The following is a 72,089-nucleotide window of genomic DNA, read 5'->3' as shown; positions in this document are numbered from 1 at the left end:
ATAGTTATTTAATTATCAGAAAAAGAAGAACAAATAATTTATTTTATTACCTAAATGTTATTTCAAAACACAGGAAGATTATTAACCAAGTTTGAACCAAAAATATGAGAATTGACTGCAAACTTTCTTACTCAATCTTTCTAAATAAATACATTCTAGGGTTTTAACTCATTCATGACTGAATTGGTATTTAAACTTAGTCCAAAATCCTCAGAATCAGACCTGTAAGAAAATAAGTTCTATTCTTAGGTAAGAAATAGACTCTAGGAAACACCGCCCAACTTTCAGATATCGGAAGTTCCTCGAACGCCGAGTTTCGTTAGTGAAATAGTGAATCTTGAGCGAAGCTCTATAATTAGTGCGGTGGACTAAGTTAATTAATGAACTGCATTCCTTGATGTTTGTTAATTAAGGTTATCTGGTAATGCTTAGTTTTAAGTCTGCCATCGTTGTTTTTGCTTTTGCTATGCTTCGATAAATACGAGTAGAAGACAAATCAAATGTCTTTTGACCCTAACTGTTATTACAAAATTATAAAGCATTCCTATTAAGTTTAGTAAGTTCAGTTTCAATACCTATAGTAGGTATTGGTTTAGATGACGAAAAGCATCAAGCCTAGTTCAATTTTATTCTTTACTAACACATGCACCCGACAAGTTATAAGCATTCTTTGAAAAAGATCTAATAAGTTAATGTATTTGTTAACGTGAAATTGTGAACTCCGTCAATTTATAATATAACGCGTGAGATTGTAAACTAACAAGGGGTTAGGTTAGGTTAGATTGTAATCTAACTACGTCAGATTATAATCTGACGGAATTCACAATATTACGGTGACATATTCATCAAGTAAAAATATTTGACGAGATAGAACAAAACAAAGCTTGACGAATTATAATAACTGGTAGGTATCTAAGATCTCCAAACTTGAACAATGGTTAGCCAAATTGCTTATAAGTTTTCACAAACTGTTGTATAGCAATTTACTGCACTTTGGCGAAGTAAAGCACCCTAAAATTGCTCATCAGGATAAAACTGAAACTACCCTACAATTTCAGGTCTCTGTTGGAGCGGTCACAATATTGACTTGCAAATGCTTGTTATTAGCGCGAACTAAACGGAGTTTAGAACTACAGTGTGCTTACCATGAGTTTACGTCAGGTGTGCTCGCTAGCGACTGCGTAAAAAAATGACATTTAAATGTATGACATATTGTGCAGCGCCCCTAGCGGCTACTTTCAAGAAATAAAATCTTCATAGAATTTTTTGACGTATTCGCTAGCGAGCTCACCTAACGTAAACTCATGGTAGGCACACTGTTGGGTGAAATAAACTGGTATTTGAAATTATATAAATGCAAAGATATATTATGGTCAATTTGTGTTTTGAGATTTTTCTATGGGACCGATAGAATGTTGTCTTTAATTTTTTTATCCACAATGAGGAAGCTCTCGGCCTGCATCTCACCTGATGGAAAGTGATGATTAGGCCGAAGGTGGAAGCGAGCTTCACCCAGAATCCACAATCAAAGAGAACGACCAGTTGACTTACATGATATAAATAATAAAATTAACTGTTTTTTTGTGATCAGATTACATATTAGAAGTTTTTGTTTCCTTTAAGGTAGCCTTTCAAACTAAGCGTCACAGACGCAGCGTCCGTAACTTTGGTCTTGTGCCACCAACGCCGCTACCTTTTAGACCAAAGCTAAAGACGCTGCGTCAGTGACGCTTAGTTCGAAAGGCTACCTTTACAATTCCAATACATCGTAGAGCAACAAGAGGTAGCCAGTCTTTTTCTCAGCTATAACTTATCATCTTTTTTTTAGCCGTCCTAGTTAAATTACTTTAATTAAGTAGCTAACAGTTTCTCTCTCATTCTGTCTTAGCTCTTATCCATTTGTGTGTCTTATCTAATAAAACTACATTACCTTATAGATCACGTATCCGTGACGTCATACACCACGCCATGCAATAACCGCAATGCTATTTCATTCGGCGTGCCCGGGCAGTTTTCCGTTATGGACACATGACGTCAGAGGCAAGCGCTGCGTCATCGTCAACAGAAGAATTTAATAAGACGGGGTTGTGTCCAATAAGATCAATGGGTCACGTAGTGTGTGGGTTTGACCCGGCGCATAATGAAAAATAATATTCCGGGTAACGTAACAGAAAGTAAAAGTATTTAATAAGCATGTGGATAAATATGGAGAACTAGCGGCCGCCCGCAACTTCGTATGCATGGATCCCGTTTTACCCCCTTAGGGGTGGAGTTTCGTAAAATCCTTTCTTAGCGGATGCCTACGTCTTAACATCTACCTGCATGCCACAACCCGATCCGTCCATTGGCTTGGGCTGTGCGTTGATAGATCACTATGTCAGTCAGTCAGTCAGTCACCTTTGAGTTATATCTATTTAGATTAACACGGCCAAGAAGTGCCACTATCATAGTATCACTGAACCATCATAGATACATAAGTTATCATTATCATCATCAATAATTCATCGTCTTTGAACTTTCTTCAAGCAATTTGGTGTATGCTTCCTTCAAACAATTCCATTTTGCTCTATTCGGGACAGCTGGTCTTTTACAAAATAATTAAATAGACGATAATTATAATCACGAAGTAGTAGGGTTAATGAAAGTCTTAGGCTGAGTTGCACCATCTTAATTTAACATTAAGATGATGATGATTACAAAATCTGTCAAACTCCATACAAAATACGCCGGTTATTGTTATAGTTACGGTCAAAGGAAGTTGGTGCAACTCAGCCTTACATTTGCAAAATAAATAAAAATGACCTACAACGAGTCTGAAACGTATCATTATAAAAAGGTTTATCACTAGACTCTAAAAGCTTTTTTGCAAGTCTATTTTACGAATGAAAAGATTAATTCAGTTCAGTTTTCGGTCTTTTTTCGGTCCCGACCTTTAAAAACAATGACTTTCAGAATTACAGCTATGTCAATGCTTAAAAATGTCCCGGTATTGCTATAAAATGTCCTTTTTCCATCAGCCCATAACGAATTAGGCCCATTTGTCTTTCAGAAGGGTAGAAAGGGTACATTTGCAGAAGTGACTACCCACCGAGATAAATAAACCGTATAGCGATTAGAGTAAGGTTGAAAGTAGAATGACGTGACACGGGAATGGCTGTATGTCACACCGAATTGTAATGTCACACGGTGACGATGCAAAATGTTACTGGGTTAATTATAAGGTACATAATAACGGAATGCATGTAACTTGTTTGTGGCGTCGCAATTAGGGAAGCTGCTCGAGGAAGTGTGATATATTCCAAGCGTTTGTAAGTAATTGTGTGTGGCATGTTCATATTGTTATAAAAGAGGAAGAGAGAGTTGAAAAGAGAGAAAAAATGGATAAGAAATTGTATTGAATTCGTTTTGCAAATCTGATGTACTGTGGCAACGGCAAAGAAGATTATCGTGCTAAGACATTAATTGGCATTTTCTCTCAAAAAATCTTTTGCTGAATTACACCACCTAACGAACCGTAACTAGTTATAGTTGCGGTTAAAGTTAAACACTGGTTATGTTAGACAACCAGTGTTTTTTGTATGAAATTTGACAGATTTTTGACGTTTGCTAAAGTTAAAGTAGGATGGTGCAACCCAGCCCTTATTTTTTATTTTTAGCCGTCCGTTCAAGGAAACCAAGACCTATTAATTTTGTATTTCAGGCTTTCCAGTGGGCTTAATGTGAGTTTAAACTAAAGGTCCTAACTGGTGAGCGCGTTAAAAAATATACGAAAATTTTAGTTCTTGAAAGTTTCCGCTAGGGGCGCTGTACAATCCGTCATACATTTAATTTTAATGTCACGCGCTCACTAGTGATGACGTTTGATGTAAACTCACACTATAGATGACCCACGCTGAACTGTCCCACCAAACTCAATGACAGGGGGCGCTACCATCGTTCAACTATATGGTTTCCAACATGGCAAAAATCGGAACCAGCGATCCGGTATTGACGGTGGCGCCCCACTGTCACTGTGGATGTGACAGTTCAGTATTTTGGAACTATACGCCCCCAGTACACTTCTATGTAACCGTGTTACTCGCTAACTGAAAAACTACGAAAGGAAACTTTCACAAATGTCACAGAGACTAATGAAACTGACTTGTAACAATAGGTCACATGCATGAAAGCCTTCTGGATTAAACTTGTATTTTCTTCAATTCTTTTACATTCAAAAGGCTGGATTTTTGTCGCAAGAAAGGAAAAATGTTCTTTAATTGGACGCTAATGGGTTTGAATTGAAATGTTGTTGGTACAGACAATTAAATTACAAGTGTAATTAATCAGGACTTAATGCTTTTTATTTCAATCCAACAAAAGAAAATTTGTTTCTGTTTTTTTATCATCTTATGTTGAAGAAGTTGTAGTATAGTAGTAATAATGTCACTGCTTAACAGCCGAGTTACCAATTAAATAATGATATAATCTAGTTGTAGATAATGACACTTATACACACTCGATCAAATTAATAAAAAAGTATATTAGTTACAGTTAAACAGCTGCTATGGAGAGGTCTAACTGAAACAAACTAAAGTCACTGAAATAGCGCGACGGATTAGCAAGTTGAAGTAGCAATGGGCAGGTCACATAGTACGCAGAACTGACGGCCGATGGGGCAGTGGTTCTGGAGTGGAGGCCGCGCACGGGAAAACGCAGCGTGTGACGTCCACCCACAATTCAGGTGGACCGACGACATAATAAAGGTGGCAGGAAGGCGTTGGACGCAGGCCGCTACCAACCGGGCAACATGGAAAGCATTGGGGGAGGCCTATGTTCAGCAGTGGACGTCCTATGGCTGAGATGATGATGATGATGATGAAACAGTTGAACGATAATGGTCAAAATCCAACACAAATTGTAGTTACGAGTAAGTTGCAGGCTAAGATATCGGCCTTCTGTATATCCTTTCCTCTAGAACCATGGAATAAATGTACAAATCCCTATCCCAGAATACTAAACAAAATCGCAGATACGTCTACTAAACTAATCTCCCACCGAATGACGCGCTAAATACCCCGCATATTTCACAGCGAGAGAAGCTGCATGTTTCAATAAATCTAAATAAAACTAACACCAGGTAAGCCTTGACAAATGCCCGCGTTCCGTTCCACGGATAAGTAATGACATCTCCGAGTTATAAATTATATCTCGGTTTGTAAGGGCGGAAAGGAACGGCGAATCCATGTATGTATTGTATGGCTGATGGATGTATTTTGGGTTTAATATATGGTGATATTTGTCATTGCAGGGGTTGCGTTGTTTGTTCAATTGAAATTAAAGCGATTGTGTAGAGACGATGTTGGTAGCTTTTTCCGTTCAAACGCTACTGTTATAAGTGCCTTTTTCCTGTGATCCGGATTTCTTTATTTCATACATGTTTTTCCTATTACATTGGATGGGATACACGCTCGCGGACGTGGATAGGCTGTGGGCACACAATACGAAATCTTTGTCATGCGTGATTTTACACGCACGCAGACAAAATACGCACGCGGACAAAATACGCACGCGGACAAAATACGCACGCGTGCCGAAATCCGCTTCACAGGAAAAAGGTAGTAGAAATAGATAAATATGAAGATTTAACTGAATGGTCAAAAGACGTGAGGCTATAATAGAGGATTTGAAAATGAAAATCATAGCCAATATTTTGACCCTTTATACGTACCAGACCATATTAATACTTAGTAAATAGAAAATTAAAGACCTTGTGTTTAACTTTAAGTGTGTATATGTATACCTGTCTACATAATATACAGCGAATACTTTGCTATCTCTACATCAGAAAACTAAAGAAAATACAGAGAATAAACTGAAATATTCAATGTAAACTTCATTGCTTCGTCCGAGCCTCGTTTGTGGACACTCACAAATAGCCCTTCAGTTTTCTCAGTTGTAGAGAATTTATACTTGCCCGAGCAGAATTTTATGTTCGCCTGAGTGCATTGTAGTAGGTTTCAATGCGTTGGATCGACCACGGAAAAGCGTAAATACCAGAATGTTAGTCTACACTGAAATGAAATATCTATGTACTCGTACGTACAAATGAGGTTTTCGGCGACTGGGACCGCAATTACAAATTACTAGGACCGCGGTCCCAGTCGCCGGATCCGTAAAAAATCAATAATTTTCTTCCGGCGACTGGGACCACTGCTCCCAGTTAATTGCGGTCCCAGTAGCCGGAAACTTCGTACAAATGTAAGTATGGATTATGCACGTACTGAGTATTTACAACTTGCATAGTTTATTTAAATTTAACCGAAGACGTTTCTGATTGTGTTCTTACAGCATATTTTTGAAGTGTGCAGAGGCAACAAGATAGCAAGATAGGTACAGTAAAGTTCTTACGAATAATGGTACAATACAGTTAAATGCTCAGGTTCGTGAAAGGGTAATACANACCCAAATACTAAAATATTAGTCTACAATGAAATGAAATATCTATGTACTCGTACGTTCAAATGAGGTTTCCGGCTACTAGGACCGCGGTCCCAGTCGCCGGATCCGTAAAAATTCAATAATTTTCTTCCGGCGACTGGGACCACTGCTCCCAGTTAATTGCGGTCCCAGTAGCCGGAAACTTCGTACACATGTAAGTGTGGATTATGCACGTACGGAGTATTTACTACTTGAATAGTTTAATTAAATTTTACCGAAGACGTTTCTGATTATGTTCTTTTAGCATATTTTTGAAGTGTGCAGAAGCAACAAGATAGCCAGTAAAGTTCTTACGAATAATGGTACAATACAGTTAAATGCTCAGGTTCGTGAAAGGGTGATACACTAGAACATAATAGAGGCGCGTTGTTCCGTTACAAGTAAACGCTTTAGTTATAGTTTATACTCACCTTAAGACTACTGAGGTTTTAAGTAATAGCGAGGGTATTATTTTATAAAGAGCTATTTTATAACACTGAGATGGAAACTTCTGTGGTTTTTCTTTCACCAGCTCGAACATATGAAGATGTTTTACAAAGCCGTGGAGTGTGGATCTTCAGATGCTTGTTAAAAGTTCGATCGTGCACATGTCAGTGCATTCACAAATACGTATTCGACTTTAGGAAATTACAAATTGTGGTAAAAGTACGAAGATGTAAAAATAAATGGACTAAGTATACGTAGGTATTTACTTAAAACACACAATGATATTCTGAGGTGATAACAAAAAAGATTGTAATAGATTTGCGAAAAAAAGACGAGGGAATACTCTTCACGACCATGTTGTACCCTAAAAACTATTGAAACATAGCTTTTTTTTTATGTAACAGGAGGCAAACGAGCAGACGGATCACCTGATGTAAGTGAGTAAGTAAGTATAGCTGACAAAATAATGATAATATTACTTACTTGGTGTTTCAGAAGTCTTCTTATAGAATCCATCGTGTTTGATAAAATCCACTGGCGGATCTGCTTTACTTTCACTTTCACAAAGACATCATGGTCAAATTATAACAGTGAATCACTAGATATCCACTCATTTCTCACTTTTTAAATTTTTATGCAACACGAAACACAGTTTGACACAACGAAATACACAAAAAATCTGTGGCAGGATCGCGCGTCATTGATAGCGAAGTGACGCGTACTTCAAAATTCGAACTACGCCAAATACCTAGTGCGTTCCAAAATCAAATGATTGTTTCGACAATTTCGATTCAAAATTTCGGTACTAGAGTCTATAGTCAATTGACATACTTTTTGTAGCCTTAGGGCTGATTTTTCAATCGTCGGGTATCTTTTAACTGAAGAATAAACTTGTCATTTTGACATATTTTCCATACTGAAACTGTCAATATGCCAAAATTATTCTTCAGATAAAAGTTATCCGGCTATTGAAAAATCAGGCCTTAGAATTATTTCTTTTAATTATTGTGTCAATTACTAATTTTCTTATTTGTGTATTAAGCTTTTTGCAAACTTGCGTGTGTTTGCATACATCCAGTCTAATACAAACTAGCGTTGAGCCAGGTGCTAGCATTACGAGAGAGTTTGGCTGTTTCTGCTATAGCAAATTAATGTCTAAACTATGATTTACTGTACCGCAGCTTTCGCCGGGGCAGCTGGAAACTTGAGCTTCCAAAAGCTGTCCGTGGAACTTTTCCGGGAAAATTCGGAAAATATATTTGTGTTAGAAAACTTAATTTATGCGTTCGTGTTTTAGACGCGCATTAGTAAAAACTTTTGGTTTGAAATAAAAATGAATATATTCCTGTAGTACCTACCTTATAATAAAGTACTCAATGTACGAAAATTATTATTTGGTACACGTAAGCGTATTATTTTTTCCTTCATTTTCCACACCTACATTTCAAAATTTTCTTTACTTTCCGTTATGGTTTAACACTTTCAAAAATGTTCGTTATCAATAAATTTATGAAATGTTTTTAAATTTGAATAACACCTATTTTGTTTCTTCTGATCACAGTATAAATGGCGTATAATCAATAAGTTACTTAATAATTCTAGAAGGTATAAAAGTAAAAAAAATACTGTACTATTTTCTAAAACTCTGTTTCTTTTTTGGATAATGGAGTTTACTTGTTACACTCAGATAAAAGAAAAGAAGTTTAGCAAAACAAATAACATTATTGCAGTATTTATAAAGACCGAACTAAAGGTCAAAGGAGGGTCGCGTTATCACGTAGACCCATCAGGGTTGGGATATCGCAGGAGTGACTATGAAAGATTTAAGGTTCGCATTAGCTGAAAGTCCCCGGTACACAGACGACTGCATATCAAGCTTGACACTGGCATTTTATGTAGTTGGGGTAAGGGATGTTTTGCAACGAAAATGTGTGGCTTGATGTGCTGTGGACTGTGTAAAAAAACAGGGGCTGTTGTTTGTATTCGGGGGTAATGATGCAGGCTTGTGAGAAAAAAATTGATCAACATCTGTTTTCTTTTTGGTAATCATTTTATATNACTAATCCCTTCTACTATTGTTATTGTTTTTGTAAAAACTTAAAAATCGCAAGCAACTCATGATTTTTTCATTCAAAATTAGAAAATAGAAAATAATAATTTACTTCTATTTATCGATAATAGGAAACCGTATTAGAACACGAGCCCTGCACTATGTTACGACCGGCACATGCGGCCGTACTGTGTATTTTCACGCGTCAGTGGATATCGGAAGAAATAAAATACATTGCGCAGTAGTTACGCATGACATAAAGTGGTTGCTAACTAAATCGTCAATGTACAACGTGTTTGAATTTTTATCACCACTAATTTCGATATCGCAGTAAATGTCACGGCACTGAATTCGTTCGTAAAAATGTTTAGTTTTTTTTATTTATAAGCAAAATACCAATGGATTTGCAATACTTACATGTGGTAAATGACTTCATTGTTCCTGTAGTTCTTCGTTTCACTTATTTTATTGCACGTTACGACGCATTATCCAACAATATCGGAGAACATTTCCTCAGTACGACTGAATCGCGACTAACCTGGCGTCGCGGGTGATGTTCGTTTCTGGGCATATCGCGGAGACACGTGCCACGCCCCCGTTTCACATCTATTCCCTTCTATGATCTGAGACTAGAACATAATAGAGGCGCGTTGTTCCGTTACAAGTAAATGCTCTAGTTTATACTCACCTTGAGACTACTGAGGTTTTAAATCAGTGGTTCTTAACCGGTGGTCCGCGGACCACTGGTGGTCCCTGAAGGCATTCCAAGTGGTCCACGAAGACATCGTAATATACAATGTGACGTGACGTGATGAGTCGAGTCAACACAACGCAAACGGCGCACAGTGGGCGAGAAATCGACCTCTCCTTTCATAGGATTTTGAAAAAAAAATAAGTGGTCCCTGACAAGACAGAAATTAGTTAAAATGGTCCCTCGTGACTTAAAGGTTAAGAACCACTGTTTTAAATAATAGTGAGGATATGATTCTATAACACTGAGATGGAAATTTCTGTGGTTTTTCTTTCACACCAGCTCGAACACACGAAGATGTTTTACAAAGCCGTGGAGTGTCGATCTTCAGATGCTTGTTAAAAGTTCGATCGTGCACATGTCAGTGCATTTCACAAATAAGTATTCGACTTTGGGAAATTACAAATTGCGGTAAAAGTACGAAGATATAAAAATAAACTGAGTATAGGTACGTAGGTACTTAAAACACACGATGATATCCTGAGGTGATAACTATAAAAAATATGAGCTAAAAATGGACTAGTGAAGAGTACAACAGCCACGTTGTACCCTAAAAACTATTGAAACATAGCTGACAAAATAATGATATTACTTACTTGGTGCTTCAGAAGTCTTCTTATTAGAATCCATCGTGTTTGATAAAATCCACTGGCGGATCCGCTTTACCTTCACTTTCACAAAGACATTGGTCAAATTATAACATTAAATCACTTGGTATCCACTCATTTCTCACTTTTTATAATTTTAATGCAACACGAAACACAGTTTGACACAATGAAATACACAAAAGATCTGTGGGAGGATCGCGCGTCATTGACAGCGAAGTGACGCGTAATTCAAAATTCGAACTTCGCCTAATAAGTAAAGCGTTCCAAAATCAAATGATTGTTTCGACAGTTTCGATTCAAAATTTCGGTAGTAGAGCCTATAGTCAATTGACATACTTTTTATTAGGTGTCAAAACGCACTATATCTGACGTCACATGTCTGCCTACTCAATTGACTAACTAATTAAGATTTTAAAGCTACTAAAAATCAAAATAAACAGCAAATAGAAAGCCTACTCGGCTTCAGGGCTACATTTTTTTTTAAGCAGTGTCTTTTTCTAAAGTCTAATTTTCTTATTTGTGTATTAAGCTTTTTGCAAACTTGCGTGTGTTTGCAACTGATACAAGCTAGCGTAGAGCCAGGTGCTGGCATTACGAGAGAGTTTGGCTGCTTCTGCTATAGCAAATTAATGTCTAAACTATGATTTACTGTACCGCAGCTTTCGCCGGGGCAGCTGGAAACTTGAGCTTCCAAAAGCTGTCCGTGGAACTTTTCCGGGAAAATTCGGAAAATATATTTGTGTTAGAAAACTTAATTTATGCGTTCGTGTTTTAGACGCGTATTAGTAAAAACTTTTGGTTTGAAATAAAAATGAATATATTCCTGTAGTACCTTATAATAAAGTACTCAATGTACGAAAATTATTATTTGGTACACGTAAGCGTATTATTTTTTCCTTCATTTTCCACACCTACATTTCAAAATTTTCTTTACTTTCCGTTATGGTTTAACACTTTCAAAAATGTTCGTTATCAATAAATTTATGAAATGTTTTTAAATTTGAATAACACCTATTTTGTTTCTTCTGATCACAGTATAAATGGCGTATAATCAATAAGTTACTTATTAATTCTAGAAGGTATAAAAGTAAAAAAAATACTGTACTATTTTCTAAAACTCTGTTTCTTTTTTGGATAATGGAGTTTACTTGTTACACTCAGATAAAAGAAAAGAAGTTTAGCAAAACAAATAACATTATTGCAGTATTTATAAAGACCGAACTAAAGGTCAAAGGAGGGTCGCGTTATCACGTAGACCCATCAGGGTTGGGATATCGCAGGAGTGACTATGAAAGATTTAAGGTTCGCATTAGCTGAAAGTCCCCGGTACACAGACGACTGCATATCAAGCTTGACACTGGCATTTTATGTAGTTGGGGTAAGGGATGTTTTGCAACGAAAATGTGTGGCTTGATGTGCTGTGGACTGTGTAAAAAAACAGGGGCTGTTGTTTGTATTCGGGGGTAATGATGCAGGCTTGTGAGAAAAAAATTGATCAACATCTGTTTTCTTTTTGGTAATCATTTTATATTATTTTACTTCTTTTGTATCCAAGCAGACGGATCACCAGATGGTAAGTGATTACCTCCGCCAACAGACACCCGCAGCCCCGGGGTAGTTACAGGTGCGTTAAGTTATTGTTGTTTTCAAATCCAACAAATTCTTCTTCTTCTTTTCTTAGCTTGCATCTCACTTGATGGAAAGGATGATCAGACCCTAGGTTGACTGGAAAATCTTACCTCCAACTGTCAAAACAACGATGCTGCTAACTTACATGGTTATGGCGACAGACTTAGGCTGCTTAGGCTGAGTTACACTACCTTGCGCTTTTAACGGTTACTATAACTTTAACCGGGGCTTTTGAAGTCTTTTAGTAAGATGGTACAACCCAGGCTTAGATAAGATGGTGGTATCTAGCCCGGCGGACTTAGAACAAGCCCTACCACCAACTAAACTGAGCAGATTTTTCCCCCTACTGTTAATAAAGTTGTCATACTTACGCACAATTTTGATACTCGAAGTCAAAGCTTTTATGCAGCACTGAGGCCCTCTTGAGAAGTGGCGGAAGAAACTAAATTTTAGTCTGTATAACTGACATGCTGGCTGTACTAAAAGAAAATTCAACTGACAGATATATGAGATGCTCATGCCCGCACAAAGAAAATTGGAAACCTTTTTATGAACTGGCAAAAAACTTTGAAAGTTGGTCAAAGAAAGTTATTGCAGAGGAAATTGGTCAAGTCCGGTACCCCAGTCAACGGGGTTCCTTTCAAATATTGTGAACTAGTGAAATGTTGAGTCTGTATTCTAAGAAAATCTTTCTAAAAAGTAAACATTTGGCATCAAAAACATTTGGTAACAAAACCTATAATTACACTTTTGAATTCATCTTCATTTTACTATTTTTTCTTCCAAACCATAGCATTTTAGAACTTCCTGCAACTCTACTAACACCTGCTGGTTGTCAGTTCATAATGCAAGCTGTGGTATGAAAAATCCACAAGATTCATAATAGATGTAGGCGAGTACATTCTAGTAAATCTTTCGTCATCATAAAGAACTTTATGTAAATTTTAGGCAGATTGAATACTTAAATAGTATATTACACAATTAAACAAATATTTTAATAACGAACGAACCCAGATCTCTGGTACAAGAGAGTCTAGACATCAACCGACTAACAGTACACCATGGGGGCTCGTATATGGTTAATTTCCACACCACTTCTAAAATCATACTTACAGCTTCTATAAATTCGTTGGACAGCACACAGCATCCTTTTTATTCGTTCCCCTCATTAGGCAATATGTCTCTTCCACCGAACGAACACATCTCGGCGAATCTTTGTCTCAGTATAAAGGCTTTCTAAATAAATTTAACAAAGCCTTTGTAACGTTTCTATGCGTAACGAGGCGAAAACCGTCGCGGATTATATTTTCTGTTGATCCCTTACGGCATTGGACACGTAATGAAAATTGGGACAGTATACTCTGGGACGCAGTAGGTAAGCGCCTCAGATTCGAATCCTGTTGAGGCCAATTCCAGTACCATAGATAAGTTGATGAGAATGCCTTATGGCATTAAGTTCGCCTATACTCAATACTCAATACTCAATAGTTTATTGCTTCCATAATGTTTACAAAAGGTGTTATTGGTAAGGTAAGATACAATTATGTTAATATTTTGGCATTTAAGTATAAATAAATAAGTTGAGCATTTTCCTTCTTTGTAAACATAACCCTCCTTCTGACGCAGTTATGTTAAAAGAAACTTTAAAGAGAACTTGAAGTAAACTTTTACGAAAACAATAATAAAAATCTACCGTTAATATTCGATTAAATAAATACATACAAATAAAATAAAATTGCTAAACATGACCCTTCACTTTTCCGCTAAGAAGTCAAACTTGAAGGTCTTTTCATATTTCGTGGATTAATGAAAAACAATTGACTCCGTTTTCCCTAGCATGACCTACTAGATTTTCTTAACATACGATTTTTTCTTTTTTGTTTGTTTCTTTGCTGCCTGTAGAAGAAGGAAGAAGGTTTGAACATTTTTTCAATACGTTTATTTGCAACGTATTTTATCTGTGTAGTCTTGCTGATTTAACTTGTATTATGGATCCAATTGAACTCTGAAATAATTTATGTAGGTACTTTGAACGGCAAAACATGGATGATATAATTTTCTCTTTTCAAAAACAAATTATTTACTTTATTTCGAAAACCAAATGGTTTTCCTCTAAACATATTTGGGATAGGTATTATTTATCTTTTTGAGGTCTAATTGGGTCAACATAATTATGACATTTATTGGTAAGTATATTTAATTTTTCTTACTTATTGGATCGTAACACGTATTATGATTTATTTATAGGTTTTGGTTACTTAGATAGAAATATATAATATTCAGTAAAATCAGGCCCCATTGGTAGCAGTCAAACTAAGTCAATTATTGCCCCAGTTATAAAAGTTAGATCTAGAACTAAAACTCGGTCTACCTTAGTCCAGGCCTAATGTTCTAGCGACTGTTGAGACTTAATTGCAAATCGAACTGTGGCTCACTTCCATTATTAGAATGGCACGATTTCAACGACTAAGGCCTGGTTTCCTCCACGGTTGAGCGGAGTGGAGCGAAAAAGTGTTTTGAAAAACCAATCAGATTTCATTATTTCCACTTCTCTCCGCTCCGCACAGCTCCGTTTCCTCCCTAAGAACGACGAGTAAGAGTTCGCCTCGAAGGCTATAAGGTTAGGATTTGGTTTTCATTGATGGTAGGCATAAGGTGCTTACGAAATTAGGTGCTTGATTTCAACAGGTAGGTAAGCCGTAGTAATTTGTGCAATAAATTAGCTCTAGTTCGTTAGTTCTTTTCAGCCAAATGACGTCCACTGCTGGATAAAGGTCTCCCCAAGGCTTTACATAACGACCTGTCCTGCGCTGCCCGCATCCAGGTTCTTTCCACGACCTTCGCCAGATCGTCGGTCCACCTAGTAGGAGGCCTGCCCACGCTACGGCTTCCGGCCCGTGGTTGCCACTCAAGAACTTAAATTGATGCACCACGTAAAACGTCATAAAACTCTTTAGTCTTTTTTTAAGAGCACTAAGATAAGTAAAGTCCAGACTAATGTAGTTACCTAGGACGTTTTTAAACCAACGGAATTATAATGTAAGACAAGAGGCAATTTCAGATTCTAGTAAAGTCAATTTGTTGTTTCAATGAAGAAATATTATTTTAAAGTTTCATTCAATTTCGGAAACCAAATGAAATCTCAATGACGTCATCAGTCAGCCTCAACTTTGATGTTGACACAGATTTAACTAAAGTCAACAAAAAGATGTCCAAGTTAAACTTAATTTTAATTGCTTGAGCATTCCAGAGAGATTTTCATTATGTTGTAAAAAGAAAGTAAACAGCTGAATAATTAAAAAGTTTAGTTAACTTTGGGGATGATTTCGTCCTAATTAAAATAAAGTTCTTGGTTATATTAACTTACTTTTCTTACATGTTTTCTAAAGGCGAAACTTGAGATTTTTCAAAGTTTATTTTACACAAGAATTTAAGAGAGTTTTTCTTTTTTTATAGGACAGGAGGCAAACGAGCAGACGGATACCTGATTTTGATGATGATCGAGTAAAGAGAGTGTTTTGTAGTAAATACATACCTTGAATATAAAAAAGTTTAGGCTGAGTTGCACCACTTAACTTTAACGGTAACTATGACGATATCCGGTGCTTTTTGTGAGGAGTTTGACAGATTTTTGACGTTTGACAAAGTTTAAGTAAGTAAGATGGTGCAACCCAGCCTTAGTGTTTTTATTTAGATACTACACATTGAAAAATAGCTTTGTGCTTTTAATCTTTTATATTTATAACTAATTAATAACTTTCTATTACCGTTATTTATCTTGCTGTCAATCTCAAGCCCCTTTGCTAACGAGCCTGCGCCTCAAAATGTTCAGACCTTTAATTAAAACTTTGATAGCATATTTTTATGAACAAGTGAAGCAGTTATCGTTAAATAATATTAAGGGTCACAAGAAGGAAAAAATTCACTTGAAGGCAAGGTAGACGTTCAGTTTTTAGTTTTATATTTCGACCAGTAAACGACACAATTTCAGTACTGGCATCAGAAAGCTAAGGCTGGGTTGCACCTTCTTACTTTAACTTTAACAAACCACAAAGGTCTATCAAACTCCATACAAAAACACTTTGTTTTAGTGAATGTCACATTTTCAGATTTTATCGGAGGTGTGAAATTCCTTCTACTAATACCTACCAACATCTGCTGCATTATTTTCTTCTTGAAATCATCATGACAACATTAAATGCTTCATTAGCTTAGCGTTATGATAATATTTTTCATTCATCAACATAATCATCATTTTAGCCACATGACGTACACTGCTGAACATAGGCCTCACCCAAAGATAATGAACGATTGGTAGCGGCCTGCATACAGCGCCTTCCTGCTACCTTTATAAGGTCGTCGGTCCATCTTGTGGGTGAACGTCATACGCTGCACTTTCGGTACGTGTATATTTTTAATTGTTTATTAAAGCCTGCGCGTAATTATATTGCTGTCGCGACTGTGCGACGCGCGCCCGCAGTGAGTGTGCGAGCGCGACAGCAACATTTACTAGCAATTACGCGCGAGCGATAATGACCCCAAGCTACCTATAGCTTGGGGTCATTGGAAAAAATTCTACGTGCTTACGGACCAGGCTTTAGTAGGAATTATACCAACTGCTATTTAATGTTACAGCAAGCCAAGGCAGTATAATGACCTCGTGCGATATCGATTGTCTAGTAATACTGCAAAGTAATCAACCTGCAAAGGCTAGATTGACGCGATAAAGACGTGGCAAGAAGTATTAGAATAGCAAAGTAGAAAACGTACAGTTAACTGTACAGTTTTGTTGCACAACAATAGTATTAGACTAAGAGCTGGTGGACGCCAGACCTACGTCATTTATAAACTACTAGCTGACCCGGCGAACTTTGTTCCGCCTTAATGGCAATAAATAACGGGATAAAAAGTATCCTATGTCCTTCTCCTGGCTCTAAACTACCTCCCTGACAATTTTCAGCTAAATCGGTTCAGCCGTTCTTGAGTTATAAGTGGAGTAACTAACACGACTTTCTTTTATATAATAGATATAGATTTATTTCTATTTCACTAGCTCTTAGTCTATATGACAATCACGTAGAAAAAAATCATGTGTAATAAAATACCAAGTTATTCAAGAAGTAAATGATACTAAGAACTTTTAAGATTATATACGCCAGTGTGTCATCAACATCATCATCATTACCAACATTTCAGCCACAGGACGTCCACTGCTGAACATTATTAGGTTTCTTTGATGATTTTCATATTGCCCGGTTAGTAGCGGATAGCGGCCTGCATCTCTCATTCGTGTAACTATGTCATTACTATACAAAAACATACACTTTTGAACTTTTGATCCTTGATTGACTGTATTTAACTCAACGCATGTGAAGGTCTATCTAGGAATTTATTATCTTTCCATGAAAATAATAGATCACAATGCAATTTAATGCTAGTAAAGTACATATCAATAGTGTTAGTGAAAACAATACTTATACTAAGGTATCTCATTCGTGCTTATACTCGTAACTATGCGAAAAGTCGACGGTATTTATTATACACTGAAACCTTTTACGACCCATAATATCCGGGGTATTATTTCCCCAGGATATTATTCCTAGAATGGTAATAACCGTGTTGATATTCATATTATCAGGGTATTGATATAGGATTTTGATAGCTGGTTATAGTATATTTTGGTCCATAAAAGCGTGAACTTAATGGAAGCATTATAACTTCGCGAATTTGGCTGGAGAGAATTCGCTCGCGAGCACTTTTCACGCAAGAATATTCGCTCACGAACTGTACTGAATTCTAGTGCTCATTAAAATGTATGTTTCCTATTTCTTCAGTTTATTTTCAGTGTTATTTCTAGGAATTTTTGGGGTAAAAATAAACACAAGTATATTATTTACATACATTTATTAATCTATTATGTAGATACATAAATTTCATAGCAACATAACAAGATAAAATTTCATAGCTTAAATTGAGTAAACATTAAATAATTAAAATTGAGACAAATTAACAGGTAAAATATAAAACTTAACAATTTTGTATGTAAAATGTAAAGGTTGTTACACACACTGAAACTACGGCCATTTAACAGTAATTTTTGAAAAATCTAACTATTTCTAATACTAGACGATTAAAATACACACGAAAATTAAATCTAATAGAATGCTATTTGTGTATCTAACAACCTCTCATTTCGTACATCATGAGATCAGTTGGTACAATAATTTTGGTGGTATAGCTTAATACTTAATATAGTATTGAAATTATCATAAAGTAAGGTTGCATACAAAAGAAAGTCTATAATTCGGGTAGCAAGTGGCGGAACAATATAGTAATACGAGTAGAATTATCATTAGATATGACTACAAGATATGCTATTTAATGTCGAAATAGTGAATAATCGATTCGTTGTCACAAGAATCTAAGAATTCGAGAAACACTAGTAAATGCTTGAGCTTCGAGTTATTAAAAGTTGAGAGATTCAAATTCACTTCGATCCGCTATTAAGAGAAATATTAGGAATTACACTATTCTGAACACAGACACACGTTAAATCAAATTTAGATATTGACATTGTGAGGCCTGACAGTGGATTAAGCGTTCAAGGCATGATTTTGCAGCATTTCTTTTTTGTAGAGCCCGTCCACTTTGGCAAAGGAGTACTTTGTGTGCAGCATACGTGACACATGATGAATGTAGACGCAAAATTTTACTGATACTGACGGTGCTTTTTGCTCGTTCGCCAATGTGACCGCGCCCTAAGGCCTAAAAGCCGGAACTGCCTTATTCGGCCTTACTCTAAGTGGTGGCTGTTGCCTTCACTGGCCCTCATCTCCCTGGTTTAGTCGTGGGTTTCAAAAGGGGTAGTATGTCAACATCGGGGTGGATGGTTGGCTGCCTAAAAGCTAGTTCGCCCGAATATGAAGTTGCCGGCGGCGTTGGTATCTTCAGTGGAGAAGTACTCCTTCCAGAGCTCCTGGAACTCCTCCCAGGATACGCTGCTCTTGCCCTGCAGGGAAATAATTGAACTGAAGTATGTTTTTACTCGTATGATCACGGGCCGGAAGACGTAGCGTGGGCAGGTCTCCCACTAGGCGGACCGACGATCTGTAGAGGTCGTGTTAAGTGCCTGGATGCGGGCAGCGTAGGACCGGTTGTTATGGAAATCCTTGGGGGAGGCCTTTGTCCAGCAGTGGACTTTATTTGGCTGAACGAACGATGTTTTTATTTGATTTTGTCATGGGATGAACTGTAGATGATAAGTGTGCCTACCATGAGTTTACGTTAGGTGTGCTCGCTAGCGACTGCGTAAAAAAATGACATTTAAATGTATGACATATTGTGCAGCGCCCCTAGTGGCTACTTTCAAGAAATAAAATCTTCATAGAATTTTTTGACGTATTCGCTAGCGAGCTCACCTAACGTAAACTCATGGTAGGCACAAAGGTATAGAGATATAAAATTATCAATTGAATCGAAGGTGATTTGGAACAAGATACGTTCCAAGATACGCTGACATCTTCCAGTTGGAATATGGACTGGCTGCAGTGTTGCTGATGAGCTTTTTACCTCAGCTATGCACTCTTGGTTGTCGATGCCGTAAGAGGAGTACTTAACTACACACGCTGACTAACTACGCACACAATTGGCCACTTTGCACTACTGGGGTCGAAACCGTAGGAGAAGCAGCCGGTAGTAGAGTACTTAAGCTATCTGTACAGATCCTGCCGTGACTTGCAGCTTATGCTATTCTTACCTTAGCCATCTTGCTGAAGGCCACCTTGCACTCTTGAGGGTCGATGCCATAAGAGGAGCAGACGGTGGTGAACTCATCGCAGTCGATGGAGCCGTCAGCACTAGCGTCCTCCAGTTGGAACATGAACTGGCTGTAGAGCTGCTGCCACTTGAGGGCTGCGGACGGGTTCAGGGCGTAGTCGTTCCACATGGACACCCACTCTTCGACGGAGACCTGGATAGAGGGTTTTTATGAGTCTTGAATTTTAAGAAAAGTCCTTAGCATATTCTGGTAGATCGCTATGTATAGTGTAGTGGTTTTTACTGGACTAATAAGGCAGAGGCCGCTGGTCATATATCTATTTGTAATGGTACGGGTGTTTTTTTTAAGTATATTATGTATGTATTTACAAAAAAAGTATAAATGTATGTTTATATCCGTTGCCGCGTCGTATGGTACCCATAGTACAAGCTCTGCGTAATTTGGGACTGGACGGCGCAGTGCATAATGTCCAAGAATATTTATTTAACTGTATTATTATATCAGAGAACGAATTTACTGTACTGAGAAAAGAGATATTAATGTTTATACAACAGCATTTTATGACAGTTATTTTGTCAGAAAAGTTAATATCATCTAATTAATGAAACTTGATTTTGGCTCGTTCACTTTACCATCATGACTTGAATAATATCATTAATGAAAAATATTCCTTTCAATAGACTGAAAGAAACTAAACAATAACCTTAGCAATTCATTGTTTTGCTATTGTGTCCCTTTTGTGGATTTTCAAAGTATTAAGACTGAAATACATTTAATAACCACCCCACGCACGTAATTATTTGGATATTTCCAACGATATCAAAGATTGGATGAATCTAAAAAAGATGTCTGCCCGTAAACATTAAAAGACAATTAAAACAAGCCCAAGAACAAATTATTGTCCAATTAATTCAAATAAATGAGACAATCTCAGATCGTAAGGAGATCTTGTTACAAAATTAAGCAAGCACCTGAAAATGAGGATTTGTAGCGTCTTATATTACTAAATCTGAACGACAATCAACATTTCGCAAGAATTTACCTAGAAAGAGAAATCTAAGATCCAGTAAAGCTTTTAAAAGCTTATACACATAGTCGTCGTGAGCTTAACGTGACACCGAGGCTACATCACACAGCACACAGTGAATACGCCGACTTATGTGCCTAGGTCTTTAACATTGTCAAAAACTATTTATTGGTCCTTTAAGTTATTAGCTATAACTGAAGATTTTCAAAATGTTTATTCCACGGAGGAAAAATATTAACATTCTATTCCATTCTTATACCTAAAAGATCTCCAATATTTTTTTCTACAGTTGAAGTCGGGGCATGACGTAAATTATTTAGAAACAATTTTTTTTCTTCGAATAAATTATGAGCTTGCAAAGTTTTAAAAGTAAACCTTTTTAATTGACTCAATAAACATTATTTCTAATCTTTTTAATCAAGGATTTTTTAAACGAAAACTCTGATACTCTAACCCATTTCGTGGAAGATAAACAACTGCCGCCTACTTAAAGTAATCAAGACATTTTAATAAAAAGGCTTGAACAAGAAAGATACTTTGGAACAAAAATGGAAAAAGTTTACAAAATTTCAAAGTTTTCCAAACGAAGTGTTGGGGATGGGACGACTAAACGAGCCTTATTGTTTGAACATTTAATAAACATAATAATTCAAATTGCGTAGATTAATGCCCGTTTTTACCATGAATCCCTAATTTTTAAGTGACCCCTATGGTAACACCTGACAGGCATTTTGATTTCATAGGGGTCACTTAAAAATTTGGGATTGATGGCATAAAACTAATATCATAAAGATATATTGCATAGATTAAAACTAAGAGTACAAAAATAAAAAAAAGTTTCTGAGCTTACAAGTAAGTTGCTGGAAGTCGAACAGACAAAGAGACTATAAAGAGGTAATTATTGACTGTGAAACCCTAAAAAGTAAGCCTACGGATAAAAGTACAAAAGTTACTAAAAAAAAACTTAATTCGTTATGCTTTTCATAGCCACTGAACAAAATAAAAAGTCTGTAGTAAAAATTATGCCTCGATTCAGCTTGAAAATTATACATTCCCAATTTATATACATCGCGATTTACTGCCCTATTGGACTGTTAATAAAGTCGAGTGGCCTTTGTACTCAATTTTTAACAATGCTACCTACCTACGTTATAACAATAACCGAATTACCCCACAAAAATGGTAATAAATTCACCGACGGCGACCTAACAATGGAAGTACCCCGTGATTAAGTATGCCTTTGACATACGGCGTATGGTTTTGTTTCATCCGTACAAGGTTAGAATTAGATTTTTTGTGAGCAATTCGTTAGGGGAATGTAAATAGACATTGTGGCAATTTTTGCCAAGGATTTCTGAAAACGCAAATAAAAGAAAATTGACAATAAGTAGGTAATAAAACTGCGCAATTAATTTTACACCGAATCATTCGTTTGTAAGTAAGTACCTACTACTAATCTTTGTCTCTGAAACTTAATTTAAATTTTAACAAACTCTAACCATGTCTAAAGATAATAACAAAATATTGGCTGATAGATAAAAAACCACAAGAAATTCACTTTTGACTATCCATTTGTAGCATTTACAACAATTGAAAATATTTCTAAATATTAAGATTCAAGAAATAAAGGCAGTACTTCTTTAGTAAACATACCAAAAGATACTATAATCCTAGATTACTAGTGATAACACAAAATTCGAGTAAATCTGCAGAAAAAAGTAGCAATCTAGCTGATAGTGTGGTTAGATAGAGTTGAAAAAAATGGTATACATTCAAGCAAGAGCTGCTTTTTATAGCAGTATCTACACTGAGCTCTCTTTTTTGCCATATTTGCGGCACACTTACACCTTAGAGCAGGGTTTTCATTTTTTGCTTGTAATGTAACAATTTTTCTGCTACTCCTGTGTGTGTATTTGTTACTTTTACTTTTTGCTTATTGTGTGTCAATGTGTTTTGCAAATAAACCTTTTATTTATCTATCTATCTACATTAAGGTATTTACCTCTCACCACACAATCAGGCTGTATAGTGACATACCAAACACAGCTGCTAACTACCGTCCCGTCAGCAGGTAGACGGGAAACCGCATTTCCCGGGAATTTCCTGGCTTGTGTCTTGTGTACAAGGATTTAGACGTTTGTATTCAATTTAGGAGGAAAACAGGAACTGAAGGTATTGTCTTGAGTAATTGCAAGTAAAGCTAGTTAATCCTACCTGAGATTGACACAGTTTATTCTGACTAAAATATAGGTAGATCTTTTAAAGATCTATCATTACATGCGAACAAAATAAAAATAAATAAAGGTTAACAACATAATAATAATATTATTATTACAAAATATCTATGTAAAATCCTTTGCTTGTATTTGTGTCTGTCTTGTTGGTTGTCCTCAGTAAACAAATAAATTAGTGAATGGATTATTATCAATTTCTAACAAAATAGTAAATATGCAGGCACCCTTAACATTTTGCAAATCTCGACTAGTAACCATATTTTCATCGATTCCTCTGCGTCTTTATGGAGATGTTTCTTAGAAATCTAAGAAATTAATAATCTGTAGGTACGCTTAGAGTTTAGTCAGTGTAAAAAAAGGAACAGTATAATATTGAGACTTTTACGTGTCCTTGCCCATAGTGTTAAATTGTGAGCCTAGTCCTTATAAATGACCCTTGAAACTAACAAAAAATATTAAGTACATAATTATGTTCTTACCTGGCCATCCTTATTGGAATCAGCCCTCTTCCTCAATCCGTCCCAGATCTTGATCATGATTTCGTGTGTTTCAGTGTGCTTGGCATCTCCTGGCTTCCAGCCTCGGAGGCTGCATATTTTCTGTACAAAAATAATCTTTATTAGCTACACAATAAGACCATAATGATTCTACTTATTTCAAAGTTCAGTAAGTACTGCTATACCGCTCGGATGATGTGGCTTCTCGAGCAAGAAGCTTGAAGCAGGCGACTGGCATGAAATGCAAGACTGAAGTAAACGGCGACATCTATCGGAGGCGAACACACACTTTGGGTCGCTGAACCATAGGAGTAAAGGACGTAGCATACTTATCAATCCGGAAAGGAATCGTAACCGTATCAACTCGAGGCGGTCAGTATTCTTTGTATGAAACTCCATACTGCAACACACACTTATTTGTTGACAGTTGACAGCGCGCGAAAGGCGATGACAGCTCGCGAAAAGCGATACCACAGTATGCGATACGGTGTTGATCCCTCTCCGAGTTGATAAGTCTGCTATGATCTTTAGTATGTAAGTATTATTTTCATAAGGTTTCTAAAGTTTTTTATTTCCATCCTAATACAGCTAACACTGGCTGGTCAACTTACCCGAAAATCAAATAGGATATAGGTAATAGAGTCTTATGTTTGTTTTTAGAAGCATCTCTATCCACTACAGACAGTGACTAAACACAAAGGCTAAAAGCAATGGTAATGTCCATGTGATTGTATTATTTCCACAAAGTAACTAATGTAGGCCCGCCTTCTCATTTGTTTGGGCCGTTGTGTGTGACATAGCAAAGGGCGGAAATGGAATGTCAGCCACTCATGTAAATGTGCACACCAGCATTCAGACATTTTGTTGAAAAATAAGACAATATTACAATGACATGGAATGCTATAGTGCTTAACTTGAAGTGTTGCTGCCTATGCTTAGGTATACGTTAACGAAGAAGGAATAATTTTCATTGCAATTATCTAAAATTAAAAGAATCTGTGTAAACTAGACAATCATTTTGAGGTTCAATTAAAGGGGTTTTAAACATTGAATGTGACAAAGATAAAAATGTTTTTAAACCAAGTAACGAGCAACATCTTATTCGAACTTAAAATGAGACAAGATCGTTATAAAAATAAGAAAAAATGGCCACAAAATAAAAATTTCTTATTTAAACATCTTACTCGCAAAAAATCTGGATAATTGGACAAAAGAATAGAACTTTTATCTGATAAAATGATGATAATAATTTACATTTTCTTTTATTATTAGCACGTACAAGTGTTTTACAGTAAAACAGGTATTTTGTATTCTAAGAAAACACTGGATTTACCTAAAGGTTTGGGAAAATTTCCATGTTTTGTTAAAGCCAAAATAACCTCGTTTTTGCTAGTACCAAAACGACCTTTGAAACTTGTTTACTTACAATGTTACTACATGGTAGGTACCTGTTTATTTACTCTTTATGTAAGCTCTGTTTGCTTTGTAACGCTTTACATAAAGCTACTGAAATTATTTAAATGAGTTTGTTGTAGAGATAGACTAGAACTGGTAGAAAACAGGAAAACTACTTGGATCGCAAAAAATATGGAAATAACATGTTTATGTGTATTCTTGTGATAACGCCCGTATTCACAAATAACGCTTGCCAAGTGAAGCAGCAAATCGAACGCACAGCGTTGAATAGAGATCTGTGATTTTTTCGTTTGTCACCATGTGCGTCCACGCGCATTTTGAGAGCTCATAGTAATGTTTGTGAATACGGACGAAAGGCTATTTCAAAAAGTACAGATTTGACGACGTATGGGTAAATGTAGTCAACAGTAACTAGAAGTCTATAAGCCAGACTAAAATCAAGGAAATTAAAGAGCAAAGCCGCAGGTAGAGCTAATTTTTAATAAATAAGTTTACCTCTATTGCCAGTTCAAAGTCTTTCCTCTCGATGGTTCCGCTCTGGTTGACATCTGAAAAAGAGGGATTGCTCAAACGATGCAATTTTGTTCAAAAAGTTTTCAATTTATAAATGTAGATAACGTTTTGTTTTTCGGAGAAGTAAAACATGATCAGAAATATGTAGGATAAAATTAATGTACTCGTAGTAAAACTATCTTGTTTTTTCTTTCTTTTTTTGACACTTTTCTCTTTTCTTTTCTTCTTTTTATTTTTTCTTTTCTTTATGTTACAATGCTAGTTACTTTATGAAAACGTTATTTTTACATTCTTTCTGTTAACAAACCCCTCAAAGAACTATTTATAAAGCCTGCAATAATACATTTCTTTCGATACAGTTTGATACAAAGTACAAGTCACGGAACAAACTTGGTTAATACTTTACCAAAGAATACGTTGAACACGTACAGAAGCTTTTTTCGTCTGAACTCGGAGACCGACATTGTTTTATCTGGAACAAAAGATAATAAAGGTTATAGGAATGATAGAAACTACTTTATAAACATTGGCTGTATCAATATTTTTCTAGTGTTTGAAAGAGTCTTGCACTATTGTGAAAATAGGTGTATTGAATTGAACCTAATAGAATACCTCCATTTAAACAATTAGATATGAAATCATTTTGAACGACTTAAAAAAAGAGGAAGTTCTCGATTTGGTTGCATGTTTTTTGTATTTTGTTAATAAATATTTTGAGTACTACTATTTTTGCAAAAATTACAATAAACACACGGCAAATAACAGTAGTAATAAAGATTACAATTACCTAAAATGAAAAAAATATCGTGATATTATTATATTGATATTCATCATTGCATAAGTATAATTACAACCTGTGCCATACATTAACTATATCCCAATCCTCACGTTCACCACATACCCATAATTTATAAACCTATCAGGGGAGAACGTTATCACGGTAGGTAATACATCAACGGTAATCTTTTAACACGTTGAGTGCGAAACCAGGTCTATAGACCTTGTGTACGTCTCGCTTACCGTGCGGCTTAGAAAATTATAGTCTTCCTTGTCGTGCGAAAGGCATAACTTCAATTGGGTCCGGTGTAGGAAAGTGATGAATATACAGTGTGTCCGGGCATGTAGTGATCAAACTTTAAGGGCGTGATCAATGGACAATTTTATCGGTGAAAATACTTTAAATTTGGGGCTTGACCCATTTCTCGCATATTTACAACGATTTAAGTTTTTAATTTTTAGTTTTCACCTCTTCCTTCAAAAACAAGTGATAGCGTGGGTAGCTTAACATTNGTTTACAGTATCAGGTTATACATTTTTGTTGCAAAATAACACCTATTTGAACTAGGTTAGATGTGGCAGTTATTTAATGTTATCTTAATGAACCGTGGTAAGTATCTATGTCCATGGAAAACCGATGATTTTCGACGAGTAGGCTCGTATCTTTCTGGTATAAATTAATACTAATATTGAAAATAGGAAAGATTTGTTTGCTTGTTACTTTGTATTGAATAGGCTCCGAAACTACTGGACCGATTTAAAAAAATATCCTACATTATTTCTAACGAACTTAGGTCGGTACGAAATTCGCCTGGTCAGCTAATTTCAAATAATTTGATTTTTTATAGACTACGAGTTTCAGTCTCTGTTACTTTTCACTTCGTACTTTAGTTTTAGGTTAAGTTTTGAGACAGTCTTAAGTCGAAAAAGAAGAAAGAAGACCACTTTAGAGTTGCTAGTTGGAGTAGCCTGTAGGTTCACGTTTCGGACTAACGCCCGTATTCACAAACATTACTATGAAGTCTCACAGTGGTCGTGGACGCACAGGGTGACACATGAACCAATCACACGCCCGTATTCACAAACTATGCTCGCTTAATTGAAGCAGTAAATCGAACGCACAGCTTTGAATAGAGCTCTGTTATTGGTTCGTGTGTCACCCTGTGCGTCCACGCGCACTGTGAGACCTTATAGTAATGTTTGTGAATACGGGTGACAGACCTCTATTCAACGCTGTGCTGCTTCACTTAAGCAAGCATCGTTTGAGAATACGGGCGTATGTCAATCGAGGTTGAGGATTTGAATCCCAATGAGGGTGAATGTAATTCAGTTTAAACACTAAATCCGCTGACCTGGCGACATTGGTCATCGACTTTTGACATGTTGTCAAAAGTACTCGTAATAAAGAGTTCAAGTCGTCGACATGTTTCCTAAATAAAACCACCGACACCAAGCCGGACTTGGTGTGTAAAGTCCTTAAAAACGTGCTGTGAGTAGGAGTCATAGAAGCCTTGATAAGGAAAGGATTATACCTACGATGAACTACCCAAGCTTTATTCGCTTTCATCATCATCATCATCATCATCATCATTTCAGCCATAGGACGTCCACTGCTGAACATAGGTCTCCCCCAATAATTTCCACAAAGGCTGGTTGATATAGCGGCCTGCATCCAGTGCCTTCCTGCTACCTTTATGAGGTCGTCAGCCCACCTTGTTCAGGAGTATTTTTCAGTTATTTTATTTTTCAGTTAAGGATGGCAATTATGGCATACTATTATTTCTGCAAAAATATTTTAGGAGCGTAAATTTTTCATGAGTTGCATACCATACTGGCACCCAAACATAAACTTCTAATTTCGGTCCGAGTAACGTTTTCTTTAGAATTTAATTATAGCGTGGAAAAATGCTGGAACGTCAATAAAAGTTTATTCCATGTTTTATGGTTTTATGCCATGGAATTTATTGCTTAAGGCTCGCTCCAAATTGTCGGGCGGAAGTATGAGTGAAACGGAGGTGCTTTAAGTGAGGAGCGGATGGACGAACGGCCGTCACAGGGTTGGCAGTTATGGTATTTTTTTATAAAGAAAAATATGTCAGTAAAATGTGAATTCCAGACGGAAAATAAGATCAATATGACGAAAAATATAGAGTTTGTGTGTACATGTAAGAATAGTGGGTTTTATTAATGGCATTTTTACTCGTTTGTATACTTACATTAAGTAGGTATGTTTATACGTAATTCTGCTCTAAGCTTAGAAACAAAAACCAACATTAAAATGAAAAAAAAAAGGAATTTTATCCCTTCAAGCGCAATAAATGGTTATGTGGTCATAGGCGACCTCTTGTTTGTCTTATGTCGCCATTGCCTGTCAAATTCCTTTTGTAACGTATTTGTTACAATATTAACCTAACGCCACATCAAAGGTTTGTTAATACAATTATATTATAATTTTGCTAACCGAAGTTTACCAATTAAAGGGAATTTATCTATGGGCACTATGGAAACAACAAACATCCATTGAAACGGTATTTGGCAGCCCTAATGAACGATCAGGCGCACCTGTCGTGTGCCGGCGATCAACTTAATAAGCTCTGCTTAACAAAGCTTTTGCTACGCGTGCTTCCGGGCCTAGCCACAGTTAGACTATAACAGCCTGCACAGTGCGCACTTAAGCATCACACCAAAAGGTATACCTAGTTGTTGCAAATCACGAAGGCGAGTGAGCTTTACATGTGTAGTGGCTCACTACTGTTTGTTTTTAAAAAGTTTTGATAAACATTACACTATCGTTATGTGCATGTACACGTACACACACAAATAAAGCTGATTGGTAGTAAAGAAGAAGAAGGGATATTTTCTTTAGATGGCCTATTTAGCTAAATCTGGGTCGTCTTACACCAAACCGCAGACGAACTTTTTAAGTCTGATAAAAACATCATCTTTGAGTTATAATAACAACACACGCTGCAATGCATTTTTGTGAACACCGATGCTTAAATTACCTAAAATTCGAATACCAATTCAATCTAATTTTACCAACAAAGAAGATTTACTATTGAATGGCCGTTCTTGTTTAGCTGTGACATATCGTCAGTATTGAATTTCGATTAAAGGGCGATCCCGTTTAATGGTTTGGTTGGAAAATCAAAGGTGTTCTTAGTAATTACACGTATTTATTTCCTACATATCGATCATTCGACCGAAGCAAATTCAAGTGGTAATGGTAGTGGTAATTTTAAGGAAATGAATTTTCTTAGTAATTTTTATCGATATTTTTACCTTTTTAAGTTAATTAAAACTTCACGGCATAGTACGATATGCTAGAACGATCCCAACTTTAACCCATTGTTAAATTGACCAAAGACTAGACTAAACTTTGTATGATGAAGTGCTTGAAACGATTTGGTTGTCAAGCAATTACCGAAGTTAAGCAACCTAGAAAATATAAACAAAGACAAATAATAATTATTATGAATTTAAAAAAGTTTGGACCATATGTGCTTGCATCGATATACTCGTAATATGTACTACGCACTAGATTTCAAGATGCGAATACTCGCTCTGTTCAACTGAATTGTACTACAATCCGTACACCTTACTTTAGTGTGACTTTGATGTTTTGGTCGCAAAAAACTATAGGTACTCTGTAAGGGATCTAGTGCTGCATGTTTAAATAGTTTGGTTAGACGACAGAACTGTAGTTCGTTTCATCCACGAAGACGCGCCCTATCAATTTTTGGCCGAGGGAAGCGCGGAATGCGGTGAGTTTGATCCGAGCAATCCGAGCGTCATTATTGTAGTGTGCATGTGCACTCATGGATGATTTAGCGTGTACCGATAACACTCAAACATTAGCGGAAGGATGGTGGGGCGCGTCTTCGTGGATGAAACGATCTATGCAGCGAACTTTGTTTTAATTCTTTCAAGAATGGAGCAAGAATTTCGCTTACGATAGCTTTTCTACTATTTAACCAACGCAGTTTTTTCTAAAGATTTGCATCTGAAATCGGCCGTTTGGGCCCGTTAGATGTTGGTTTGTTGTTCTTTTATCGCCACCTTCGCCGACAAATTGTTTCGTGATCAAAGGGGTGTTTGCGAGTTTTATCGTTCGGAATGTTCCGCACAAAGGCTTATCCTATCTAAGTTCGTTTTATGTGACATGAGACCGGAATGCTTAGTTTTAGGGTAGAAATAATAGTGGTCAATACTTTTTACCCGACTGCGCCAGAAGGAGGGTTATGTTTTTAGACATTTCAAGGTTCACATCATACCTACCATCTATGGTTTTTTCTATCACGAAGTTTCTAACAATTATGGTCTCAAGCTTGGTATTAGACTTCAAGAGTCTCTATTATGGTTATAGTCATAACAAGCCTTGTAGTTCAAAGGTTGTTAAAGTAACTCGTATATACAGGGTGTTTCTTGTAAGGTGTCAAGCCGAAGGCAGGTGATAGGTGAGGACTAGACCTATCGATTTCACCCCCATGTATGTTCTACGATTTTTCATAGTTTAGAAGTTATCGTTAATTTTGTGATTTTTTTAAATTGTATGACCCAGTAGTATTTAAATTTTTTTATCTTTTTTTGGGTCGACTTTTCTCAGATTTCTTTTTTTTGACAGATTCCCTATTAATTGCAGATTTTGGAAAAAAAATATCTACTTCCTATCTTTGATGCAAGATACAAAATGTTTGCTAGAAAGATAAAAAAATATGCTTTTAGCGGAACATCCTAAAATTTTCAACGTAAAAGTTTTAAAAAAAAAAATTCCGTAGGTCCAAAATAATTTTAAAAANTCTATTAACATGAAGCCAAAAATAAAATCAATATATCTTAAATATTACAAGGTCTTTAAGCCTTGTGCCGCCACAATGTAAGTTTTAATACCAGGTTTACTGACCTTGTACCGAAGGAATGGAAAGTATTAGAAAGTTACTGCCGCAGCAAAGGTGTTAAATCCAGTCACAGTCACAGGTGTGTTCAGATAAAAGTACGGTTTTGTTCGGGCGACAATAATTCAGCTTGCGGATCGTATTGTAATCAAGTTGATGGGTTTACAGTATCAGGTTATACATTTTTGTTGCAAAATAACACCTATTTGAACTAGGTTAGATGTGGCAGTTATTTAATGTTATCTTAATGAACCGTGGTAAGTATCTATGTCCATGGAAAACCGATGATTTTCGACGAGTAGGCTCGTATCTTTCTGGTATAAATTAATACTAATATTGAAAATAGGAAAGATTTGTTTGCTTGTTACTTTGTATTGAATAGGCTCCGAAACTACTGGACCGATTTAAAAAAATATCCTACATTATTTCTAACGAACTTAGGTCGGTACGAAATTCGCCTGGTCAGCTAATTTCAAATAATTTGATTTTTTATAGACTACGAGTTTCAGTCTCTGTTACTTTTCACTTCGTACTTTAGTTTTAGGTTAAGTTTTGAGACAGTCTTAAGTCGAAAAAGAAGAAAGAAGACCACTTTAGAGTTGCTAGTTGGAGTAGCCTGTAGGTTCACGTTTCGGACTAACGCCCGTATTCACAAACATTACTATGAAGTCTCACAGTGGTCGTGGACGCACAGGGTGACACATGAACCAATCACACGCCCGTATTCACAAACTATGCTCGCTTAATTGAAGCAGTAAATCGAACGCACAGCTTTGAATAGAGCTCTGTTATTGGTTCGTGTGTCACCCTGTGCGTCCACGCGCACTGTGAGACCTTATAGTAATTTTTTTCAAAAATCTGCAATTAATAGGGAATCTGTCAAAAAAAAGAAATCTGAGAAAAGGCGACCCAAAAAAAAGAAAAATAAATTTAAAGCCTACTGGGTCATACAATTTGAAAAAATCACAAAATTAACGATAACTTCTAAACTATGAAAAATCGTAGAACATACATGGGGATGAAATCGATAGGTCTAGTCCTCACCTATCACCTGCCTTCGGCTTGACACCTTACAAGAAACACCCTGTATATGGTCTGGTCATGCTGTAATATTCTGGCAACACAGTAATTGCAGTGGCTTAACGAGTACATTTATGAAAAAAGGGGGCTAAGAGTATTTTCAAAAGAACATGATCTGCCTCATATTTAGGGTACAGCTGGACGACCCAAAGCCCGAGCTAGATTTCAGTCACAATTTTGCTCATTTATTATTCAAAAATACTCCCCATAAATCATGAGGCTAATGAAAATCTATGCTAAGATCCAATAATGGTTTTCATGTCATTTACTGAACTTTAGAACATGGTAACAAAACGTTGAGAACGTTACGATACGACAGTTAAAGCTATCTCTGCTCCAATCACGAATAAATTACGACATTTGAGACGCGTAAAAGCTACGACCAATTACTTGTGCCAAAGAAAATTAAATTTTAATATCCTGTGCAAACAAAAGCTTACCCAATATAACAAACTAGCTTACTGCCTGATTTATTGGGGCGGTAAAAGCTTCAGAGTCAATCAACCAGTCAATATTCGAATACTCAATCGTACTCAATAAAGCTCGTTAATAAATTGTAAATTCGATGAAACTATTTTCGAGTACGTCAATGTAATAAACGGTCGAAGAGGATTGAACCTACGACCTACTAATTTATTTTGAGAAGTTATAATTTAATTATGCGATTCAAGTGCAATGGTAAGCTATACATTTCAAAACATTTGGTCCTCGCGCTCGCTTACAATCGAATAAATGAGTTGTACTTATCAGCCACTTATTGAACAGATGTCTCAGTTCAGTAAGTATAGCTAGTTTAGTAAAACATGTCATGACAAACAAACACAACAACAAACAAAAAAAAATATATTTGAACTTCGGTCGTTTGGAACAACTTGAATTTGAGCAGTAAAATCAATAATTTTTGTTTGATCAAGTATAAAATAACACACTGTTTAAATCAAAACACTACTAAAATCCTCAAAAAGCACTCCGCATCATTTCCGTTGGGTAGGACCCAGTGGGCCAGATGATTGGGGACCACTCAAACCTAGCAAACGTTCGACACAATTGAATTGAGCGTTAAATTTTTAGGTAAATGATTAGAAGTGACGAAAGATAGAACTGGCATATAAAATCTTCACTAAACGAAATCTTGTTTTTCATTTAGCTATTTTATACGTAGGTACGTTGAAACTCTCTCTACCTATTGCGAAATAAGACAATAAGGTCTTATTTCATTCGAAATGTTCTGTGCCTTAACTACAAAACTCTAGAACGATAGTAGGTGAACGTAACTAATAAATATAATGAAGCCGTGGCGCTGTTTTGTTTTTCATACAAAATGAACGATTACCACAACAAGAATGGCGTTTGTCCGTGCTCAGGGTTGTGGTATTTTATTTATTAATTACTAATTACCAGAACAGGAAGTCTATGAATTTGTCAAATTAGTGCACTTTAAAAACTACACTGTGAGTTTGACTGTTGATATCTAATGTTAAATTTTAATCCAATATGAAACTACGACAAACTTTAGTTCAAGACAAATCTGAATGTCTTAAGTTATTCATGACTAAAGTTTCCAACCGCTATCTATATTGAAAACCGGTAATAACATTAGTCCCAAACACCGTAAGCACCGTACAGTGCTCATACATTGTTTTACGACGCACGTAAATTTCATTTCGTGCGTGCGAAGTGTGGTTTCCCTGTAGAATCATGTATTTACATATTAAATTACCTCCTACCCACTCGTGAGGGGAAACCCTTGAAATTTGAATCGTGCGAATGTCAAGAGATGGGTTTTTCTAGCGTTTATTAAAAACCGAAAACAAGTTTCGGTATTTTTCAAACGAATCGAAATGTTCCCAACTTTTTTGTGTAAAAAGTTTTTATTGGAAAACGGATTTCGTTATTGGACGTGTACAAATATTTTTAAACGGGTTTTATTGTTTTTATAAATATTTTATTGATAGTCATAGTCCATTTCGAAGTATATTGCGAATTCATAGGGATTTTTATGTTTTCAGGGATTTGAATCCCGTCTATTGTATTATTCTTTGTGTAAAAATACTGTTTCATGTTTTTACTAAAATGATATTTATCTACTTACTTGAAATGATCGTTACATGCGCATTCCACGTCGTAATATCCGAAAGTAGATTGACATTGATGTTGTGTTTAAGGCAACCCTTTTTTACGAATCGTAAATATTTTATACACGTTCATGAAGCTGCCATTTCATAACGTCAGAAAATAAAAACAAACCGTTTATTTCACCCACGAGTAATGTGCAAAAATAAATTAGTATCCCAAAACTATACTGGTGCTTTTCAGAAGCCAAATATTATCTTTAAAAAGCGACGTATAGGTTTAGTTGATCTGGGCACTTAGCTTTCTGATTCTGAATGGTATTTCTTAAATTCGTACATCTAAATATAATATAACTCAAAGGTGACATAGTGATCTACCAACGTACAGTCCAGACCACTGGACGGATCGAGCTGAAATTTGGCATGCAGGTACATGTTATGACGTAGGCATCCGCTAAGAAAGGATTTGACGAAACTCCACCCCTAAGGGGGTAAAACGGGATCCACGCGTACGAAGTCGCTGGCGGCCGCTAGTATTTCATATATTCGTACATTCATAGAAGTAAATATGAACTACATCGGAGCACTATTCAATTTGTCAGACAAGCTCTAGTAAGTTCCCAGCGTTGCCCCAGTTAGATAAGTAAGAATGTGTTGACACAGAAATATAATTGATTATATTTCTTATATTCGTACATTCGTAGAAATAAAAATGAACTAGGTAGGTACACTGGATCGCTATCCAATTTGTCAGGCAAGCTCTGTTAGTTCCCGTTGCCCCAGTTAGATAAGTAAGAATGTGTCCGCCACACGACAGCAAGACGTTTGGTTTACGAGTTAATCCGTTTGAGTCAACATTCCTAGATTATGGGTTTTGAAAAATAGCAGACTGTTGTTAGAAGAGTGAGAAATGATAGAGCGTAATTCTCTGCATAATGCATATTGAAATTGTAACTTTGTACATGTGCATGTGGATTGAGTGATCCTTGCTTCAATCTTAACAAAAATCGAGGAAGTTTTACTTAAAATATGTTAAAACATTGCGATGAAGTTTAAAAATTTGTTAAACCTAAGATAAAAATGTTATGGCCAATAAATAGGAGCACTCATACCGCACGCTTTAAGAAAACGTCAACATGTTTATTTCAGAAAATAAAGCCTTTCCACTTCTTTTTATAGTATTGAAAAATTGTTAAGAATATGTTAAAACTATTAACAAATTCAGAAATTCCTTGCACGTCCCGTTCCAAAGTTATGACGATTATTTAGGATCACTCACACCGCACACGGGCCGTATGAGTGCTCTTCAAAATAATGACTTTTTATTAATAAATACGTTTTATTTCTGTTGGGAAATGTGTGCAAACTGACGAGCGAATTTGTTAAAGAATAAGTGTGACAAAACTTAAAAGCTGAAGGAAGAAATTAACCTTTATTCTTTCCTCCAATATGCCGTGTGAGTGATCCTTACTTTTACCTCTATCTGCTCATATGTAGTTCGTAGGCAGACTGAGATAGTATCTAAAATTGTTAATTGTTTTTAACAATTATTTGGCATATATTTTGCTTTTATTAAGGTCATAATTTAAGAAATATCAGGCTTAGATGATTCCTAAAGGAAAATGTTGATTAGGGTACGTATGATTTTTTATTTTGAGAGACTGTTTCGATTCATCAGAAGTTTACATGTGAGATTTAATAATATTATTTTATCGTATTTTATAGTCCAACAAAAAAAAACAGTTTTGTTGAGAAATTTGTAATTTATTTAAATAAAACCGTGAGTATCTTTCTCAATTCATATTACAAGTCAAATTTGAATTCAATCCTATAAACAATTGTAATGTTTCTTTATTTCTATCATTCAAGATGTAGGGGTAAACCACTAAAACTCGCGCTACTGCCGACCGCGGCGACGGACGCCCCCCGCGAGTTTTAGCGGAGGCCCCTAAACCTACTACATATTAGATTGCATTGGTTTTGCATTGTCACGTCTGACGAATCGGAACAGTCTCACAAAATAAAAAATCATACGTACCCTAATCAACATTTTCCTTTAGGAATCATCTAAGCCTGATATTTCTTAAATTATGACCTTAATAAAAGCAAAATATATGCCAAATAATTGTTAAAAACAATTAACAATTTTAGATACTATCTCAGTCTGCCTACGAACTACATATGAGCAGATAGAGGTAAAAGTAAGGATCACTCACACGGCATATTGGAGGAAAGAATAAAGGTTAATTTATTCCTTCAGCTTTTAAGTTTTGTCACACTTATTGTTTAACAAATTCGCTCGTCAGTTTGCACACATTTCCCAACAGAAATAAAACGTATTTATTAATAAAAAGTCATTATTTTGAAGAGCACTCATACAGCCCGTGTGCGGTGTGAGTGATCCTAAATAATCGTCATAACTTTGGAACGGGACGTGCAAGGAATTTCTGAATTTGTTAATAGTTTTAACATATTCTTAACAATTTTTCAATACTATAAAAAGAAGTGGAAAGGCTTTATTTTCTGAAATAAACATGTTGACGTTTTCTTAAAGCGTGCGGTATGAGTGCTCCTATTTATTGGCCATAACATTTTTATCATAGGTTTAACAAATTTTTAAACTTCATCGCAATGTTTTAACATATTTTAAGTAAAACTTCCTCGATTTTTGTTAAGATTGAAGCAAGGATCACTCAATCCACATGCACATACTTTGTACGTGTGTACGTTTTTTCAGATCAATTAGTATATTCCTACCTACAACCATACAACTTTCCAAAGTATTAAACCCTCATTTTCATACAACCTTTAAGACTAGTTACACAGGTTATAGTTCAAATTGTTACTAACCAAACTATGTACTGCTTTTGTCTGAAAATAAATGATTTTTATTTATTTATTTATAGGTTAAACTGTATCCCAAGTAAAAACAAAATAAATCCAATGTTAAGTTACTTTAAATACTTCACATCCAGTGCGTAGATCAAATTTGTACTCGTCGAACAAATAAATGTAAACTTGTTTTATACCTACATACGTGTAGAGAGATACTAGCAATAAAATATGGCAGTTAAAATATTATATCACAAAGTTTCATAACCTTAGATGGATGCATCATGAACTTCGACAATATTGCATGAAATGCATTTAAACCTACAAAGTAAGCATATAAAGTACGCAGATCTAGTATTCCTATTTGAGTATCTTTTGAGCATTTCTGAGAAATCCTATTTTAGCAAATGGTGTACACTTACTTCCACTCGTATAACTTGGTATCAAAGCAAATGCTAAGGTTCCACCAAGTCATGCATACGGAGTAAGCGAAACTTATTTTGCTTCTATTTTGGAAATGTCGAGTTGAATACGAAATTTGAGGGTATTTGGAAGTTTTACGCGAGTACATTTGCACCACGTTGGGCGCCAAACCCAAAGTGGCAATATCCAGTTTGAGGTAAACTTACATTTGTTTTATGAACGTGTTTGCGGTATTGAGGTGAAATACAAGAACGTTTTGTGTGTCTAATTATTCCTTAGCACACGTAACTAAGACTTATTTAAGTAGCCATTTAGGTGCGAAATACTTATATTGTACAAAAACATAACCCTCCTTCTGGCACAGTCGAGTAAAAATAGCCATTTTTATATAAAATATATTGTACAAAAAATACCTACCTACCTTAAATTAGTGACCGAACCATAGATTCTATTCGCTCAACGACGTTATAAGAACCATCACTAAAGGATTCCTTCTAACCAACATTCTTCAATTTTTTATTCTAAACTATCCAAATTAGTAGGCAAATGAAATCAAAAGGGACTTCGCAAATTCCTTGTCACTTCTTCCATTTGAATTCCAAAAGATCCCTCAGCCAGTGATGTAACACTTCTTTCCATCCATTCTGGACAACGCCGACTTCGTCTCGAATACGAAATGGGTACATTTATGTTTTGTTTGCGCATTCGAAACACGATTCACCAATTCTGGATTCCGAAAGTCAGCGAGGCAAGTTATTAATCGCAGTTTGACCTTCTTGAAAGCAATAAAGGTTTTATGTGTGTAGGAAAAAATGCTGAATAGTTTCTAAGCAAGTATTTTATAACAATGCCCATGGTTATATTTATAAACTAAACGATACAGAAAGGGATTCCTTGAGAATTGCGCATATTTTTGCAGTATTTTGAGGTAATTTAATTTGAGGAATTACTAAGTTTCATTTTATGTTACTGTGATTAGTAACTACCTACCTATTAATGTATGGGCTAGTTCATAAAAGTGTCAGTTTTGTTTCCTCTCGTAATTGTAACTTATGATTCGTTTTCTGAAATTAATGGCTAACACTCAATTAAATCGGCAACTTGTTTAATTTAGTGGTTGAGTAGAAATACGATCGTAGTAGAATAAGAGCCTTTTCTTTGTCTTTTTCTTAGAACAGTCCCTAAGGTCCCTAGGCTCATTAGATTCTAAGTCTACTTATAGTAAAACCTATCTTATGACAATACATAATTACATACTAAGTAACATTAAGGTATACACAGATACACATGCTCAATACTAGCACGAAAGTATGCTACTATTGAACAATAATTGCTACTTAGGGCTGATTTTTCAATCGTCGCATAACTTTAACTAAAGAACAAAATTGACATTTTGACCTAGGTATATTTCCCATACTAAAACTGTCAATGTGCCAAACTTAGTATTGTTCAGTTAAAAGTTGAAAAATCAGCCCTTAGTAGCATAATATTTATCGAAACAATGTCTTCGTTCGAGCACGCTTGTTTTAAAATGCTAATATTAGTAGCATCACAGGTAGCATGACATTTTATGAGCATGTGTATCTGTACTTTAAGTTACCTGTACCACAATGTACACAACATAAAAACTATTTTTAAGTCTTCCTACTAAGGTAACACTTAAAAAGGGTACACAGCAGCGGGCAGCAACAAAAAGCGTCACCTGTCGGGTACTTTTGCTAAGGCACTGACCTAAATACGAGGTACAGTCAGCCAAAAATATTTCAGGTTAAGGTTGGATTTCACATGCATTACGTAAAACTAGTAAGTCCATTATTGCTGCTAAACTCTTTGATGGTTGTAAGTAGAAAGCTTAGGCTGGATTGCACCATCCTACTTTGATTTTTAAAAACGTCAAAAATCTGTCAAACTCACACAAACACCGGTTATCGTCAAAGTTAGCTGGTGCAACTCAGCCTTAATGATATTTTATATTGTTTTTGTTCGGAGATTTTAGGAATAAAAACTAAATACCTATTTATATAGTAAATTAGGTTTAGTTAGCAGTAAAAGCAGACCTTTCAGAACAAGAAATAAAACTTGTCGGTTGCCTTCAGTTTCATCGCGATATGAAAGTTATCGGCACTAGAAAGTTTCGAACTAATCGTACCCTGAAACAACAGTACCTCTAGTACGAAAAACTTTCGAGTTCGTTTCGTTTGCGTATTCAAAGTGTCACCGAAAAATTTTGTATGAAAAATTAAACAGCGCCCCCTATATTATAGCCGCCCTAGGGGGCGCTGTTTAATTTTTCATACAAAATTTTTCGATGACACTTTGAATACGCAAACGAAACGAACTCGAAAGTTTTTCGTACTAGAGGTACAGGTATCATTAACTTATTCCGCTATAAAAACAGATAAAGATAAGTATTAAAGTAGATAAAGCAAAGTTGTATTCTTACTTTTTATTATTTATTTTTTTATTTAACCGAATCTACTAAATTTTCTTCTTCTCATAAACACATGTCACTGAACTCACTGATCAAAGTTTGGTCAAAAGTAATAGTATTTCATGAATAAAATTGTGCTTCTTTAAGGTAAATAATACCTACTTATTTCTATGCCATATAAATCCTTTTTCTGCTGAAAAAAAATCAGCCATCTTCGCTGAAATATTTTCAGACATGTAACTTTTTTTTAATTTTTTTTTTAATCCTAAATCCTTGATAAACATAGGCTATGAGTTAAGGTAACTTATTACTGGCGGTACGAAGATCGCCAAGTCAGCTAGTATTTAATAAACTTGTCTGACTGTACAGCGACCACTAATGTCGCCTAATTGCAAACAGAGAAACGTGTGCTCCACGACTTTTGGTAAAGTGTGTTAGTTTGTGGAACATACTAACTTACTAGACTAGTTAGTGAAAATATGTACAAAGGAAAACTAGAACGAGTACACACGACTGGACATCAAGCTAAGTATTGTGGAATCCTTTAAAATAGTAATGCGATTGTGCGAGAATAGAACTTTGGATACGGTAAGTAAAAATGATCAACGTCGGCTGAACAAACTACCATTGCAGTCCTTTCACAGAAACACACTATACTACACTACTAGTATCAGAATGTGTGGGGTTAGAAAGCTAAATTACGAACATAGATATGGACATTCTTGGACAGCTTAGTTTAAAACTCTGAAGGCACTCAATTAAAAAAATAACTTTTTATTCCCATGAAATAAAATAGTTCACTTTAATCCAAGAACAAAAGGTAAGGCCCTACTTACCTCAGAGAGTTTTAAGCGCTTACTTTAGCTAGTTGCTCCAAACAGTATTATTTGGCAGAAGTGTTTGACATCCTTTAGACCTGAAACTAAACTAAATTAGCCTCAAGGGACTGAGGGTTAGAGTTAGGATTATTGTACTTTGTAGCCTTGCGAGAACTCGGGGAAACGTTTAAGATGAATAAAATAGCACCAACTAAATTTATACCTGGAGTCTAGTTTTTAGATTAAACTAGGTAATTAAACACGTGTATGTTATACGTTTAACTATTGTCATTTTCCAAAGTGACTTTAGGATTTGACGTGCTCGCTTAATAAACCAAGCTTAGGTTAGGTGTTTCAGCATCTCTTTAATAAACCTATAGGCCTATTATAGTAGTAGTGTACATAAAACAAAGTCGTATTAGTTTGACCATTTATAACCCAAGAACGGCTGGATAAATTTTGATAACAATGAACCTACATTAATCACTTACTGATTACTGAATGACTAAATATAATACTTTTTTTACAATTCTGATTGGGCAGATACGAGTAATAGGTGTTTTTGGAAACCTACGTATTTGGAAATTCACGCGAAAAGTCTCAGACTTATGGTGTTTTTATTATTCTCGTGCGAATTTCATCATGAACGCGGGACTGCCATGTATGAGTGACACCCGCAAGTGACTTTTTTATACAAGTTTTTATTGTAATGCGTGGAATGACGATGCGGGGCAATCCCGCGTCCGTGATGAAATCCGCACAAAATTGAATAATTATCTAATATTTTCACAGCAGTATCTATATTTTTATCATTTTATTATATTAGTATATTTTTTCATTTTTACGCCATTTTCGTCAGTCCTCATCCATAATGACACTATCTAAATATTTTATGCTCCACAAAGTGTCGTCATTCAAGTCATATTTAACCGCACATTATCGAGTTTCGAAGCTAGCGCTTGAAGCAAAAATATTCCGTCGCTAAGAACGTGAAAGAAAACGCATTAGTCAAACCCCTTTGTGAGGAAAGGACAATGTTCGTTCTCCATACATTGTTCGCCGTTAGATCAACAGTGCCGAAATAATACTTTCTAGGTTCTAAATGACACAAATCTTTATGTAAGAACAATTATTCCTGGCGGACCAATTCTATAAACTTATTGATAGCAATATTGTTATCATAACCTCTTACTTACTAGTATTGTATTATATTATTTTATGCACATCGATTTGGGAGATGTTCTGTATTGTAGTTGTCGCAGCCAAATTGTATTATAATATTGGACGGGTTTTGGAAATAGCTCGGCGTTCCACTTTTATGATTTACTTACTTACATTTTGCACGTAAATAAATAACATGAATCCTATGTTTACTTTCCACTCTTGACATTTAACACGTGACTTACCAAACTAACTATCTCCATGGTTACCGTCTTAGTCTATGCATGACTAGGGATTGAACAACTTTTAATTGAATATTATTAACAATTCTCGATAATTATTATCGATTGAAAAATATTCGGTATTTGAATCGAAAGATATATTCAATTTTATCAATATCAAAATATTCAATTTTAATAATAAAATAAATATTATTTACTACCACCTATGAAATGTTCTAAAAATTGCCTGGAGCGCTCCCCCAATCCTGGGTTTTCCCTTTCCAAGCTGAGAGGATATCATTTTGGTTCTATCGATACATTATAAAGGTACTTAATATTTGAAATGTATTACCAATTATTGTTATAAGCATTTTGAGCGAATAAAACTTTCAATTCTATTAGAACTTTAGACATTTCTCTCACTTTAAGCGGCATTGGATTTTTCATCGAATTTTGAAACTGTAACAGATATATTAAAGATGATCCCATATTGTTGTCATTGTCTATATCAGTGTTATGATCACAATTCTTTTTATTTTATTCATGACCTTCGACCAGTTGGACACATTAGATAGCTTCTTGTAGTATCGTGCAATATATTTTTAACTTTTAATTAAAATCTAGTCATACTGTAGCAATTTGGACGATTTATTTTATTTACAAGATCGGTATCTTATTGTCTATGATGACCGCAGTCAACATCACTATTACATGGATTCCTAACAATGAAGTACGGCATTGCCTTGTGCCGATTTTACATAGATTTTATCGACACAAATTATGGAACTTCATAGGATATGGAGCAGGCCACGCCCTAAAATGTCCGGATGTCGTCATAGTATTATGGAATACATATAAAATACTTTTATTATTTCATTTTTTAATCCTCAAGTGTCCGTTACAATCTAATAAATATTTAAGTATTCAAAAAGTAAGAGATTAATTTTGATACTTTACTGCTGTTCCCAGGAATCTAAGGCGGTTTCTGACAATGTCCTTTACTACCAGGATATTACTCGAGAAGGCTAAAAACTAGATATGATTTATGTGTCAGAATATCTGTGCTGCTGAATAGATCGACGACTAAAGTAAAGTTTTATGACAGCTAAAATAAAAGGTGCTCCAAAAAGGTATGCTTATCTAGGAATGTATTATACTTTTAGAGTTTTTTGTTTTTCATTTAAGTATATGTACCTATTGCTCATGATAATATCTCTAACAGTGGTAGAATTAAGTCCCAGCTGGGGCTTTATTTAATTTAATGTGGTACCTAATTGTTTTTTTTTTCCATTTTAGTCAATTGATTGCAACGTTTTGGTGTTTTGTCTCAATTTTACGCATCAAAAGTATTTAATCAATCTAAGCACTAAATTACAAAAAGGCTCAGTCACAAAAGCCAATTCAACTCACAAAACTAGTTTGCAAACAAAACGGTCGCATCACCAAAACAATTTAGGGTCCAAGCTGTGATTTACAACCTAATACCTCTTGTCACAGTTCCGGGCATTGTCACTGTGATTTCCACAAATCTAAATTCGACTTAGTTACCCTTTACCGATGGTGATTAAGAGAAGGTCGCATTTGAAATTGTAATTGCCACCCTGTATTATGTGTAGTGATATACCCTGGCTTTGCGCTAGTCCGATAACACCTGCTTGAGTTAATAATAAAGGGTTATACTTATGTATTACCCTTATTTCTATCTAGATAACTAGATAATTTGAGATAGGAACGAAAAATAACAGCACAATCACGTACTTGTAATCTTCAAAATATGTATAAGGCCCAAAGTAGTAGCTAGTCTATATATGGAGAAAACTCCATAGTAGGTAAATAATTGTGAAACGTTTGCATCTGACAGGTTTCCAACTCGTTGCATCGCTTCATAGGTATTCAAATGAAACTCAAAAGTAACTGAAGTAGGTAACAATTTGGTTACTTATTTGTATTTTACGATAGTAGTATATCCCACCAAAAACATTCTGTAAAAAAACTAGCCAAGNTCCTAAAGTTACTTTGGAAAATGACAATAGCTAAACGTATAACATACACGTGTTTAATTACCTAGTTTAATCTAAAAACTAGACTCCAGGTATTATAATTAAGAAGTACTATCAAAATTTAGTTGGTGCTATTTTATTCATCTTAAACGTTTCCCCGAGTACTCGCAAGGCTACAAAGTACACTAATCCTAACTCTAACCCTCAGTCCCTTGAGGCTAATTTAGTTTAGTTTCAGGTCTAAAGGATGTCAAACACTTCTGCCAAATAATACTGTTTGGAGCAACTAGCTAAAGTAAGCGCTTAAAACTCTCTGAGGTAAGTAGGGCCTTACCTTTTGTTCTTGAATTAAAGTTAACTATTTTATTTCACGGAAATAAAAAGTTTATTCTTTAATTGAGTGAGTTCAGAGTCTTAAACTAAGCTGTCCAAGAATGTACATGTCCATGTTCGTAATTTAGCTTTCTAACCACACACATTCTAATACAGTAAAGATGGATACAATATTTTTAGTGTGTGTTTCTGTGAAAGGACTGCGATGGTAGTTTATTCAGCCGACGTTGATCATTTTGACTTCGGTACCGTATCCAAGGTTGTATTACGATTTTAAAGGATTCCACAATGCTTAGCTTGATGTCCAGTCGTCTGTACTCGTTCTAGTTTAGCTTTGTACATATTTTCACTAACTGGTCTAGATAAGTTAGTGTGTTCCACAAACTAACACACTTTACCAAAAGTCGTGGAGCACACGTTTCTCTGTTTGCAATTAGGCGACATTAGTGGTCGCTGAACAGTCAGACAAGTTTATTCAATACTAGCTCACTTGGCGAACTTCGCACTGCAGTATAAAGTTGTATTAACTCTATAGACTATGTTCATCAAGGATAATTTATGACTATATACAAATTGAAAAGAAAAAGTTACATACCTGAAAATATTTCAGCGAAGATGGCTGATTTTTTTTTCAGCAGAAAAAGGATTTATATGGCATAGAAATAAGTAGGTATTAATTACCTTTAAGAAGCACAGTTTTATTCATGAAATATAAATACTTGATACTTTTGGACAAACTTTGATCAGTGAGTTCAGTGACACGTGTTTATGAGAAGAAGAAAATTTAGTAGAATCAGTTAAATAAAAAAAATATATAATAAAAAACAAGAATACAACTTTGCTTTGTCTACTTTAATACTTATCTTTATCTGTTTTTATAGCGGAATAAGTTTATGATACCTGTTGTTTCAGGGTACGATTAGTTCGAAACTTTCTAGTGCCGATAACTTTCATAATATCGCGATGAAACTGAAGCGACCGACAAGTTTTATTTCTTGTTCTGAAACGTCTGCTTTTACTGCTAACTAAACCTAATTTACTATATAAATAGGTATTTAGATTTTATTACTAAAATCTCCGAACAAAAACAATATAAAATATCATTAAGGCTCAGTTGCACCAGCTAACTTTGACGATAACCGGTGTTTTTGTGAGTTTGACAGATTTTTGACTTTTTTAAAAGTCAAAGTAAGATGGTGCAACCCAGCCTAAGCTAAGCTTTCTACTTACAACCATCAAAGAGATTAGCAACAATATGGACTTACTAGTTTTACGTAATGCAAGTGAAATCCAACCTTAACCTGAAATATTTTTGCCTGACTGTACCTCGTATTTAGGTCAGTGCCTTAGCAAAAGTACCCGACAGGTGTCGCTTTTTGTTGCTACCCGCTGCTGTGTACCCCTTTTTAAGTGTTACCTTAGTAGGAAGACTTAAAAATAGTTTTTATGTTGTGTACATTGTGGTACAGGTAACTTAAAGTACAGATACACATGCTCATAAATGTCATGCTACCTGTGATGCTACTAATATTAGCATTTTAAAACAAGCGTGCTCGAACGAAGACATTGTTTCGACAAATATTATGCTTCTAAGGGCAGATTTTTCAACTTCTAACTGAAGAATAAGTTTGGCACATTGACAGTTTCAGTATGGGAAATATGTCAAAATGACAATTTTATTGTTTAGTTAAAATTATTCGACGATTGAAAAATCAGCCCTAAGTAGCAATTGCTCAATACTTTGTGTTTGTGTACGTGCTAGTAATGAGCATGTGTATCTGTACCTTAATGTTATTTAGTATGTTTTATGTATTGTCTTATGGTAGGTTTTACTATTAAGTAGGCTTAGAATCTAATGAGCCTATGGACCTTAGGGACTGTTCTATCGATTTGGAAAGTCAGAGATAAAGAAAAGGCTCTTATTCTGAAACTACGATCGTAATTCTACTCAAATTCGAACAAACTAGGTTTATGTTCAAGGTATAATAAATTGAGTGTTAGACATCAAAATTTCAGAAAAAGAATCTTAAGTTACTATAACGAGGAAACAAAACTGTCATTTTTATGAAGTAGCCCATAATACACTAATACCTAATACCATAGAAAAATTTGTATTTACTCTGCTAATACTAATCCCACCAAAAACATTCTGTAAAAAACTAGCCAAGTCTCGATGGAGCTGTTTGTTTATCTCTAAAAAGTAATGAAATCTAGACAAAGTCGTGCCAAGTCTATGGTTCCTTACTGCAATTTCTTTATTATTATAGTTAATGTTTTGTGACTTGGCCGTTGAACAATCTTTATAAGATAATCATACATAAAGTATTATGGAAATACGGAGCTTTCAAAGTGGCAATTTTCCATCGTCAATGAGTAGCGGTTCTGGCGACAGATTGGTGCAATGGTGTCATGGAGCACCTGGTTTTGTACCCTTCAACGGCCAAGTCACACAACATTAACTATAATAATAAAGAAATTGCAGTAAGGAACCATAGACTTGGCACGACTTTGTCTAGATTTCATTACTTTTTAGAGATAAACAAACAGCTCCATCGAGACTTGGCTAGTTTTTTACAGAATGTTTTTGGTGGGATTAGTATTAGCAGAGTAAATACAAATTTTTCTATGGTATTAGGTATTAGTGTATTATGGGCTACTTCATAAAAATGACAGTTTTGTTTCCTCGTTATAGTAACTTAAGATTCTTTTTCTGAAATTTTGATGTCTAACACTCAATTTATTATACCTTGAACATAAACCTAGTTTGTTCGAATTTGAGTAGAATTACGATCGTAGTTTCAGAATAAGAGCCTTTTCTTTATCTCTGACTTTCCAAATCGATAGAACAGTCCCTAAGGTCCATAGGCTCATTAGATTCTAAGCCTACTTAATAGTAAAACCTACCATAAGACAATACATAAAACATACTAAATAACATTAAGGTACAGATACACATGCTCATTACTAGCACGTACACAAACACAAAGTATTGAGCAATTGCTACTTAGGGCTGATTTTTCAATCGTCGAATAATTTTAACTAAACAATAAAATTGTCATTTTGACATATTTCCCATACTGAAACTGTCAATGTGCCAAACTTATTCTTCAGTTAGAAGTTGAAAAATCTGCCCTTAGAAGCATAATATTTGTCGAAACAATGTCTTCGTTCGAGCACGCTTGTTTTAAAATGCTAATATTAGTAGCATCACAGGTAGCATGACATTTATGAGCATGTGTATCTGTACTTTAAGTTACCTGTACCACAATGTACACAACATAAAAACTATTTTTAAGTCTTCCTACTAAGGTAACACTTAAAAAGGGGTACACAGCAGCGGGTAGCAACAAAAAGCGACACCTGTCGGGTACTTTTGCTAAGGCACTGACCTAAATACGAGGTACAGTCAGGCAAAAATATTTCAGGTTAAGGTTGGATTTCACTTGCATTACGTAAAACTAGTAAGTCCATATTGTTGCTAATCTCTTTGATGGTTGTAAGTAGAAAGCTTAGCTTAGGCTGGGTTGCACCATCTTACTTTGACTTTTAAAAAAGTCAAAAATCTGTCAAACTCACAAAAACACCGGTTATCGTCAAAGTTAGCTGGTGCAACTGAGCCTTAATGATATTTTATATTGTTTTTGTTCGGAGATTTTAGTAATAAAATCTAAATACCTATTTATATAGTAAATTAGGTTTAGTTAGCAGTAAAAGCAGACGTTTCAGAACAAGAAATAAAACTTGTCGGTCGCTTCAGTTTCATCGCGATATTATGAAAGTTATCGGCACTAGAAAGTTTCGAACTAATCGTACCCTGAAACAACAGGTATCATAAACTTATTCCGCTATAAAAACAGATAAAGATAAGTATTAAAGTAGACAAAGCAAAGTTGTATTCTTGTTTTTTATTATATATTTTTTTTATTTAACTGATTCTACTAAATTTTCTTCTTCTCATAAACACGTGTCACTGAACTCACTGATCAAAGTTTGTCCAAAAGTATCAAGTATTTATATTTCATGAATAAAACTGTGCTTCTTAAAGGTAATTAATACCTACTTATTTCTATGCCATATAAATCCTTTTTCTGCTGAAAAAAAAATCAGCCATCTTCGCTGAAATATTTTCAGGTATGTAACTTTTTCTTTTCAATTTGTATATAGTCATAAATTATCCTTGATGAACATAGTCTATAGAGTTAATACAACTTTATACTGCAGTGCGAAGTTCGCCAAGTGAGCTAGTATTGAATAAACTTGTCTGACTGTTCAGCGACCACTAATGTCGCCTAATTGCAAACAGAGAAACGTGTGCTCCACGACTTTTGGTAAAGTGTGTTAGTTTGTGGAACACACTAACTTATCTAGACCAGTTAGTGAAAATATGTACAAAGCTAAACTAGAACGAGTACAGACGACTGGACATCAAGCTAAGCATTGTGGAATCCTTTAAAATCGTAATACAACCTTGGATACGGTACCGAAGTCAAAATGATCAACGTCGGCTGAATAAACTACCATCGCAGTCCTTTCACAGAAACACACACTAAAAATATTGTATCCATCTTTACTGTATTAGAATGTGTGTGGTTAGAAAGCTAAATTACGAACATGGACATGTACATTCTTGGACAGCTTAGTTTAAGACTCTGAACTCACTCAATTAAAGAATAAACTTTTTATTTCCGTGAAATAAAATAGTTAACTTTAATTCAAGAACAAAAGGTAAGGCCCTACTTACCTCAGAGAGTTTTAAGCGCTTACTTTAGCTAGTTGCTCCAAACAGTATTATTTGGCAGAAGTGTTTGACATCCTTTAGACCTGAAACTAAACTAAATTAGCCTCAAGGGACTGAGGGTTAGAGTTAGGATTAGTGTACTTTGTAGCCTTGCGAGTACTCGGGGAAACGTTTAAGATGAATAAAATAGCACCAACTAAATTTTGATAGTACTTCTTAATTATAATACCTGGAGTCTAGTTTTTAGATTAAACTAGGTAATTAAACACGTGTATGTTATACGTTTAGCTATTGTCATTTTCCAAAGTAACTTTAGGATTTGACGTGCTCGTTCAATAAACCAAGGTTAGGTTAGCCTCCCACTTATGGCGAGTGACGGAGCACCGGGGTCTTTTTAGTGGGTATGCCTCGTCCTTCTGACGTGGTGAGCCCCACATAACCTACCCTGTCCCCGCAGGGTAGGTATGCGATTCAACGCATTTTTTCCCCGTAAAAAAAAAAGGTGATTAATCAACCTACATTAATCACTTACTGAATACTGATTACTGAATGACTAAATATACTTAATACTTTATTTTGCAATTCTGATTGGGCAGATACGAGTAATAGGTGTTAGAAACCTACGTATTTGGAAATTTACGCGAAAAGTCTCACACTTATGGTGTTTTTATTCTCGTGCGAATTTCATCATGAACGCGGGACTGCCATGTATGAGTGACACCCGCAAGTGACTTTTTCATACAAGTTTTTATTGTAATGCGTGGATCAATCCCGCATCCGTGATGAAATCCGCACAAAATTGAATATCTAATATAATATATTTTCACAGCAGTATCTAATATTTTTTCATTTTTACGCCATTTTCGTCAGTCCTCATCCATAATGACACTATCTAAATCTTTTATGCTTCACAAAGTGTCGTCATTCAAAGTCATATTTAACCGCACATTATCGAGTGTCGAAGCTAGCGCTTGAAGCAAAAATATTCCGTCGCTAAGAACGTGAAAGAAAACGCATTAGTCAAACCCCTTTGTGAGGAAATTTACTACCAGGATATTACTCGAGAAGGCTAAAAACTAGATATGATTTATGTGTCAGAATCTTCTGTGCTGCTGAATAGATGGACGACTAAAGTAAAGTTTTATGACAGCTAAAATAAAAGGTGCTCCAAAAAGGTATGCTTAGCTAGGAATTTATTATTCTTTTTGAGATTTTTTTCATTATGTATAATGCTCATGACAATCTCTAACAGTCGTAGAATTAAGTCTCAGCTGGGGCTTTATTTTTTTTTATTTTTTTCAAATTCAAATTGTGTTTATTGTGAAATCACAGGTACATAAGTCAGGTCATTAAATTTGTATGGTAGATCAGCTGTGTTCCGCCGCATGGGCATACAATAATGGTAAAAGATACATGATTGGTCAAATTACATTTTAAGAAATTGATAGGTAGTAAAAATCTATGACACAATAAATAATACAATTCAAATACAAGTCAATTATTAATAATTATAAGTTAATTAAGTCATACAGAAAATGTCAGCAGAATACAATATTATGTCAGTCGGAGAGAAAAAAAATTATCAATTCAATGTATCGCTGTTGGTTTCTTTAAATCGTTCGTTCGTTCGTTTCAGCCGAAAGACGTCCACTGCTGGACAAAGGCCTCCCCCAAGGATTTCCACAAAGACCGGTCCTGCGCCGCTCGCATCCAGGCGCCTCCCGCGACCTTTCTTAAAATCGTCGGTCCACCTAATGGGAGGCCTGCCTACGCTACGTCTTCCGGCTTCTAAATAAATAAATAAATAAATTATTTTATTTATCTTTTCTAATGAATAATATAACCATCTTTTTTTAAATTAATGTGGTTTTGTTTTTCACTTAACCCATTTTAGTCAATTCATTGCAACGTTTTGCTGTTTTGTCTCGATTTTACGCCTCAAAAGTATTTAATCAAGCTAAGCACTAAATTACAAAAAGGCTCAGTCACAAAAGCCAATTCAACTCACAAAACTAGTTTGCAAACAAAACGGTCGCATCACCAAATCAATTTAGGGTCCAAGCTGTGATTTACAACCTAATACCTCTTGTCTCAGTTCCGGGCATTGTCACTATGATTTCCACAAATCTAAATTCGACTTAGTTACCCTTTACCGACTGTGATTAAGAGAAGGTCGCATTTGAAATTGTAATAGCCACCCTGTATTATGTGTAGTGATACCCTGGCTTTTCGCTAGTCCGATAACACCTGCTTGAGTTAATAATTAAGGGTTATACTTATGTATTACCCTTATTTATATCTAGATAACTAGATAATTTGAGATAGGAACGAAAAATAACAGCACAATCACGTACTTGTAATCTTCAAAATATGTATAAGGCCCAAAGTAGTAACTAATCTATTTATGTAGAAAACCCTATAGTTATTGTGAAACGTTTGCATCTGACAGGTTTCCACCTCGTTGCATTGCACCCTCGTATTCAAATGAAACTCTAAATTAATTGAAGTAGGTAGCAGTTTTGTTACTTACCTATTTGTATTTTACCATATTATACCTATTTACATATTTTAGGTCCAATTGAATCACTGGACTGGAATCAGTTTTTAATTTTATTTAAGTACACGTACAGCATTAAATAATATCTGGCATGAACAAAACAAAAGATTAAAATCCACGGTATGGTGCGTCCTCTAAAACACAAAATCATTTCACTTAAGAAACAATCCTGGAGTAGACCCAGGGGAAAGAGCTTCTTATAGCCATAAATTAGCTCTGTCAAAAGATAACCTGTGGCACTTATTTCCCAAGTTCACCGATTCATGCCCTAAAGCCTTGTTCACACTAGTCGATTTATTTAGTCGAGTAACTCGCTTTTAGTAGGTAACTAAACTACTTGCTATCGACCAAAATACCTTTTCTACTTTAGTCGAGTAGAATTTAAGGTAAATGATTAGTGTTTTCTAAAATATTCTAAACAAGAAAGATTTCATTGATTGTATTGAATACGCTCCAACATTTTTGAAAAAAAGTCACCTTTAGAATCCTTAGCACCAGCCCATATGTTGTCCCGAAGTGGTGGTAGGGCAAGCTATATTTGGGACGTGTATAAGTGCCCTGCAAAGGGCCTATGTACTAAATAAACTATTTGAATTTAAATTTATTATTTTTGATGACCATAGCTGGTACGTAGTTCGCCGGCTCTCGTTAAGCTGGTGAGTGAATAAGCAAGGACGTAGCAGGGGCTGCCACTTGCCTATCAAAACAGAACAAAATAAATTGGCTCGACTAATAAGTAATCTACAGTTTGGCTATTTTGGTATTTAGGCAAGTTTAGACTAAAGTCCTATTCAGACCCAGAAAACCCAGTGGGTATGCGGTAATAATACTGTTCAGACCTAAGCGGTATTCGCTACCGTCTGCGGCAGAGAAAACGCTGTAGCCGCGGTACTTGATACTAAATACCTGAGCGAAACCCGCGTGATATGTACCTCTACCCACAGCGGCAGCGAATATCGCTCAAGTCGCTCTAGACGCGATACTTGATACTAAATACCTGAGCGAAACCCGCGCGGTATGTACCTCTACCCACAGCGGCAGCGAATATCGCTCAGGTTTGAATAGGCCTTAAATGGCTAAACTACTCGACGAGTACGAACAAAGCTTAAGATCCCTAGGGCATGTTGCCGTGTCATTCCTTATCTGATACCACGTGCCCGGCATTAATGGGGAGATATTGTTAAAGTTGTTAATATAAACAGGTGGGCGGCTCCGAATACGAAAGTGCGTTAAAATGAGGACGCGGTTCGCCTAAATATTATCTATCGCTTCAAGGGTTTAATTAACTTAATAAAGCTACGAGTGTGTCTAAATATTTAAAGGGAAAATACTACCTTAACGTGAATTTCGGGTATGAAGTGAATTTGTACTGTAATAACAGGAAATGAAGAAATAATAATACCTGTAGAGTTAATAATATGATTGGTCGAAAGTGACTTTTGTCTTAACCTTGAAATGCTTGCTTGCGTAAAATGAGTGTATCCATTTTCGACTGCCTGTAACTTCGTTGTGGATAAAACTAGAAGGCTGAATTTTCATTAGCTATGCAGGCATTGTAAAGACACGGTATATTTAAAATTTCATTCAATTTGAACCAGTAGTTTAAGAATTATAACGGGTCAAAGTTACTTAATTTTGTCACTCACTGACTCACCGATCATCAAAACTCTAAGGCACTTCTAGCAGACCTAGAAGCTTCAAATTTGGAATGAAAGTAGTGTTTGGTGTATGAACCAAGGAAAAACTAAAATATTTGGGGGCACGGTAGTGCAACCGCCAAGTCGAGTAAAATTTTTCAATTTCGGTCCAGTTTTCTAGATACATAACTGCTGTCTACAAAATACAAAAAGAAATGAGATTTGGGGGCACGGTAGTGCAACCGTTAAGTCGAGTAAAATTTTTCAATTTCGGTCCAGTTTTCTAGATACATAACTGCTGTCTACAAAAAACCAACTTGATGGGAGAGGAAAAAAAATCTGGACACCGCGGTGCAGAAAATCGACGCTCAAAGTGCTAGCGCCATCTAGCGGTGAGCGGTACAGGCGAACACCACGGTGCCGGTGTGGCGCTAGTAGTATTGGTTATGAATGTGGTGTTACTCCAGATCTTCGATTTTCCTAGTTTTTATAGTTTTCCCTTTATGTGGCCATTAAACCCTAACTCTGTACCAAATTTCAGCTCTCTGAGTTTATGGGAAGTACTAGTTCTATTTTGATGATCATCAGTGAGTGAGTGAGTGAGTGTCATAAATGCGAAACTTTGCTTCCGCTTAACTTCGGAATTAAATGACCTACAGACTTGAAATTTTGGATTTTAAGTATGTGATTATAGCTTACTAGATGACGAAAATTTCTGCGTTCTGGTCTTATCCAGAGGTTCTCAAATAGGGGCCTGAAAATGCGGCGAAATGGTTCCAGTAAAGATGGTACGGCAGTGTTTGCTTCGCGCTCGACTTGGCGGGGGCACTGCCGTGCCCCCAGATATTTTAGGCCCAATTGAATCACTGGGCTGGAATCAGTTTTTTTATTTAGTAGACGCACAGCAATAAATAATATCTGACATGAACAAAACAAAAGATTAAAATCCACGGTATGTTGCGTCCTCTAAAACCCTAAATCATTTCACTTAGGAACAATCCCGGAGTAGACCCAGGGGAAAGAGCTTCTTATAACCATAAATTAGCTCTGTCAAAAGATAACCTGTGGTACTTATTTCCCAAGTTCACCGATTCATGCCCTAAAGCCATGTTCACACTAGTCGATTAATTTAGTCGATTAACTCGCTTTTATTAACTAAACTACTCGCTACCGATCAAAATACCGTTCCTACTTTGGTCGAGTAGAATTTAATGTAAATGATTAGTGTTTTCTATAATATGCTAAAGAAGAAAAATTGATTGATTGTATTGAATAGCCTGCAAAATTACTAGACTGATTTGAAAAAAAAAAACACCATTAGAATCCTATATTATTTCTGATGGCCATAGCTGGTACGATGTTCGCCGGGTCTCGTTTAGCTGGTGAGTGAATAAGCAAGGACGTAGCAGGGGCTGCCACTTGCCTATCAAAACAGAACAAAATAAATTGGCTCGACTAATTAGTAATCTACAGTATGGCTATTTTGGTATTCAGGCAAGTTTAGACTAAAGGCCTATTCAGACCTAAGCGGTATTCGCTACTGTCTGCGGCAGAGAAAACCCAATGGGTAATGCGGTAATAATACTGTTGAGACCTAAGCGGTATTCACTACCGTCTGCGGCAGAGAAAACGCTCTAGCCGCGGTACTTGATACTAAATACCTGAGCGAAACCCGCGCGGTATGTTCCTCTACCCACAGCGGCAGCGAATATCGCCCAGGTCGCTCTAGTCGCGATACTTGATATAAATACCTGAGCGAAACCCGCGCGGTATGTACCTCTACCCACAGCGGCAGCGAATATCGCTCAGGTTTGAATAGGCCTTAAATGGCTAAACTACTCGACGAGTACGAACAAAGCTTAAGATCCCTAGGACATGTTGCCGTGTCATTCCTTATCTGATACCACGTGCCCGGCATTAATGGGGAGATATTGTTAAAGTTGTTAATATAAACAGGTGCGCGGCTCCGAATACGAAAGTGCGTGAAAATGAGGACGCGGTTCGCCTAAATATTATCTATCGCTTCAAGGGTTTAATTAACGTAATAAAGTTACGAGTGTGTCTAAATATTTAAAGGGAAAATACTACCTTAACGTGAATTTTGGGTATGAAGTGAATTTGTACTGTAATAACAGGAAATGAAGAAATAATAATACCTGTAGAGTTAATAATATGATTGGTCGAAAGTGACTTTTGTCTTCACCTTGAAATGCTTGCTTGCGTATGTAAAATGAGTGTTACTTTTCATTAGTTGTTTTTCCTTATTACGAATGACACAATTTTATCATAGGATTGATAAATTTTCTGGGTTTTCTCATCTATGCCGCCTACTCTAGTATTTTTTTCGGAAACTCCAAAGGTTAGAAGTGAAATACATCACGAACTTCAGAACTAGTCCTGAAAATGCTTTCACCGATACCAAATGTCGGGAACATAGCTCCCATGAGGTACGCGTGTACAGACTACAGCAGAAAACGCTAAACACTGTAGCACCTTAAGTCTTTGAAATAAGACTTATTTTGCAACAAGAATTAACAGGTCTATTACTAACTGTACATATATACGAACGTACGCTATCATGGGGCACGTCTTCGCGAAACTCTCACGCATCTGGCAACACATGGCTCTAGTAATTTCCGTTAGTTCCACAAAGAATATACAGGGTGTTTAAAAAATTACCCCATGCACGAACAGTTTATACTATTAGCGTTTCTTGAAACTGGAAAATGTTTCATCAAAGAAGGCTGGTTTTAGTGTCACGCGGACCATCCGGTGCGGATCCGCTCCGCACGGCCGATCTGTATGAACTGATAGGGAGCGGNGTTCATACAGACCGGCTGTGCCGAGCGGTCCGTCATGACGGTCCGCGTGACACTAAAACCAGCCTAAGAAGAACGGCATTACTAAGTAAGTACATATATTGATCAATATTAAAATTAACCTGTCATATAACTAGGGATTTAAGTAAAGTAATATTTGATTAAATAGAGAAGTAAATTGAATGTTCAAGATACTGACAAAAACACAGTTTTTACTGTTGAGAACCTTACAAAGACCCTGATATTATTTCAAGCAACGCTCAGACAAGGGGTGTTGTGTCGATATGAGGCTCAAATGAACCTCATCAAAGTCTCAACTTTACCTATATGTGGTCACGATCCTCAACTTTGAAGGACTGTTTAATAAATTGTACAAGAAACAGACCCCACCTAAGATGACTTTAGCTCCTATTTCTACGAGAATATCGTGATGTTGAAGCATTCGAATTTAAATTTAAAACTTTATTCACACAATATCGGTGTTAATTAATGCTGTTACCCAAAATAATTTAACAAAGCTAGTTCTAAATGCTCCAGTTTCTTGCTCACCCTGTATATGTTATATAACACTATTGCCATTGTATTTGCGTGCTTGCAGCGCTGGAAAATGGAGGGTATTTTGTATCGCTCACGTCTTGGCGTTAGAATGGCTTTGTTAAGGCCGGGTAACAGTNTACTAAGTACCTAAGTATATTGATCAATATTAAAATTAACCTGTCATATAACTAGGGATTTGAGTAAAGTAATATTTGATTAAATAGAGAAGTAAATTGAATGTTAAAGATACTGACAAAAACACAGTTTTACTGTTGAGAACCTTACAAAGACCCTGATATTATTTCAAGCAACGCTCAGACGGAGGCTGTTGGGTTGATATGAGGCTCAAATGAATCTCATCAAAGACTCAACTTTACCTATATGCGGTCACGATCCTCAACTTTGAAGGATTATTTAGTAAATTGTACAAGAAACAGACCCCTGCTAAGATGACAGTAGCTCCTATTTCTACGAGAATATCGCTTTTTTTTAACATTCGAATTTAGTATTAATATGTGGAAACTATGGAGAGGGCTATGCTCAGTGTTTCTTTACGAGATCGAATCAGATATGAGGAGATCCGTAAATGAACTAAAGTGGCTGACACAGCACGACGAATTAGCAAGCTGAAGTGGCAATGGGCTTGGGCAGGGCACAAAGTACGCAGAACTGACGGCCGATGGGGCAGCAAGGTTCTGGAGTGGAGGCCGCGTACCGGAAAACGCAGCGTGGGACGTCCACCCACAATGTGGACCGACGACATCATAAAGGTAGCAGGAAAGCGCTGGACGCAGGCCGCTACCAACCGGGTAACATGGAAAGCATTGGGGGAGGCCTATGTTCAGCAGTGGACGTCCTATGGCTGAGATGATGATGATGATGATGATGATGTGGAAACTTTATTCACAAGATATCGCATTTAATTAATGCTGTTTACCAAAATAATTTAACAAAGCTAGTTCTAAATGCTCTAGTTTCTTGCACACCCTGTATATGTTATATAACTCTATTGCCATTGTATTTGCGTGCTTGCAGCGCTGGAAAATGGTGGGTATTTTGTATCGCTCACGTCTTGGCGTTAGAATGGCTTTGTTACAGCAACAAAAGTGTTTAGAGACTTTAAGTACGTTTAAAAACAAGTTGAAACTAAAACGTAGAGAAAATAGCAATAAGCGAATGTTTTGCAGAAATTCAATAAGAATTAAATTATATTAATGATATTGGCACTAACTTCCTGGGTATCTTTATCTTTCCTAAGTAATAAAGAATACTTAAATAGAATACGACCTGCTAATGTCTCCCGCACAATACACCTCAGGGTACATACTACTAATTATTCATACAATTAACACAAGGTGACTGTCTGAAAAATTCCTACTTAAAGATTAGTATGAAAATAGCACTATCGAATTATGATTGTTTCATCAACTGTGACAGTCATAATAATTTCGGTGGCTGAAATACAGCGGCGTCGGAATTGGGTGTGCCATTCCACACTGCCGCTCAATAAAGCTGGCTCAACCTATAAAGGAAATAGCCCATTTAACTATAGGCCTGACTTAATAATTTTAGTCCCCTTTATAAGATAAAACGATGAAGCTACGACAACTCGACCCCGAGACAACTCGACCCGGACAACTCGGCTCCGTCATGTCAACCCTACGACAACCGAAAGGGTGCTGACAAACTTAAGCACTGTCTTGTAACAATAGGTTCGTACTTGACTATCTAAATGCTCCCATAACATTGTAATTATATTTTATATCCCACATACATAAAACGCGAACTTAATGTCATATTAATTCTTAATCAGTTATCCTTTGGTTCAATCAGAATTTATAAGCGATTATCAGCGTTTGTGGACAACTCCAGATAATTTAAGCTTTTTTTTTATTTGCATTTAAAAACCTAAACTTATTTCCTTATTGGGTGGGAAAGTTCGATAGTGACAGGTCAACTTCAACACTATACAGCCCGGTTCATTTTGCAAACAAAGACTGACCCAAAGTAAATTATGACCTGATGCAGTACAAAGAAAGAGCAGTTTAATTTACCACTAAATAGAGCTGCAAAAGTAACGAGTATACCGCTGAAACTGGCTGAAACGTATCGGTCGTTTATCGCGATACATCCCTCCTATTGTTCCGAGTTGCCCAGTTGAACCTGCGTCAAGCAACAATACTGGAACGCGTGAAACTTTTATGGCGGCAATTGTGGGGGTGACTTATTGTGGCCGTTTGTTATGCGATTGCGGTTGCTAGTTTTAATAGTAGGATATGAGGTTGGGATTTCCCAGTACTTCAGCCCAACGGTGAAGGTTACGGATTGGCCGACTCATGAAACGAAACGCGAGTTCAAACTTCGAACCCCATCGCTGCTGGACTATTGGTGAACTCGCTCGCTCGTAACTCAAGCGCCATTTAGCTCACCACGAGGGGTTAACGTTACTAACATTTTTAATAAAATAATAATAGATTTTTCTTTAAATGTATTCTTAATCCATATGCCCAAAAACCTACCTAAAAACTTAGTACTTATTGTAAATTAGTTATTGAGAAAGTCAAATTGAGAGATTCTTCAACTTAAGACTAAGGGTGGGTTGCACCATCTTACTTTGAGCGTAACTATAACGATACTTAACCGGTGCTTTTTGTATGGATTTTGAGAAATTTTTGACGTTTGTCAAAGTTATAGTAAGATAGTGCAACCCAGCTTAAGTATTTTTAAAGAGTAATAAATGAGCATCACCTAAAGTCTAAATAAATATCATATTCACCATTTCTTATAACAAAAGGGCAAAATACTAGCCAGTTATCATCTGCAACTCAAAATTAAAACACAAAGTTTGTTATTGTCCTCGAAACAAAGGCTAAACCATGAAAGGGTTCCCCAACAACACGAAAACTTTCATTCATAAAATCTTAATAACCTCTTAATATTCAAAAGCAAATTGAATTAAATTCCAAAGATTTTTCTCCCATCCAAGATCCAATCAATATTAAAGAAGCAAAACAACTTGAATCACTTTCGTTCTTTTAGCTGAAAATCGCTTGTTTCTCCGAGTAAATTAAATTCCGTGGAAATGTTTAGTTATTTTCCGAAATCTAGTTTGCGCATCGTTAACGATAGAATAACGGTGAGCTCGAGAGCGGGATAAGGCAGTTCTGTTAAAATAGTGTGGAAGCGGAGCTTAATTTTTTTTTTCAAGCTAAAGTCGCTAAAATCAACCACGTCGCTCGTAGAGCTGATGGCCACTAGGGCAGATAAGCACCGGAAGACGTAGCGTGGGCAGGCCTCCCACTAGTTGGACCGACGATCTGGTGATACGATCGACGACGCGGGAGGTGCGAGCGGCGCAGGGCCGGTCTTTGTGGAAATCCTTGGGGGAGACCTTTGTCTTTCGGCAAATGAACGAAGCGAAGCAGGTTTAAAAGGCTAATATTATTAAAAAATGAAAGTCAAGATTACGATTGTTTTAGGTAAATATTTAAATTCAATCACAAGTTTAATAAGCCTTATATACTAGGGCAGAGAGGCCAAAATACTAAATAATAAATTAGCCCGTTTTCGTTTCCAAATCCAATATCAGGCTCTTTACTGAACCGACCTATTCACATCACACCCTTGGGTCTAGTTGACCCACCGCTTACTTTTAATTGGTCTACTGGATCCACTACAAATTGTGCAAATAAGTCCCTAATGTCTTTATAAGTTACAAACCGTGCCAAAAAGAAGAAAACATTTTTAATTTGCATTTCATCGCCCACTTATTTCCTAGCTTGTTTTAATACACAAATACCTCGCTCCGCTAGCTCCATTCCGCTAGAGATGCGCTGCTAAGTAGGCACTTATCCGCACTATCTCTCCGCTTGTAGTAATCCTATTGGTGGATTCTCCACGCGTTTTAACTCAGCTATGTTAGAAGTGCAGGCACTTGCTGTTATTTGGCCATAATGGACGTGGATTCAGCTGGATATTTTTTGTACAAGGGACAAACGGATATGTGGGTCACAACACTAAAAAAGTAGCTAACACGTATCTCGTTCCCACCACTACAACAGTATCCATAATTTAATTTTTTTCTACTTTTTTCAATCTTATTTTAGAGCTCCGTCAAGTACGTATTTTAAGTCTGAATTTTCAGTATCTATGCTCTAAAGTACTGGGTACAAAAACTGTTGCATAAGGCAAGATGCAAAATACAAACCAACATAATTAAGTTAGAACGGAACTAAATCATAGTAAAAGACAATCTTCTGACCCGGGTCAAAATATGTAACAACATCAACATATAGGAAAAACTAGTTTCGAACTGACAATTGCCTGTCACGGCCTACGAGAAAACTTTGTGTGACCTACGTAACTTCCAATTACCGACTGTAGTAAACCAAAAATAATAATATTATGAACCGTATAGGTACCTAACCTACTTACACCTACAATAAATTACGACCTTTACATACTTCTTCTTTATAAATGTACATAACCCCAGCTTAATCAATCCCGGATATAGTTTGACAACATGCGTTTCATTTTCGTTTCACAAGGTGAGACTTCTGTTTCAATCTTCTTTATGGTATAACTAAAAATCGCTGGCATTGCAAATGTAGACCAAGATCGGATTACTAGAACAAAGGAAAGAGATTGTGCTACCCATTGCTTGCGGCTGGCTGGAACTATCTGTGTGATTTAAAAATAATAGGATTATGGGGGTGTCGCCGTTTGCTCGTATATTGAAAATTGAATTTTGAATGTGAAAAAAGTCTACAGAGACTTAAGACCTCCGTAGACACATCAAAATTAAAGTGTGAAGAAATGGCAAGCTCATTATTGTATGTATCGATCATGAATACGTTCTTGAGTTTGAAATGAATTATAGATTAAAAAAAATGAAAATGTAGTCTTAGAAAATTCCTTAATTATGATGATCAAAACTCGTTAGTATTACAAAAAATCGAACATGTTTATAAATAAATAGACAGTCATTAGAGGAGGCTTAAGTCCACTGTAGTGGACTAAGAAGATATTTTTTTGTTCAGTGCTAGTAAGCATTTGATTCAGCGACAAATCTTTGTAGAAATTAATCGTATTTGGGATTATTTATCGTTAGCATTTCTGTACCCTCAACTATCCTAAAAGAGCCTATCGTTATACCACTGTTCTGTTACTTAAACATATTTCTTCATGAAAATACTCCCCATTTAGATAGTTTCGTATAATAAAAACAGAAAACCTTACCCCAAACTCTGTGTAACCAAACAAATTGTTTTTAGATCCGACATCAAATAGGAATCGGAAAATTTCCCGACTTGTATTGAATTCTGTTTACCTAGGCGATTGCTTTTAAATAACTTTCCTATTTGATTCAATCTGAGGTATCGGAATGGAAATGATTTCTGTTTGTTGGCTTTATCTGTGGGAGTATCTCATAAATTAACGAGGAAATTACACTTTACATAACGTAATGGAATCTACTTTTACGCATAATACCTACAGAGCAATCGTTACATCTTTTTATCAATCCAATATTTCGCTGGATTTTTATAAAATTTCTTACCTAATGAAAATTTCCTAGAAGAAAACATTAAAAGTGACTTTAGATGCAGTAATTGCTTGCTTTTGAAATAAGTATTGTATATTGTGATAACGACTGGCAACTACGGAACTCTACAATGCGCGTGGCACGACAAGCACTTGGTTAAATAGTTCTTTTTTTTTTCATAACAATCGAATGAACGACCCCGTCATTGCCAGATAATATTGGGATTCAGCTCGAAATCACAAAAATATCGGTAAGAACTTAATTTTGTTGATTTTGTGCCAGAAAAGTAACATGCCGCTCAGTATTACAGTCAGAGTATACTACAATATGACAATACTAGTTTTTAGAGTACCAAATTCAATCAAGCGGTTCAAAAATGTTTTCAAAACCATAATGTGGTCTGCTTCTAGCAGAATTTCTGACAACACTAAAATAAAGAAGTCTACTTATTTCATCTCTATTTGTTTAAAAAAAATCTTTGATACAGAACTTTTTCTTTTATTGTCTAAATGCAACAGTTTTCCAGGATAACGACTACTAAAGCCTGGAGCATAGCAGCTGGTGGAGTAATGAGCCATTCCACACACCCCAGACGGATATAAATTACTCATAGAAAAACTATTACGCCCACAGTTTCGCTGCGTAATTCCGGAGGAGGGTTTATCACTCATCTGAGGTACTAAGAATTTGATGAGGATTAGGAGGAATAAGATGGGAAAATGAGGAAGCGATTTAGTAATATGAGAGTTGATGGTAAGCATTATTTTAGATATAAATAATACCCGAAAGAACGGCAACGATTAGTATGCTTAATGTCATCTTTATAACGTGAATTTCAATGTGATTTAATACCATCTTACGGATTTTAGAATAAAATATAATGAGCAAAATTGGGGAGGCCTTTGTCCAGCAGTGGACGTCATTTGGCTGAAACGAAACGAAAACAAAACGATCAAAATAGTTACTGACATACGTAAAATATGTATTTTTAAGGCCCGCACCCTTTCTAATAAAATCTTTCATGCGCGTTGAAGACTAGTTTAAGTAAGCTACTTCGTAACTTTTAACACACTTTAGGGGTATTTAAGAATACAATGTTAGAAGACATTCTTAAGAGGCCTCAGTAGAAACTTGAGGTTTAAATTATCCTTCTATTCTACCTAGCCACTTTTAAAACGTAGGTAAAGAATGCATGTTGAACCCTAGTCTAAAAATCGTGTGAGGCAAATTCGACGAAGCAATACGGTGCATTATCTATAAGTAGGTATTCCTGCAGCTCGCTTCAGGTCAAATCCGTTTAGCTATCCAATTTTGAGCTTAGCTAAAGCTGAAACCCGCGAGTAGTATACGTTGCTACGGAAAAAAGATACTTATGGCATTTCGAATGTAGAGTTAATAAAATAATGCTATGAGTAGTAATGCCTCTAAGTTGAACATAGTGGCAAGTATGCCTGAGTTTTTTTTACATTTATACACATTTTATTACTTTAAAGGAGCATCAAGATCAAAAGCAAATACTGAAAATAGATGGGTTTTTAAAAGTACACAAACATGGATAAGAAGATTTATAAAACTTTTATCTTACTTCTCTTCCTTCTATTCACTTGTATGTAGAAAATTGTGTTTTAAAAACGTAAAAACCATAATAAATATTTCACACCTACACATTTAAAACACTTTTGCTAAGTTAACTGGTTGCTTGCCAAATATGGCACCATTCTGCCGTTAGTACATTTTCATTTGGTGCAGTTAAGATTTAGCTTAACACTTCACTTAATTCACTTAAATAGGTAATTTCCCAGATATGGTAGTGTCAAAGCTATCATAACCACGTGGTGTCTTGGCACGGAATATTGGCAACATAACCATCTTGTAACACATGTTAATATTACACCTTATAAATGTCACCCTTCGGCTTAGTATTATTTATTAAGTTAATTAAGTTGAACGCAACGAAACAATAACTTGTGAATTACGACCTAACTTAGTTAGCCTATTAACTTGCGGTTAACAAGTTACTATAGGTTTTAGTTACTTATTGCTCGTAAAATCTGACATCTGAGTTTGTGAGCTCAGTTTTTTCAATTCACACGAAAGAAGAACCAAATGACCGCATGAACGGGAAAGCCGACCCCGCGTAACGGGATAAGGCGAGGCAGAAGAAGAAGATACGGAGAAGTTTAAATAACTTGGTATACAATGAAAAAAGAATACGGATGCTAACTTTTATTGATAGCGAATAATCTCTTTTAAACTAGGCATGTTTCCAATCTAACCCATACGTGGAAACTAATGGCCAATTCAACATATTGGTCATTTTGGTCTCCCCTGCAGAAGGACTGTCTAATTTACCATAGTCAAATGGAGGACTTGGCCTATACGCCTCAAGCTGGCCAAATGTTCGTCTATTTCTCCCTTAACCTAGGTGCAGACCACCGACTTTGTTGGCCGAAAGTTGAGTCGGGTTGTTAATCAACGGAACTATTCCCACCTCTCGTTCCCACCGCTGCAACTCCTGTTAGCCAGGATCTACAGCTTGACCGCCATAAAAACCCAACTAATGAAGGTCAAGGGGAAAGTTAAACTGTCATTGGACCCGCAACGAAATTAATCAGAAGAACATAGGAGGAGTTCGAAATTAAGGTTCGACTTCCCCCCATTGCAAAGCGGATGACAGGTGACAAACAAAGGTTTAAAACCTTTAAGAAATGATTATGGCGGGTTGTTAATCAGTATGGAAATGTATGAAACACACCGATTTGGTATCGGCCGAATCTTCATTCAATTATAATCGGGCTCAACTATCGGCCAACTAAAATTCGGTGGTCTGCGCCTTGGCTAAGTCATCCTTTGCGTCATCCACAGAAAGAGTAACCAAGTGACAACTTTAACCACAGAAAAGTATAAGTTATCTCAAGTTCAGCTTGATAAACGACCATAAGTGGACTTAGAACTTAGAAGTAACACTTGAAACTAATAGGAGCTAGGACATTAGCGGGCGACTAACGCGTCCCAGTAACGAGTTCTGGAGTGGGGTGATTCAGGACAGTTGTGGACTTGTTCTGTTTTTATTGTATACTTGGTTATGGATTCTGTGAGTGGACAGCTTGAGAGAGTAGACTAGAGTGTATCTAGAAAACTGTTATAAGAAGACTTATCTCAATATTTTGGTAGGGAAAGCTATGTTTTTGGGGACAGCTAGCTCACCGCGGCACGCCCAGAACTTCATTACAGCTGCTGGCGGTGAAGTTGTATCTTTGAAATACTAGCGTTTCAGCGGTGAGAACGAGAGGTGGGAAAAATTCCGTTGCCAACCCCAAGCATTATCTTTCATTTCAGTTATTTTCGGGGGTGGCGCTAATATACTCATATAAATATGTTTATAATTGAAGTTAATAATTGTTGAGATAATTTGGTACTCTCGTATGGATTTATAGTGTTCATGAGATTCAGATAATTAAATTCAAAAAAAGAGTAAGGATTGTTTATGACGACTTATAAAACCTGACACCTTGTAAGTATGTACCTAATCTCAGTTATAAATAAGAAACCACATGATAACATACTAGAATGACGAGAAAACAACCTGAAATATTTGAAAAACCTAAATTCTGGGAAGCTTTTTCACTGTAAGCTAATATTGAACTGGAGGGCAAACATAAAGGATGATGGGCANGTGAACATACATAGAAAAAAAAAAAAAACATACATACAGTCGAACATATAACCTCCTCCTTTTTTGAAGTCGGTTAAAAAGTATAAGTTGTCTCAAGTTACTTCAGCTTGATAAACGACCATAAGTAGACTTAGAACTTAGAAGTAACACTTGAAACTAATAGGAGCTAGGACATTAGCGGGCGACTAACGCGTCCCAGTAACGAGTTCTGGAGTGGGGTGATTCAGGACAGTTGTGGACTTGTTCTGTTTTTATTGTATACTTGGTTATGGATTCTGTGAGTGGACAGCTTCAGATAGTAGACTAGAGTGTATCTAGAAAACTCTTATAAGAAGACTTATCTCAATGTTACGGTAGGGAAAGCTATGTTTTTGGGGACAGCTGGCTCTACGCGGCACGCCCAGAACTTCATTACAGCTGCCAATATATTATTGGCGGTGAAGTTGTTTCTTTGAAATTTTGTGGGAATGAGAGATGGGAAACATCCCGTTGCCAACCCCAAGCATTATCTTTCTTTTCTGAAGTCAGATGTTTTAGGGGGTGGCGCTAATACATATACTCATATAAATATGTTTATAATTGAGTTAATTATTGAGATAATTTGGTACTCTTGTTTGGATTTATAGTGTTCATGAGATTCAGATAATTAAATTCAAAAAAAGAGTAAGGATTGTATATGACGACTTATAAAACCTGACACCTTGTATGTACCTAATCTCAGTTATAAATGAGAAACCACATGATAACATACTAGAATGAAGAGAAAACAACCTGAAATATTTGAAAAACCTGAATTCTGGGAAGCTTTTTCACTGTAAGCGAATATTGAACTGGAGGGCAAACATAAATTTACTTCTACAAACCAATATTTCCAGACTAATTACAATTTGGCGCCTAAATAAACGTGAACTGAAAATGTTGCTCGTTCCGTAAACACATCAGCGAAATGACTCGAATGCCTTCGGGACACTTCGAAGGCTTGCAAAGCTTTAAGTCTTAAAAGGCAAGGAATTTAATTATAAGAAAATGAGAAATAATATTATACAATCTCCTTGATTTAAAGTTGGAAAGACTATGCCTACGTCGCGTTCTGAATTTGAAAATTTGAAGCTTGACTACATTCTTTGTTCTTTTTTTTCTGAGTTTAGATTTTGACACTTTATTTTCTTTCTTTTTTATATTTTTATTCCTAATGAGGCTGATTTTTTTTTATTGCCTTTGTAATCTCTTTGCAAAAAGGGCTGGCAACTTGAGTAAAATAGTATTTGCATCTGTTTAAAAAAAAATGATAAGAAATCTGCCCCCCTAGACAAAACGCAATTTTTGATCGAATCGAAAATCGAATCCGTCAAAACTCCATACAAAAAAGGGGCTTTTCGACCACTTTTCGACTGGTTTGCGATTATAATTTGCACTTTGTCTAGACCCACTGAACGAGAGAAAAATTTACGTCAAGTTAGAAGAATTGACAGAGCGATAAAAAATAGGCGTTATCGTTATTCAATAATAGCTTTGGATTTTTCGGAATTTTAAAAATATACTCCGAAGACTATACCTACGTTATCTGACTGAAAATTAATTATCTCGCGTGACGTTTTTTTATTCAAGCTATTAACTTTAACACAGGATGTTGCGTAAAAACACGCCCAGCGTCCATAAACGCCGGCATATTTTAATTTGTAAAACCGACAACCAATATGGCAGCCAAACACTTCTTGAATATTTAACACCTAAAATTAAATTTGGGTAAAGATAGAAGAGTCAACAAAATCAAGTGCTATCATAAAATAATAAATGTACTTCAATCGTTTAACTTAGAATTTGGAATAGATTTTTGTAGTTTTATGGACCTGTTATAAATCTACAAATAGCAAATCACATAAAATAGCCCATAGTTTTTCGGTTTGGTAAATAACGTTTTATTCCCAATTTTAACATAATTTAAATCGGAGTGTGTTGTGTTTAAAAAAAAATGGTACTTACATGGGTTTTTTGATCTGGTTTCAACAGGAAATAATCTGAAAATAAACATAAAATTGTTAATTGATTTTAACTTGAACTTTAGAAACTCAATTTAGGTACCTACTCTATCTAAAGCACTATCTGAAAATATGGTAATGTTAAAACAAACGAGTAACTTTGAATTAATTGACGAAGTAATTGCTTGTTAAATTGTATTTAATTTAGTATAGTATAGCACACACATTTAAAACTAATCTAAATAATTTGAACCAAACAATCTACAGTTCAATTAATACAAACGTTTGTATGGATTTATTGAGCTAATGCGGCTAAATACATCGACAATACGCATCGGGCATAACTAACGATCCAATTAAGTCGATGAAATTATTACGAGTGGCACCGAGCACAGCGGGTAGCGGAGCGGTAGCGGGAGCGAGAGCGGGATATGAGTATTCCTCTCTCGTGAATTCCCTAGATACTCAAAGCTTGAATTCTAGTCAGATTTCAGACTTATTCCGGAGCGTGGTTGGTTAAATCTCAATATTGATGTAGCGGCTCGACTTTTAAAATTAATACTAATCACTGGCATGTCTATTTTTGAGAATTTTATTAATTGCCCCGATTCGAGTAAACACTTGTGATCAAAAATGGCAGTGCTTGAACGACGGCCTGATTGAACAAAGATGACATTAACATTTGAATGTCTTTTGTAAAAACTTAGAACAGACATTTGACAATATTACCCAGTAAAAAACAAATATCAATACTTAGCGGCCAAAAGATTTCAGATACGTTCCTATTTCCAAGAACTTTTGAGTAGGTATAATACAAACGAGCCGAGTGTGAGATCAAATAAGAAAGGAAACATAAAATTATTAGAACTTTTCTGATAGCTTTTTGGCTTATGAATCCAGTCAACTGTTTTACTGTATTCCAATAGATTTTCACATTTACTTCTACTTGACTGAATACGAAGATAATTAATAGAGTAGTCGTAAATTAAAAGGTTTAAAGCCGCTTTAAATCCCGCGGTCATTGCGACCACGCCCTATTAAAGCTTAATTCACCAAAGTGGACATGACATACAATTGGGCGCGAATTAATAATACTCGTACTTTTGTTAAATGACTACGTAGGTTAAAAAGTTTAGAATATCATTTCCATACCAAATGTCAATTTAAACTAGAGTTTAACCAGAGTCCAACTTTCCGGACAGCCGCTTGGGCGGGCGGAAGGAAATAACTAAAAATCCTTTGGTTTAAATAAAGGTGTATTTTTTCCAAAAATGCCCAGACGGCTATCAAAAACAAACTTCAAATGTTTAGTTTCAAAAAGAATAAAAAAAGTATAAAAACATAGACAAAATATCAAAAATAGGTTGGTTCACCTATCGGTTCCCAACAGGGGTTGTAGTTTAATCACTGATGACCAAGACAGACGGACAGTCGGACAGTGGTCTTAGTAATAGGGTCCCGTTTCTATCCTTTGGGTAAAGAATCCTACTAACAATGTAACGGTAAATGGTAAGTATGGGGTTATTCAGGATCCACTGGAAGTTTTTCTACAACATAAAAGTTACATTAACGCTCACCCACTTCTTATTACCACACCATGATTCCGATCAACAAAACAATGTCTAATTGCTTCCCCTTCTGCTACTTTCGCTATATTTCTTTTACACCTACAATCATTACTAACGAATAAAAACATTCCAAGAAAAGGCAGCATGAAATACTGTCATTAACGTCAAATAAACGCTGATTTACAAAGGATTTGTATGACTTCGACCATGACGTAATAAGGCTTTATGCTTATGACGTATTGTTCTTCTATTGACCACGTTTGACCACAATGAAAGTAACTGAATTTTTATGACTTAACCCCTGAATGTTAAATAAATCTTTACATAGAAAATAGGCTTATTGTTCTTTTATTTCGGCCATTTGGATTTAACCCCTGAATGTATGTTAAATAAATCTTTACATAGTAAAACAAAGTCGCTCCCTCAGGTTTAGATCTTTTATGCTACGCAATGTATTTTAAAATGTGGTTTTCATTAATGGATAGAGTGCGTGTGAGTGATTCAAAAGGAAGGTTTTATGTAAAATACTTCACCCGGACCCGTACGAAGTCGTAGTGGGTCGCTACTTCATTATAAGTAAGTAAAGTTATAATATAAAAGGTACCTTTAGACAAGGGTATGATATAAAGAAAATAAGATTTTGAAATGCGTAAAATTCGGTCATTTTCTTTAGTTAAATAGTTTATTTCCAAATAAAGTTGCCCAATGTAGAAAATGACCAGACCGTCACTAAAAATTGCAAAGTTTTTTGCCTTACTTTTGTTTTCAAAGCTTCTTACAGACAGACACACTAATAGGTAAGTTTCTTGATAAGTAATATCCCTCTAAAATATTCACAACTATTATTTTCAAACCAAAAAACTTATGTTACTTTTATGCGCATCATTTTTTTTAATACAGCAACTGGATAATTACCAGCCTAAAAAAAATCTTCTAAAACCGCAACTCTACCAATCGGAAATTAAGTATCTTCACCTAAAATAGGAAATCCTTGTCTCTATCTTTTACTAAAACAATATCTAATTTCATTTATAACCGTTTTATTCCCCACAAAAGACACATTAGCAGACTCTCTCATTCAACTGCATTAAGGTCCCTTAAAAATAAATATAAAACGAGAACAAAAGCGGAAACCTTGCCCTTACCTAACAGGTTACGTAAGCCCGCCTTTAAATGCACCAGGCTTATCCCTAGAGCCCTCCAAATATTTATTTTACGGCGAACGAAACAACCCACGATCACGCAACATATAAAATCCCTTTTGGGAACAGTTAAAAATCAAGATAAAGCCAAAATTCTGTCACTGGTTTCAAAAGCGCGCTCTTCAACTTTTTTTAACCAAAAAAAGTTTCACACGCCCTTTTTGAAGCTACCACGCAAATCAAAATGTTATTAATTCGAACATTTTATGTTATAAGACACTTAAAAACGAAACTAAACGTCGTCAACGTTTATGCGATACGAAAATTAAACTTCGTACCATAAAATACGGGTGCGGATCGTAAAAGTTGTAATACATAAACGTGCGGGCGAAGGCACTAAAGTTCTCCAACTCGATGCAGACTAACTTCCTAACTCGAAATCGAAGCACACACTCGACATAACTTAACCCTTAAAGTACGGGGGTTAAAAGAATAAAACCAAGCACTTAAAGAATTACGAATACGAGATAGGAAAACTTTTTAGTACTTTGTTCCAAATTCAAAGGTGTTACCAGCCAATGATTAAAAAAAATGGATAAAATATTTCAAAATTCGAAATACATTCGAATTGTGTTCTATATTTAATTTAAAAATAAAACATCTAAAATTCGAAAAAACTGTTCCAATTTTGAATTTGGTCTTTGGACTAGTGACGTACCTGTGGCGGCGGCTGCTCTCGGCAGTGGAGCGTCGACAAGTGCCGCGCGGCGGGCTCGGAGCGAGCGTATTGCATCTGCAAGACCTCAGGCCGATTGATCGTTCGGATTCCTGGGCAGTGCTGCTGAGTAGGTTCGGTTTTTTACCCCTTTTGTTTATTTAGTTTTGGCGGCGATACAAAAGATCAAAGATACCTCCCACTTGTATCTGAAAATAGTAAATGTAACATGATGTTCAGTAAACAGGAAACGGTAAGGTAAGAAGATAATTGCGATGATATGGTAAATCAAATAATACATTTAGATATTAAAATATTTATTTTCTCTTTAATTTGTAAAAGTTTTAATTTCATTGTTCCTGAATAATTTAATAAATTATAATGAGATTTTCTACATTCAGGCTTTGTTCTTCATTTGTGATTTATGGGTAAAGTTTTATTCAGACGTTTCCATTTATTTACAGATACTTATGATTTCTTTAATGACATTTGTGTAATAAAACAGATGTTTAAGCTTCGTTTGTTAATAACTGCAATTTTTAAATAAAGCTGTTTAAACTCTATTTAGTTTAAAATAACTTCATTTTCTATTTGCGTATGAATGCAGGATTTTTTTCCACAAAAGGTGTCTCTTATTTTTTGTAAATGAATATACAGAATGATTCTGTGGTAGGTGCTCAAAAAGCTGCTTCTTAGGCTGGATTGCACCATCTTACTTTAACGGTAACTAT

General features: G+C 35.8%; 1 protein-coding gene across 1 annotated transcript; it reads right to left on the bottom strand.

The window, feature by feature from the left end:
• Positions 1-18,044: 18,044 nt before the first annotated feature.
• On the bottom strand, positions 18,045-71,437 carry Scp2 (Sarcoplasmic calcium-binding protein 2). The gene is made up of 7 exons (XM_028318557.1): positions 71,362-71,437; positions 67,938-67,972; positions 25,812-25,877; positions 25,388-25,440; positions 23,459-23,578; positions 19,698-19,910; positions 18,045-18,950 (listed from the first exon to the last, which is right to left on the bottom strand). Exons 3-7 carry the CDS (start codon positions 25,867-25,869, stop codon positions 18,840-18,842), a joined length of 555 nt encoding a protein of 184 aa, XP_028174358.1. The 5' UTR covers positions 25,870-25,877; positions 67,938-67,972; positions 71,362-71,437; the 3' UTR covers positions 18,045-18,839.
• Positions 71,438-72,089: the final 652 nt, after the last annotated feature.

This window comes from Ostrinia furnacalis, unplaced genomic scaffold (assembly GCF_004193835.3).
Source record: "Ostrinia furnacalis isolate ACB-3 unplaced genomic scaffold, ASM419383v2 OfSCF6932, whole genome shotgun sequence".
NCBI classification, from domain to species: Eukaryota; Metazoa; Arthropoda; class Insecta; order Lepidoptera; family Crambidae; genus Ostrinia; species Ostrinia furnacalis.
This window is presented reverse-complemented; position numbering and strand designations above follow the sequence as displayed.

What these genes read in the sequence shown, in the direction of transcription:
- Scp2 (XM_028318557.1), bottom strand. Translation starts at nt 25,869, where the DNA reads ATGTCGGTCTCCGAGTTCAGACGAAAAAAGCTTCTGTACGTGTTCAAC. An exon ending in ATTCCAATAAGGATGGCCAG is followed by an intron (nt 19,911 to 23,458) that starts GTAAGAACATAA and finishes CCCTCTATCCAG; the next exon opens with GTCTCCGTCGAAGAGTGGGT. An exon ending in CCTTCAGCAAGATGGCTAAG is followed by an intron (nt 18,951 to 19,697) that starts GTAAGAATAGCA and finishes ATTTCCCTGCAG; the next exon opens with GGCAAGAGCAGCGTATCCTG.